At 47.5% G+C, this 72,089-nt stretch overlaps 1 protein-coding gene across 1 annotated transcript; it reads right to left on the bottom strand.

The window, feature by feature from the left end:
• Positions 1 to 32,257: 32,257 nt before the first annotated feature.
• LOC146856668 (uncharacterized) lies at positions 32,258 to 54,901 on the bottom strand. Its single transcript, XM_085651290.1, has 3 exons — positions 54,844 to 54,901; positions 33,852 to 34,236; positions 32,258 to 33,347 (listed from the first exon to the last, which is right to left on the bottom strand). The coding sequence occupies exons 1-3, from the start codon at positions 54,899 to 54,901 to the stop codon at positions 32,258 to 32,260; spliced, it is 1,533 nt and encodes a 510-aa protein (XP_085507416.1).
• Positions 54,902 to 72,089: the final 17,188 nt, after the last annotated feature.

Here is a 72,089-nt window from a genome sequence, read left to right as displayed (position 1 = left end):
AGACTGCGTGGGAGAGGCCTGGTCCACGCAGTGACTAGACGAGGGAGGCGCTTGAGGGAGACTTATGTTCGAGGTGCGCCTGGACTTCAGCGAACTATTGCCTGTGTCCCTCTACCGGTATCCCCAGATCAAGAGGTGGTAGGCTGGGTCTGATCTGAGTGGGGTCTGTTCCCGCACCTCGGCCTGGGACCTTGCTGGGGGCCCGCGCTGTGGGCGAGGCAGCCATTTCCCGAGCTGTGAGTCGCCTCTGGAGTTGATTTGCGGCCCTCGACGCGCAGCGGGGGGCCTAGACGGCGTGGGAGCTCGGACCTGGAGTTGGCGGTGGATCCCTCGGAGGAGGGCAGCTTAACAGCCGCATTTGGCGGACCTGGGCCTGGGCTCTGTCGATCCTGTAGTGGACGGTCGAGTGCGGAGTTGTTCTGCACTGGGACTTGGCTCGCAGGAGGGGGGAACCTCGAACTACCTCGCTGGGTGCGGCCTACGTTGCCCGCTGCCACTGGCTTCCCTGCACTGTGGCGTCTCTCCTGATCTCCCCTCCGCAGCGCTGTGCCTAGAGAGACTTGTGGACTGCAGCGCCCTGGGCCGCGGACTCGTCGATTGCGTTCCCCCCTGCGCCCCCCAGTCTTCGGGACGGGAGGATCCGGGCTATCCACCCGACGTACGAATGCGGGGCTCGGGGTTGCTCAGTGTTGTTGCCCCCCCACGCTGAGGGGCGGACCCCAGGCGCTGTTACACCATGACCCGCACGAAGCCGGGGAAGGAGCCGCCGGCGACCCCCAAAGACGCCTCTGTCGAAGACTTGTGGAGTAAGCCTAACAATGCATCACTGGACGCCGGGACATCGGGAGCGGGTGCCTCGGCGGAACCCGTCACGCAATCCTTCATGACGGCGTTCATGCAGGAACTCAAGTCAGAAATTGGGTCCCTCCACACGGAATTCCAGGCGTGTGTAAAGGAGCTTCGGAGGGATGTGGGGGAGCTGGGAGGCCGAGTAGATGACTTAGAAAAGACCCTGGATGCGCGTACAGAAGACCAAGAGCATCTATGGCAGAGGCTGGCAACCTTGGAAGAGCAGCATGTTGAACTCCAGATCAAACAGGAGGACTTGGAAAATAGGGGGCGCCGGAACAACATACGCATCCGGGGGGTGCCACCTGGGGCAGAAGGGGCAGATATCATGTCCTTCGTGGCGGACCTACTCCATGACATCCGAGGGGATGATGATACTTCGCCGCCCACCCTGGACCGCGCACATAGGGTCTCGGGGCCGATGGGGCGGCCGGGACTTGTCCCTGACATCTTGACTCGGGTCCATTTCTTTGTTGAGAAGGAAGCCATTATGAAGGCGGCTAGAGACAAATCCGAAATCCTCTGCGGGGGAAAGTCCATTCAACTGTTTCAGGACTTGGCCACCACAACTCTCCGGCGACGGAGGGACTTCAGACCCATTACGGACAAACTGCGAGAGCTCAACATCCGCTACCAATGGGCCCATCCCTTCGCCCTCATGTTTCAGTGGGAATCCAAGCGGCAGGTGTTGAGATCATACCGAGAGGCGGCTCAACTACTGCAGATCCCCGATACTCCACCGGCCAGCCCTTCGCGGCGCCCTGCCAACCTCAGAGTCCCGTTGAAGCCGCAGTGGTCCACAGTGCGACGCCCTCGACGCCCATCGTCACCGGAGGGCAGCGGAGCCTCCCGAGACAAGCAAGACATTATTGAACATATTAAATCCCTGGAGAGTGCCTCCTCGCCAGCCGGCTCGCAGGCATCTGCCCTTAAATAAGCTCGAACATTGCGGATCATTCACTCTGTTTTTTGGCTTTACAACTGAGACGACTGGTGGTGCGGCCGGTCCTGGGCTGCGTTGATCCCCCATGGCTAGACGTCTTGGACGCCCCCCTTGGAAGCGCACTCTGGCCTCTTCTACGGTGCGTTGCCTCCCCGGCTTGGGCGGCGGCCCGGGACGGGCCCTCGACGCCATAGCTTCAGTGGTTCAGCGATGACACACCCCCACTTCTATTTCTGGGAGAGTGACATCTCCGGGACAGCCTGTGCCGTGGCGCCTGGCTACTCCCTTGACTGGAATAGACTCTACTGGCCCTGTTGGCCGATTGAATGTTTTCGTGGTTTTACTTGTCCCTATTCATTCCCCTCCGTGCCCATTCTTCTACTCTCCTCTTGGCGGGGGGACCAGCGTATGGGTGGGATGGTCACACGGGGGGCACCCTACTAGAGATCTTATGACAATGAATACCACATCTTCTTGGAAGATTCTCTCCCTCAATGTGAAAGGGCTCAATTCTCCCAACAAAAGAGGCCTAATATGGCGCTACCTGCTCCTACAAAATCCCGATATAATCCTCCTCCAAGAGACCCACCTCCTTAAGTCTGATGTGGGACGGATGGCGCACCCACGCTTCCCCCTTCAGTTCTGGTCCTCGGCTCCCTCTAAGACGGCGGGAGTGGCGATTCTGTGCAGGGCAGGGATATCCCGGGGGGACGCCAAAGTTCATAGGGATGCTGAGGGGCGGTTTCTACGGGTGGAGATCCGGCGGAGAAACCGCGCTCTGACGCTGTGTAATTTATATGCCCCCAATCAGGGTCAGGATGCCTTCTTGCGTAGGATAATCAGGGAACACCTTGAGCCAGTGAACACCGACCTCATAGTCGGAGGGGACTTTAATTGGGTGTGGGACGCGGAGCTCGATCGCTGTGGGGGCGCTTTTCACGGGGTGGGAGCCATGTCCGCGGTGGTGAAACGCTCCCTAACCGCCTTAAACTTAGTAGATGCCTGGAGGTATCACTCCCCGGGGCTGCGAGACTACACCTTTTAATCCCATGTACACCGCTCCTACTCCCGCATCGACCTCCTCCTCATATCACACTCTTTGCTCAAGGACTCCATCTCGGTGTCTCACTCCACCATTTCGGTCTCCGATCACGCCCACGTTGAGCTGCTTCTACGGGAGGGTCCTATCCACCCACTGCGGGCGAGCCGCTGGAGATTCCCGGATCACGTTCTTCGGGATCCAGTGGACAGGGAGGAAATCCAGGCAGCCATCCTGGCATATTTCAAAGACAATGACTTGCCGGGGACCTCCTTACCCCTTCTCTGGGATGCCTTCAAAGCGACTATCCGGGGTACTCTCACAGCCTTGGCTGTCGCTAGAGCGCGAGAGGCCCAGCTTTATGAGACGAAACTTACGCGGGAACTGCAGATGCTTGAGCAGATGGACAAGGGGCGACCGCTGGCGACGCATAAGCGCCGCTTGGCCGTTCTTAGGGGGCAGCTCCGCGCGCACAGGGTCAACAAGGCTGAGCGCGCTCTGCTTGGGCTCAAGCAGCGCTACTACGAGGGGGGCGACAAGGTAGGCACTGTCCTGGCGCGACGCTTGCGGACGCGGGCGGCTAAAGCGCATATAGCGAAACTGCAAAAGCGGACGGGTCCTGGGCCGTTGCGGAGCTGGCAAAACTCCAAGCGTTCCGTGACTACTATGCGGCTCTCTACACTAGCGACCCACCTGCGGCGGAGCTGATCTCCGAGGCCTTGGACTCTTGCCACTGGGACCCGTTGAGCGAGCATCAATCTGAGCTCTTGGAGGACTCTATCACTCCGGCGGAATTAGCTGGCGCCCTGCGCGACCTTCCGCTTGGCAAAACACCTGGCCCGGACGGGCTCCCGGTGTCGTTTTATCGCACCTTTCTGCCGCAATTACAGCCGTATCTCCTGCGCCTCTTTAATTCCTTTGCGGAGTCGGTTGGGCCCTCGGCAGACATGGCAATGGCCGACATAACCCTTATTCCGAAACCCGGGAAAGACCATACGCTGTGCTCCTCTTACCGGCCCATCGCCCTGCTGAATACGGATTTAAAAATATACACTAAAATCCTGGCTAAACGACTTAGCCCCCACCTACCCAACCTCATTGAACCCGATCAGGTGGGGTTCATTCATCAACGTCAGGGCGCGGATAATGTGCGTCGTATCGCGCATATCATTGGGAAAGCTAAGCACTGGAGGATTCCGGCCTGCCTACTATCGCTTGACGCTGAAAAAGCGTTCGACCGGGTGGACTGGAATTTCCTCCGGGCGGTTCTGCGGAAAGTGGGCTTGGGCCCTAGGATGGTGGCGCGCATTATGGCCCCATATATATCGCCGGTAGCCAGGGTAAGAGTTAACGGCCAGCTCACGCAACCTTTCCCCATATGTAGAGGCACCCGGCAGGGGTGCCCCCTGTCGCCCCTGCTGTTCGCCCTTGTAGTGGAACCCCTGGCCATTATGATCCGGCGGTCCCCCGATATCTGCGGTTTATCCCTTCGCGGAGTACAGCATAAGATCGCTCTCTTTGCAGACGACCTTCTCCTCACCCTTTCTGAGCCTCTACGCTCGTTGCCGGCGGTGCACTCGCTACTCCGAGCCTATGAACGCGCCTCCGGACTTAAAATTAACCATGCAAAGTCCTGGGCCCTCAATATTTCGATCCCGGATGGGGAGCTTCCGGCGATCCAAGCCTCGGCCCCGTACCAGTGGGCTGACGCATCAGTGCGATACCTGGGTCTTAATTTGACTCCGGACCTGGCCACCTGGACGCAGGCCAACTGGCAGGAATACAAACGCTCTGTCCTAGCCGACCTACGGGCGTGGAAGGCCTTGCCACTCTCCTGGCTTGGCCGACTCAACACAGTGAAAATGTCGATTTTGCCAAAGGTCCTTTATCTTTTTCAAGCACTGCCGACTCCAATTCCGGAGCATCAAATCCAGGGGCTCCAACGCGAGCTCACGGCATTTGTATGGGGGGGAAGAAACCACGCTTCTCGAATAAAATCTTGAACCTCCCCCGGGATAGGGGTGGCCTGGCCTGCCCTAATCTTCTCGATTACTACTGGGTGTCACATCTCCGCTGTGTCCTGGAGTGGGGGGCGTGGGAGAGTGAGAAGGTGTGGTTCCACATGGATAGGGCAGTCACCTGTCGCCCGCTGTGGGACCATGCCTGGCTGCCCCGGGAGGCACGTCATCGTAGCGCTTACATGGCCGCCCCTACCAAAACGGTCCTGGAGATCTGGGATAAAGTGGCAGTGAGTAGGGGCCTGACCACCTTTCCATCCCCACACACCCCAATTGCTCGAAATCCACAATTCCCGCCGGCATGTCGCCCACCCCACTTCGCAAACTGGACGGAGTCCGGATGCAGGACAATACGGGACCTGTTTCTCGGTGACTCGCTCAAATCCTTTGCCCAGTGCAAGAAGGAGTTCGGGCTCCTAGAAGGTGACAAGTTCCAGTATATACAACTGCGTCACTGGATACAAGGCTCATCTCTGACGCAGGCGGCCACGCGACCTTATACGCAGTTCGAACAGCTAGCACGTGACTTCGGCAACTATAAAGGGCTGATATCTCTCATATATAAGGTGCTTCAACACTCGCGACGGCCGGACCCCCACCCGTATCAAACTACCACTGGCTCAGGTGTTACCCCTGCCCAATGGGCCAGGCTCTGGGGTGACATCCCCAAAATCCTGCGCAGCATTCCCCAACAGGAGTCGGCTTACAAAGTGATGACTCAATGGTACTACACCCCCGCTAGGCTTCACAAAATGTTTCCCAACTCATCCCCCCTATGCTGGCGCTGCGCCCAGGCGCGGGGAGACTTCATACATATTTGGTGGACCTGCCCTCTTCTGAAACTCTTTTGGAAGGAGGTCCTCAGCCATATAAAAAAGGTGCTTGGGTACCCCCTTCCGGAGGATCCGCTGGTAGTTCTTTTGGGCATTAGGCCAGCAACCCTGAGAGCCATGACGGGCCGTGATCGACACCTTAGTCTCCACATGCTGGGCGCTGCAAAACAAACACTAGCCCTATTTTGGAAGAAATCAGAGTCGCCTTCCGTAAATGTGTGGTTTACCCGTCTGTGGCATGTGGTGACGGTGGAGTCCCTCACAGCACGTCTGCAGTTCCGAGATGCCAAATTTAGGAAGCTCTGGAAGCCTCTGGTTGATTACCTGGGGCAGCTGGAACATGCTCGTCTGCAGCCGCCACGGCTTCGAGCCTTGAAGCTTTTTGATGATGTGATAGATCCCACAGACCCGGGGGGGCTCTGGTAACCTGTGGAGAGTGTATAACGTATGTCCCTAGCGACCGCGCTCCTGGAAGAGAGGGGACCCCGCTCTTAGTGGACTAAACCCCGTAGCCTCCACTTGACGACGACAGTAAAGCACACATCCCTTCCTCCCCGCCAAGCTTGTTGCATTTTGTATTGTTTAACCCCCTCCCCTTTCCCTTGTTCTACCCCCCTGGTTGGTTGGTCGCCGCTTTGGCAATCCTTGATTCAGGGGCTGGGGCGGCCTATCCGCCCTGGCAGGGCCACAGGGTATTGAGGGTGGAACGCTCGGTCCCTTGTTGCTCTCTTACGGTGGAAGGCCTGCTGGTGGCTGAATTACATAGCACCCTGTATGTCATTGATGAAAGTTGCTGGGCCTACACAGCGCCTACCCTGGGCGATATCAGCCTTATTAAGCTATGACTGTTGCATTGCACGATTGGGGCGCCATTGAGGACTTCTCTATGCGCTGCCCGTCCGGCTGGCCCGTGAAAACTGTGATACACTGTAAACCATGATTTTCCTGTCCTCCATGCTGGATAAAGTAGATGCCTGAGATGTATATGATGAGGGGACAGGGACCCGTGAGGGTGCGGCGGGTGCAGTCCGTACCACTCCGGCTAATTGAACAATAATACAACTGTATAAGTAGGTTGGCCAGGCGGGACGCCTACTGAGGGCACGACGCCGCTAAGGCGGGAGACTCTGCTGGTAAATTTCTCTATGGGGACCGGTGTATGGGTTACAGGTAGTTGTACTCGTATTCCTCTAGGTGCCATTGCTCCTGGCAATGAGTAGTCATCCGCTGCCGGCCTTTATGGTTGTAGGCGAATAAGCTGTGTATGGACTCTTGCACGACCCTTAAAATCAATAAAAGTTGGTTATATAAAAACAGCGACTCGACCCGAAACCAAAAGACACCTATGCACCCGGCTTCCCTTGGTGGGGTAACTCGTGCACTCCGGTGCCCTAGTGTGTGTTGGCCCTCGAAGTACTTACCTTGTAAGTGGCTTGCTTGTTGACTTCCTTGAAGTACCCTAGAACTTTAAAAATCAAACCGCGACTTGCTCCATTGAAACCAATAGGGAACCTGTGGCTGTGTTCACACACTGCACGCGTCTCCCGTGGGCTTGTTACTTACCTGTTAACACAGCAGTAGTGAAGCCCCAGCGATTCCCCAGGCCCTAGGCCTTCTCATTTTGCAAGTCGACATCCTTATACCATTTCTTTAGTATATGGTCGGGTACGCTCCTAGGGCTCCAGCCATATTTGTGTTTAATATATTGTGAAACGTTGACATTCGAATGTGTACCTGGCTTCCAATCTCATAAAGAGATTAGTAGAGTGTGTCTAGTAATAAATACATATATATTTGATATATATACCTGTGTGGTGTCCTTTCATTTGGTAATTCAAGAGATTATAAGGTAAAACAAGCTGCTTTACATTCCTCAGAGATTTAGCCTGAAGGCTGCTCTCCACAGCTACCACTAGGATAGCTTTCTTTAAAAGGTTGTCTTGAACCTATCTACCATAAGAGTCTAATTGGACTGGTGCAAGGTGGCCACTATAACTAGTGACCAGCATATGCCAGGCCAACTTCTCACAATCGTCTTTCACTTTTCTCTCATAATCTTGATACAGAACTTCCTGAACATCCGTTTCTTCTCCAATATCGGACAAGATAACTCTCAGGATTTACGATTCTTCGTCTTCGTCAACCACTTCCGATACAGTCACCTCTGGATTTTCTTGGCTATCTGCCTCTTCTTTCATTTCAGGCAGGGCCACATACGACCATTCTGGCGACTTATACTTCTGGTTGGGCTTTCTTGTTCTTTTGTTTTCGTCTGCTGTAGTTATTTTCTCATTTTTCGATTTTTCTTGACTTGATACTTCATTCACCTGTTCTGCTCTTGGTGAATTCACTCGAGTCAGTCAATATCTTAATCTCTTTATCTTGTTAGGCCAGATTTAATCTCTTGCTAATCTTTTCGATTTATTTCCTTTATCATTCTTTTCAGCTCTCCATGCTCTTTTTCTCAGGACTCGACCTTCTGGTACTTCCTCATCACTTTCCTCTGATTCTGTTTCAACTTGCTTTTTACTTTCAGTTGTTCTTCTTTCTACCACTTCTTTTATTTTCCCTACTTCTGTTCCTCCTCGTGTTTCTTGCACAATGTCTTCCTGCTGACTAACTGTCCCTTCTTCTAACTGGATGTTGGTATTCCCTACAACTCCTCGGGGGTCTTCCGCAAGAATCTTTCCCTCACTTTCTGTATCTGGCACCTGTTCATCTATTTTTGTTACTTCAGGTGGAATTTCTCTCAGTTTTTCATCTGAAATTTCCTTAATAGTAACTTCTTTGATTGTCTCTTCACTGCTTTTCTCTTTTCCGGAGCATACCGGTATCTGTTCAGTCTCTGAGCCTGAGCTGGTATCAGAAATCTGCAATCTCCTTCTCAAGGGAATATTTTCCGGGGCAAATGTCAAGTTTGGCTCTGTCTCCCCCCTTTCAGGATTTTCTCTTGTTCTTACTTCTTCAGCATCCGATTCAGAGCTACTTTCTGACTCGTCATAATATTCTCGTTCTTGATTATCCACTGGATTTGGGATTCTCAATGTGTGACTAGCATGGATCCAGTTCTTGATCCCAGCACATTTCACAGCTGTTGTTGTAGTCAAAATCACTTGTCGTGGTTTTCCCCAACGTGGGACCAGACAGTTTCTTCTTCTGTGTACTTTGATTCTCACCCAGTCTCCTGGGCTCAGAACATGAGCTTGCTTCTTTTCAAGGGTGGTGGCATCCGATCCAACCTGATGAAACACAGAATGAACTGCGTCAGCCAGCCCCTCACAGTAATCCAACACCAAGTCATCAGATATAGGCAACAGCTTCTTGACTGGTATGAATACATGGCGCATTGCTCTTCCCATGATAATTTCATGTGGACTCAAACCCGTGGTTCTATCTGGAATTGATCTAATAGTCATGAGTACAAGAGGCAAGACATCAGGCCATTTCAAACCTGTGGCTAAACACATTTTTCCTCATCGGTTTTTAATAGTGTCATTCATTTGTTCCACCACACCAGAAGCCTCTGGGCGATAGGCACAATGTAGTTTCTGTTGTACATTCAATGCTTCACAAATCAATTTCATGATCTTATTATGGAAATGCTTTCCTCTATCTGATTCAATTGCAACTGGGAACCCGAATCTAGGTATGAATTCCCTCAAGAGCAGTTTTGCTACAGTAATTCCACCACTCCTTCTTGTGGGATATGCTTCTACCCATCTAGAAAACAAGCAGACCATTACTAGAACATACCTCAACCTATTACAGGGCGGCATCTCAATGAAATCAATCTGCATTCTGGTGAAAGTCCCTCCTTCTCGAACTATCGTCCCTAGACTTACTACTGTTTTTCTTCCAGGATTGAACTGCTGACATATAAGGCATTTTTGACAAAGACTCTCAGCTACAAGTCTAAATTTTGCATTGTACCACATTTGCTTGAAAGACCAAATCATTGCGTCCCTCCCTATGTGTCCCTGTCCATGATACATCTGTGCCATGGTAGATACCATGCTATCAGGCATGACTGGTCTTCCATCTCGATAAACCCACACATGATCTGTTTCTCTTGGTGCGCATCCTGCTTTTACCCACTGTCTCCTTTCCTCATCTCCTGCCTCTTCCTGCAATTGCCTCACTTCTTCCCAGGTACCCACAATGTTAGTAAACTTTAGAGGCAAATAATTAATCTCCCTCTCTTTAGCCCTGTTTACTGAGTTCTGATTTCGAGCACAATATGGGGCCATATCGTTGGCATATTTGTTTCCAACCGCGATATAATCAGCGGTTTGTACATGAGCAGCACACTTCACAACGGCCAATTGCTTTGGCAGCTGTATCGCCTCAAGCAACTTTCCAACCACTTCAGTATTCTTTATAGGAGTTCCACTTGAAGTCAGAAATCCTCTCTGCAGCCATATCTGGCCAAAATCATGCACAACACCAAAACCATACTGACTATCAGTTATCACAGCCACTCTCACATTCTTTCCGATCTTGCATGCTCTAGTCAAGGCGACAAGTTCAGCAACCTGGGCTGATTTTACTCCCTTCAGGTAGGATGCTTCCATTACTGCTGCAACTGTGCACACTGCATATGCTGCACTCAGATTTCCTTTGTCTGTTCTCAAACATGACCCATCTACAAACATCACAAAGTCACTCTCAGACAAAGGTACTTTCTTTATGTCAGGACGTGGTTTGGTACAGAAATCCTATACGTCCAAACAATCATGATCCACTTCGTCCCTGACTTCAACATTCTCAGCATCAGGCAATAGCGTTGTAGGATTCACATTCAGACATCTCACAAGGCTCACATTTGGTGCACCTAATATGACTTTCTCATATTTAGTCAACCGACTATGTGTCATGAATTGAGTGCGACTCCTTGTTAAAAGGATTGCCACATCATGAGGTACAAACACTCGCACAGGATATCCCATCACAATTCCCTCACTCTGTTCCAGACTTACAAGCATCAGCTACTGCTTTCAAACAACCTGGCAAGGCTACAGCTACAGGGTCTAGCATAGCTGAAAAATATGCAATTGGTCTTCTCAATTTTCCATGTTTCTGTATCAATACAGAGAGTGCACATCCATTCCTCTCACTGCAGTACAGCTCGAACTCCTTATTATAGTCAGGCATTCCTAACGCTGGCACTTCACACAAACTGTCTCTCAATTTATTAAATGCTGCTAGTTCTTCCCTATCTAAGTCAATGGGATCTCTCACATCACTTCTCGTCAGGCGTACCAAAGGTTTTGTGATCAGGGAAAAGTTACTTATCCACTGACGACAATATCCAACCATACCAAGAAACACCCTCACTTCTCTTTGCGTCATTGGGGCTCTCATTCCTTTTATTATCCTGATTCTGTCTGTTGTTATTTTCCTCAATCCCTTTTCAATTTTGTGACCTAAATATTGTACTTCTTTATGACAAAATTGCAATTTCGATGGTGACACTTTAAGTCCTCCATCTGCCAAATGATTTAACAATGCTATGGTGTCCATTACACAGGCTTCTCGAGTTTTCGATGCCACAAGCAGGTCATCGATATACTGGACTAGTACTGAATTCTCATGCATTTCTAAATCTTCCAAAGACTTTTTCAATATCTGATTAAATATCGAGGGGCTTTCTGTATACCCCTGTGGGATTCGGCACCAAGCCAAAATACGTTCGCCAAAACGAAACGCAAACATTTGCTGGCTATCATGGTGCAACGGGATGCAAAAGAAAGCGTGACATAAGTCAATTACTGTGTACCATTCTGCATCATGAGGAATCTGATACAAAATCACAGATGGATTTGGTATAATAGGACAGCACGACACAACAATTTTGTTTATCTTTCTTCAAATCCTGCAATATCCTGAATTTTCCATTAGGCTTTTTCAGTCCCATAATTGGTGAATTACATGGACTACTCTCTCAAAATTCCTTGTTTAATCATTTTCTCAATTATAGGGGTAACTCCTTCAATTATCTGTCAATTTAAATTGAGGAACATTTGGGTAGCTTATTCCTTTCTGCACTGTTACTTTTACGGGATCCACATTTCTCATCAATCCTACATCTTCTCCTGTGAAATCCCAGACTTCTGCTTTCACTGTCTGTTTCAATTCTTTTGGTAATTCGTCAGGGTTGAATACAGCATAGGCTTCAGTAATCTCGGTTTCCATATTAGCCATAGTCATTTTATACAGTACATCTTCATGAGGGGTTTCAAATGCTATACCATCAGGGGTACAAAATATAGTGCAATTCATTTTGCACAATAGGTCTCTTCCTAATAAATTTACAGGACTTGAATCACACACGACAAAGCGGTGCATTTCGGAAACTTCCCTATATTGACTTTTACTGGTTCTGTGAGATACCACTTGATCTGTCTGTGGGATACTCCAACCACTTGGATTGTTTCATCCGAGAGAGGAAGATTCTTAACATCAGCTGACCTAACAGTTGATCGAGTAGCACCAGTATCTACCAGGAAAGTAATATTTTCTTCATTTACCTTTCCGTCCACAAAAGGGCCTGTCTGGTCTACTTCTAGAGTTGTGCCAAGTACGCACTCTTCTTCCTCCCTTCGGCACGTCAATAACCTTCTTCTGACTCACTCTCATCGCGTTGTAGCCAATACTGCAAAACAGCACTAGCGCGCGGCAGCTTAGTTACCTGTTCTTCGTTGTAGAATCCTGTCTCACTACTGTATTTCTGTGAATTTAAGCTCTGTGGAATAGGCGGTTTTGGCACCTGATTCTGTTGGGTAACAACCTGCTGCTGTCACTGCGGTTGACCACTCACCTCTTTCTGCACCTGCGGATTCAATGATGCATTATCACCATTAGTATTCGGGGGAAATTTACACTCGGATTTCCAGTGCCCTATTCTTCCGCAATTATGACATGGCCATTTCTTTTTGGCTTCCTCAATATTGAACTGTCCCTTTCCTTTTCCAGTATTAAATCTAGGTTCTGGTCCTGTACCATTTGCTTGTTCAATCAATTGTGCTTCCTGTCTTTCTGCCACTTTTACTTGTGCCCACATAGCCTTTTCTTTTAATTTACGCTGCTTGGCCTCAATTTCATCACTAAAATACTTTGCGTGTCTCAGTACTTCATCTATTTTCTTATTTTGCCAATCCACTGTATGCTGCTTAATCATTTCACTAATTTCAGGACGTAGGCCATATACAAATCTGTCTACAAAATGACTTAAATCCTTTTCACTCAAATTTTTGTCACCACTAAATTGCATAAAGGCAAGGATTAACCTTTCGTAGTATACATGCCCTGACTCCTTAGTTTCTTGATGAGTTTGGTCTATTTTTACCCAATCGGTCTCTTTGGGAGGTACTTTGTTGTTCAAAAAGGTAATTACTTGTTCATATATTTTCATCACCTCCGGATCAGGGGCACCTGTCTTTGGATCTCTAGGGTATTCTTTTGTAGGCCAGTCTACTACAATTTTGCACTCTGTCCATAAATCTGCTGGTACTATTATGTCAAATAGGCTATTCAAATCAATCCACAAAACTTTTGATAATTTTACAAATCTGTAAACTTGTCTATACCACTCGACTGGCTTCTCGCGTAGTCGAGGGACATCATTTGTAAATGACAAAATATCTTGCCTAGTCCAAGGAACATGTACATATCCTCCACCTGGAATTTGTCTCATAGGGCATTCTGTTACTATCTTTTCTTTTTCTCTTACGGTGAAAACTGCAAACGTTTTCTCTGAGACATCATCTCGTTTTCTAAACCACCTACTTGTCCATTTATCCACATGTTAGGGAGGTGGAATCTGACTATATGGTTGCCCCCATTTTTTTCCTGGTGTTTGAATGGTTTTTGACTAGTCTGGCTGGGATCCTGCTATCCAGGACCCCAGCCTATCTGCTTCCTCTCTAAAACTTATGTGAGTACCCTAGGTACATGTCAATTGGATACTGAGGACACCCTATCAGCCCCTTGTAGATGGTACCCTAGGTACCCAGGGCATGGGTCCCTCAGAGGCCTACCAGGGGCTGCAGCACTTATTTTGCGTCTCCTGGGACAGCCATGCAAACTGACACCACCAGACCACTACTGTAGTCTGGGTAAGGTGGTGCTTGCACCCCTTACAGGGATATAGGTACCCTGTATCCCACTTAATTACAACACATATATCCTCATAGGTCACCCCTAAAGCAGGCCTTGCTAATCCTACAAGGCAGGGTGCTGAGATATGTGTGAGAGGGAACCCCTACCTGAGTAGGGCCCCTCTGCAACCTTCATTAAAACTAGTGCGAGGTTGTTTGTAGTGCAGCCATACCATATACTCTTAACCGCATTATAAGTAAATCGCGATAGCGTGATAACTTAAGAGTGGCTGCACAGAACCATGTCGTGTCTGGTGTCAAACATGTAGGAATCATACCCCCAGTCCAGCCATGGGCATGAGGGCATGATTCCCCCCTGCTAGAGGGGCGATATGGTAAAAGCGGCAGAATTTAGACACCAATTTAAAAGTGCACACGTAATACAAAATGGATGCTACCCGCCACCCACACGACTCTGGCTGCCTGTTGCTGGGCAGAACTCCAGCCACGGCAGCTGGACCATAGGGATCTTGTTGCAGGGAGGTGTTCCCACCTCCCCATACAGACTATGTGGATTGGAACTGGGTGGGTGCACCATAGGATGCCTTTCAAAGTTGCACGTAGGCTGCTACAGCGCCTACATTCTGCATACACCGCCTGGAACCGGTTCAGGGGCATCCTGTCCCCTGCCCAGGTGGGAAACACACAAAGGGGAGAGGGTGTAGCCACCCTTTCCCGCCTGAACTCTCATTGGTGGGCTCTGATTTAGCCACCCCCCTATACCTCTGGATAAAGGTGGGTGCAGGGTCCCCAGAGCCTCAGATTATTCTTGGACTTCACAGACTTGAACTTCGACTTGCTGCCGCACAGCTGAATGAAGAAATCTCTCTTGGGGTAAAGGAGTTACCCCCCTGCTTGGCAGGCACCTGAAACACTGCAAGTGACCGGGTTGGAACTTCACTGCTCCTACGAACATCGATGACTTCTATTTACCTTGAGGTGGGTTTCCAGGCATCCCAGAGGCCAGTGAGTGTGCACAGCAAAGCTTAGTACCATGGATCCCGTGGGTGCCGAGATCCCCTATACCCCAGGACACCGGCCACCTCTTGCACAGCACATGAACCCGACAAATGGGGAAGTTGTGCTTTGGCCCATTTTTGAGCCAACCTCTCAGCAACATCTGTGCCAAAGATCGATGCCCTAGCCTGCTCCAGCGACCAGTGAGCGCATCTTTACGCACGCCAAATTCCTGCCTCCCGCAGTCCCTTGTCTCTCGACTGGTGGGCCCTAGCAGAGGTAAATCTTTTCTTCCAAGAGTTCCCCTGGTTGCTCCAGGTCTGCTCTTCAGTCTCCTTGCTGGAGACCTCGCTCAGACCTCGTGGGTCTGCACCAGTAGCTGATTTGTGATTCTTGCATGGGTTGTGGTTGCCAAGGCTTAGTGGATCCAATCTGGACACTAACACCGCAGCGACCCTCATCCTTTGTGGAACAGTTGCTCTCCAGAAGCTGGCCTTCCTTGAAGCCTCCTGGAGCCCGTGGCTGCTGATCCAAGCTACACATCTTCCACCTGGAAGCACCCGACATTGAAGGGCTCTTTCTCTTGAGCTCCCTGGTCACGGTGCCGTGACCCAGACTCTGTCCCCTCTCCTTTCAGGTCCTTCTCTTCAAGATCTACATCTTCAATCTTCACGACATCGACGACGCTTCTTGCTAGCAGCAGTTCTTCACGTTTTCCCATTGAAAACCAGCCCGCGATCCGACATCGAAAACTACCTATGCACCCGGCTTCCCTGGGGCAGGTAACAGTGGTACCTCGGTACTCTCGTGGGTGTGGGCCCTTCAAAAGCTTAACTCTAAACTCTTGAACTTGAACTGCTAGAAGTATTTTATTTTAAGTAGCTTATACCACTGCACGCGTCTCCCGTCTCCCTCACTACCTTGGGTGGTTTCACAAGGGGCCAGCGACCCTAAATGCCCTAGGCATTGTCTGTAGAATTGTCGTGGTTCTTATACCACTTTTTTGATATATGGTTTGGTCCCCCCCTGGGGCCCTATGATTCCAGTGCTATTTATTGTAACTATCAATGCTTGTTTGAATTGTATCTTTACCTCCAGCCTCATAAAGAGACTAGTGGGATTATTCTTAGAATAAATACATATATTTTATATATATATACCTGTGTGGACTACTCTTTCATTTGGTCATTCAAGAGGATATCTATGGTAAAACAATAAGTTTAACATCCTTCAAGACTTAGCCTGAAGGCTGCTCTCCACAGCTACCACTAGGATAGCTTTCTTTAAAGGTTGTCTTTAACCTATCACCATAAGAGTCGAATTGGACTGGTGCAAGTGGCCACTATAACTAGTGACCAGCATATGCCAGGCCAACTTCTCACACCACATCTCCCGATTTTCTCAACAAAATGATTATGTCTTTAATCTGGATTATCCGTCCTGTGGTGTTCAAATTTTCAATATCTTTCTCAGTAAAATCTACTCGATATGGTTTTTGTAAAGCCTTTACCTTTTCAATGTCTATACCCATTTCATTTGCTACTTCCAGTAGTCTCTCATGTAGATTCTTTGCTCTCCAAGTTATATTTTTGCACAAAAAGAGTAATTCTTCATCCTGATAGGATTTTAATTTTTCTGTGGGGATAGTCCCTACTATTAATTCTTCCAAAACCTTCCTTAATTTGGCCACATCTATAGATTGAGATTCTCTGTCTTTTCTCTGTAAGCTCCTTAACCATTCACTTAGTTCTTCTGAAGTAGGACCTACTGATTTTTCCTCATTACTTCGTTCTGAGTCTCTTGGGGTTGCTGATATGGAATCTATAGTCATTATCAGTCTTTCAACTAAACCTGGATTTGCTATCAAATTTGTAGGCATACTCTGTTCTGATGTAGTTACTGTTTGTCTCCATGGGTTCTCTTCTAAATGTATCCTTGGCCTCTCTGTTTATTACTGTTATAAGGAACCGTTAAACAATGTTCATTATCTTTTTGTTTATCAAAAATAGGCATTACTGGACCTATGGTTACGGTAACAGTTACGGCTTCTAAGTTTTTAGTCAATTCCCTAATCTTTTCGGTTAACTTTAAAGTTGTTTTTGCTAATTCTGCTGAATTTTCACTACTTACCTTATTGTCCTGTTGTCTCTCTATTTCCCTGACAGAATTATTTCTTCCTAACTCTTGGGGTACTGGTTCAATCTTAATGATTCGCAAAGTCTCTCTCGTTGGGGCACTTGGTTTCAACATGTCAGAATCTGGTTGATAGGGGGGTGGATTTTTATAAAACATGTTGTCAAGAACATCATCCTCCGATTCATTCACGCCATACCCTCCTGATTCTATATTATGTCTTTTTTCCGTACATTTTCTACCACTAACTTCTTCAACATGTCTCACAGGAAACAAACCATCAGTCATATTTGCATTTCGCCATCTCCTCATTCTGTCATCATGATTCTCCTATCAATATGATCTCCCAAACATATACCTATACCTTCCGCTACTCCTCTGTCTCTCTCGGTCATGCATCTCATCTTCCCATTCCGTCAATGCTTCAAATTGTGTCGGTCTAGGTCTCGGTTCTAGATTCAACATTCTCTCTCTCAAATTTCTCAAAACCGCTAAATTAAATGAACCATGCTCTGGAAATGCCAAAACTCCATCATCTTTTGTATACTTTGCCCAATTGTCTAACCAAATACAAGTATGATATCCGTATTTCGAAACCATAAAGGATGCAGGCGATTTCGGTGGGGGAAGCAACTGTCCCTCTCGAGTCACAATCGGTTTGTCCTTTTTAAATAAACCCTTGATTTTTCTAAACCAGGACTTTTTCTCTTTTTCTGGTGGATCGTAATACATCATTTTGTCTTTCGTGTATCGCTAGTTTTTCCCTACGACTATTCTGTTGTTTCAACCAATCGTAGCGCGACTCACACTAACGCACCAATCAGGAGCGTCTATGTCACTTCTGTAATTCTCCAATCCCAGCGCGTCTCACACTTACGCACCAATCAGCAGCGTCTACGTCACCCTGTAATTCTCCACTCCTAGTGCGGCATACACTAACATACCAATCAGGGGCGTCTATGTTTCCTACTGACTAGCCAATCTCAGCGCGGTCTTTCTGACGTCAGCTTTTCTCGCTGTCGCAACTCCTGCTCCTGCCTCTGCTGACCCCTCCTTTACAAAATTTATCGGTAACTTTTCCTTAATTTCTCTTTTACTTAAAATCTGTTAGTAACGACATAAAAATGCCACCATTATCTGTTTCGCTAACCAAGAATAGTAAATTACCTTTCTTACAAGAATTCGGTCTTTCCCGAGAGCAGCACTTACCTCTGCCCTACTACGGAATCGTTACTTCCGTTGATAAAGTAGCACATCCCTCTACTTCACCCTTCTGGCAAGCATCAGCTAACCTTTTCTCCAGAATTAAGACACCTAGTTGGAGACGTAATGCTCCTGAGAAATAAAACCAGAGTTTCACAATTAACCTGAATGCCTTTTCATTCACGCACTTTCACACGGAAAATGTAATACATTCACACAGAATTCTGTCTTTCCTGAGAACAGCGAACAGTCTGTCCTACTACAGAATTATGACACACGTTAATAAAGTAGCACTTCACTCTACTTTATCCTTCTAACAAGCTTAAGGAACACCTATTACCTTTCCAGTGATAAGCGTTATCAGAGCTCCTTTTGGACTCCTGGTACCTAAGACCAAAATTTCATAGGTGACCTTTGCTACCATACACTTCTCTCATACAGAAAAATGTCTCTAATGGCAACACACAACGATGTTCCCAAATCGAACCCAGACAATGCGTCGTGCAACTCCAATCGTCACACGTTTTCCCTGTGTACCTACAGGGCAACAACAATTCCGTCTTTTCCGAGAGCAGCGCTTACCTCTGCTCTACTACGGAACTGTTACAGCTTCTGACTTCCTACATCCCAGAAGCCGTCAAACAACATAGAACTTGACGTGACTCAACATAGAGTATTAATACATAAACCAATACTAATCAATAATCAATAGGCAATTTACAAGCAATAATCACCAAACCAAAACAATATAACCATCATCTTGCTACCAGAAAAACTGATGGAGCGCAAAAACCCTGGTAACGGGGGAAAGCAAAACCCGTACCGGTATCCTCCCCTTCGTCACAGACCCGACGTCACACTAATTCATTCACACATGCAGTCATTGGTGGGGCCCATAACACCAACACTCACACTAACCATTCACCGGTCTGCACACAGTTGGAGGAATGAGCGGTTTGAACGCTCGACATGTGGGGGAACACCTTATAACCTATAAAGAAAAGTTAATTTACAAAATATACATCAATACCCCTTCCACCTACAGATCTTAATCCTAAACATCAAGGCACTCCTCCCACGTGGTCAATGGACCAAATAGTTGGATTGGATGATGGTGATCTAGAACCAGCTAAAACACATTTCAAGATTTAGATCTTACCCTTCTTAATAAACCACAAACTCAATTCCTATTAACCAATATCTGTTTATCTAAAAATTTCTTGAAAAGTTTAGGTTTGCATTTGGAAAGTTTATATCAAATTTTGTGTAAATCGCAGAACATCATATTTACCTAATCTGGCTATCTGAAGTCCTCTAAATCACTAGGTCTGCATACTCAGATCTGTCGTCATTCGTCTAAAAGTTCAAAGTTCTTTGCTCAGGAACATACAGTCTCAAAGGATTGGTAAAGACCAGAGACGTGCAAGCATCTGTCAGTGCCCATAGAATTAGGAAAAGTTTGCAGTTATCAGATAATTGTGCAGCATCCGGACCATCTAGGATTCAGGAAAACGCAGCAGTCACCCTAAGTAGTAGTGTTCGCGTAGCGTCACTGTCGTTGTTATCGGAAAGAAAGATTTTTTTTTTCTCTATCCTACCGTGTATTTTTATAATAAAATCAAAGCAAGAAGATACATTTAGTTATTTTAATACGGTCGTGATTGGTTGGTTGAGATCGTCCGATAGAATATTTTTGGGATGTTGGTACAGTTCAAGGGGTGATGTCACAAGTTCATTTAAAGTCAGTCCGTTCTGGTTTACTGTGAAAGTCTATCGTCTTTCGTCTTGGCCATCATCCACAGTGTCCTTGCTTTGGTACACGGAGATCAGGGTTCACAACGAGGTCTGGAAGACTTTGTCGCTTCTGCGCACTTCACTTCATGCCTCTTGGGACAGTGGCCACTTTGGCGTGTCGCGTCCGCGGCCATTTTGGAATTGAGGCCCAAACGCCAACTTAAGCGAAACAAACACAAAAGAGTAATTAATGCATAGAAATAATAAATCTAATGTTAACCCCTTATTAATCCCTCTATGTGTTTGTATTTATCTAGCGTTTAGCAACATTTAAAGCATTTATATTCACCCTTTTGGTCCTCCTCTCGAGCAACATTACAAAGACATCACAAAAGCAACATATATCATGCAGAATTCTATTTATTACATATACTACTGTTAGTATGCATACAGATTTTAGTTATAAAGGTTATTTAGCCATGCAATATGCAATCCCACGTGTAATTTGGATATTAGTAATGTTGGTTTAATATTCATGCAAACTCATTTAATAATATTATAATTAATAGATTATTCAATTAGTATTTTCATGCAGAATGGGGGAGGTATACAAAATTTTGTACTACCCGCTCCATCAGGGGCTTCCCAGTCGGTAGTCCGGAGACGACCAGGAAGTTGCAAAGAAGGGCAAAAACAAAAAAAAACACGGATCAGTGGACGTTGTATGATACTCCAAGTAAAGGGAGGGTAACGTGAGGGATCACCGAGCGTAGCCGAAACGTGGAAACCAGAAGAAAAAACGTGGTGCGGTGTCCACCCCACAGAACTACCCGTTCCCTCCCTGTGACTGTGTGAACCCCTGTATACAATAACATACCTGCTCCAGCCACCCTCCTCCTGCAGTGTGGCGGGGCGTAGCGCAGTGCTGTTGTCCTCTGTGCTTGTATCCTCAATCAGGGATGTCCGAATCACCGGCAACCAGGCCGTCTCCAGGGGGCTCCTCTAGCATCTTCTTCTCCTCCTTGGTTACTCCTGTTGTCTCGTCAGCGTGCACGCCAGCACGATCGGTCACTTCCCTTTTTCTCCTGCCCGCCGTCTTCCGATAGGTCTCCTGAGGCTGACATCACGCTTTTGGACCCCTCCTCTCGCCGGCTCCATGGTAAATTAAAGGGACCGTCCTCATCCCGTACCTGTAGCAGCAGGATATGGGCGTCAGCGAGAGTCCTCGAGTCTCGTTCCCCGGGATCCTCCCGACACACCGTTACAGCAAATTTCAGGATCCCTTCTCCCCTCCCTATTTAGCTGGCCCAATGTCTCAGCCGACTTCCTAATAGTGGCCTTCTTTCGCTACCCATTGAAAAGGATCTCTGCACTGTGTCCCTCTATTCTCTTCGGAGTTTGCCAGGGTCTCAACACATTTTTCTCCTCTCCTGCCTAACATGCTTTAAGGTTCATGTGCCCTTTTATCCACTCACATGATTGGAGGCAATGGCTGCCAATTCCCCCATCCACCGCTCCCCCAAAACAAGTTAGCAGGATCTCTGGTATGCTTGCCCTCTTCCACTATACAGGGTAGCACGCTATCTAGCATGTGGCTTTCTTTTGCAATTCACATCTAGCCAACTATGGGCAGTGATCTCTTTTTTCACCTTACAAGTTAGCAGCCTCTAACATATAGACATTCCTGGTTCTATTCTTACTATTTGTACTATTTATGGCCAATCTAACCCCATTGTATGTTTTCCATGTTTGGTTAATTCTGCTGGTGGCAGAACTAGAGGAGACACTACTGATTACCACAATGCTCAATTTTACCTTAAAAAAGGGTTTAAAATAATTTCCCTTGGCACTTTCAGACACAGCTGAAGTTGACTCTTGTGATCTTTGCAGGTGATCTTCCTTAGTGAAGTGGCCAATGGAAAAGTGGGATGATATGAGTCACTGCTTGACCTGACTGAGGTTTGCCTGCACCTGCAGATGGCTACTAGCAGCCTCTCCTGTAACTGGTTGCGGAAAATACTCCTTTGATTTTTCAAGATCCACATCTTATATGGTTTCAGTCTCTGATTTCATATGCTGCATTCTCCACAACAGCATGGCATCCAAACAGAGTGTTACTAGAGAATGTAAATGTTAGAATTCTTGCCAGAGGATTTGTTTTTTAAACCTGGAAGACAAAGTCAAGACAATCTCTACATGGTAAGGCCTCAGCAGTATCCATGTGGTGCCAAATCAGCGGTACCTTCTAATTTACAAAAGATTTGCTAAGAGATAAACACATCCATGTTCAGGATCACTTGGAAAATCACAGGTTTGGCTTGGAGAAGGTCTTCTACAAACTGCTGCAGGGAGATAAATAGAGAGCATTTGTATCTTTCCAATAGGGCTATTGCACAAGGCTTTCATTTAAGCAACAGAGGTACCAGAAAATGTTCTTCCTGTTGTTTCTAGCCTTTTGCTTTTATTGTTAGGAGGAACTTTAAAGGACAGACCCTTAGAGTAGGACTAGCAGACTAAATCTATCTGTGGATCTACCCCAAAGAATTAAAGAACAAGTTACTTACCTTCGATAACGCTATATCTGTAAGAAACATAGTTATAGATACCTTACCTTAGAATTACCCCCAGGCGTCAGACTGGATCTGGAAAGTTTTTCATCAGCAGTACCCCAGCGCGTCAGAAGGTGGCGTCGGTCGACTTTGTGTTCGTCGTCGGCGTTGTGGTCGCCGGGATGACGTTGAGGTAGCTCCATAGACACCGCCCTTGTGCGCTGACGTCAGTTCTGTACACGACTTTCCACGCCAGAAGCCCAGAGCCATGCAAGACACTGACGATTTGGTGCACAAAACTAGGACCCTGAAAGGAAATCCTTAACCTTAGAAGGCAGTTCGCAGAACTGGAAGGATGGGTGGGGCGGTAAGGAATCCGTAACTAACCTATGTTTCTTACAGATATATAGTTAACGAAGATAAGTAACTTGTTCATCTCAAAGAAACAGTTAGTTATAGAGTCCTTACTTTAGAATAGATACCCCAGCAATACCAACCCCGGAGGAGGGTCTGCAAACTAAGTTCACACCAGAAAGTCCTGGAAAACAGAACAGCCAAAGAAGCAGTCTCTCCAGACTTGACAGTCCAGGCAGTAGTGTTCGGTGAATATGTGCAGCAATGCCCACGTACCCGCCTGACAGATGACATTAAGGGGGACTCCCCCTCCGAAAGCAGTGGTGGCTGCCATCGCCCTGGTGGAATGGGCGCCCAGTCCCACTGGAGGTTCTATCTTTGCCAAAGAATAGCAAGCTTTGATCCACAGAACGACCCACCTGGAGATGGTCCGTTTGTGCACGTTTCAACCTTTCTTAGCATCCATGTAACCAACAAAGAGCTGGTTGTCCACCCGGAATTGTTTGGTGCGATCCAAGTAGAAGGAAAGTGCACGTTTTGGTTTCAGACGGTGGAGCCTCCCATCCTCTTTTGAAGGATGCGGAGGCAGAAAGAAGGTGGGGAAAGTGATGGTTTGGCCAATGTGGAAAGAAGTAACCACCTTGGGAAGAAAGGAAGGAAGGTCTAGTTTTAAGGCCGACCTTGTCCGGATGGACAGCCCGAAAGGGAGGCTTGGAAGAAAGAGCTTGTAGCTCACTCAGCCTGCGTGCAGAGGTGATGGCCACCAGAAAGGCAGTTCTTAAAGTCAGAAGCCTGAGAGGACAGTTATGTAGTGGCTCAAAGGGAGCACACATGAGGTAGGTGAGAACCAAGTTCAAGTCCCACTGAGGCATCACGAAGGGAACAGGAGGAAAAAGATGAGCAATGCCCTCAAGGAATCTATTTACAACAGGGAACTTGAAAAGAGAAGGCTGATCAGGAAGTCTAAGGAAGGCTGAAATAGCTCTTTAGAGTGCCCAGAGCAGGGCCCTGCTGGGCCAAAGAAAGGAGGAACAAGAGAACCTCAGAAAGAGGTGTGGAAAGGGGATCCACAGCCTTTGCTGTGCACCATGCCACAAATTTGTTCCATCTGCAGGTGTATACCGTCTTAGTGGATGGACGACTGTCTGCCAAGATAACATCACAGAATTCAGGAGGCAGGTCTAACGACGTAAACTGCCACCGCTCAATCTCCACGCAAGGAGGTGGAGGCTGGACAGGTTCGGGTGGAGGACCGTCCCCTGCTGCTGCGACAGAAGATCCTACCGAAGAGGCAGTCTGGTCGGAGGATCGATGGTCATGTTGAGCAGCTTGGAATACCAGACTCTTTGTGCCCAATCTGGAGCCACAAGAATGATTTGGGCCCAGTCGCGCTTGACCTTCTTCAGCACTCTGGTCAGAAGTGGTATAGGTGGAAAGGCGTATAGAAGACCGCAACTCCACTCGGGACAAAAAGGGTCGCCTAGCGAGTGCCGCCTTGGAAATTCCAATGCGCAGAACTGTTGACATTGCGCGTTCTTTTCGGTGGCGAATAGATCTAACCAAGGCTCTCCCCACTGCTGAAAGAGATCTTGCACCACCTCTGAGTGAAGACCCTATTCGGGATCCATCATGCACCTGCGGCTGAGTTTGTCCGCCCTGGCGTTCAAAGAACCTGCCAGGTGTTGACCCACCAGGGATATGCCCTGATGTTCCAGCCATGTCCAGAGGCCTCCTGACATAGGGTTTACGACCCCACCTCGCCTTGTTTGTTGCAGTACCACATGCCGGTGGTGTTGTCCGTGAACACCTGCACCACTCGTTCCCGGACAGAGGGAAGGAATGCTTTGAGTGCAAGACGAATCGCCCGAAGCTCCAGAAGATTGATGTGGAGCACTGCCGGGGATCAGAGGCTTCTGAACTCCACGTCCTCCATGTGGCCGCCTCATCCCAGAAGTGATGCATCGGTCACCACTGTGAACTCTGGTTGGGGAAGGGAGAGGGATCTGCAGCCTACCCAATCCTGGTTCGTGAGCCACCACTGCAATTGGTGTGCAGTGCCCTCGAGATCTTGACGCTATTGTACATTTTCCCCTGATGTTGTGCCCACTAGAACTTCAGGTCCCACTGCAGAGCCCGCATATGTCATTTGGCATGGTCCACCAACAGGATGCAGGAGGCCATCAGACCCAGCAGCCTGAGGGTCATCCTGACCGAAACCCAGGATAGAGGCTGAAAGATTGGAATCATATCCCAAATATCCTGGACTCGCTGTTCCGGAGGATAAACCCAAAACTGTGTTGTGTCCAGAACCGCTCCGATGAAGAGGAGCTTCTGCGAGGGGGTCAGGTGTGACTTCAGCACGTTGATGGAGAACCCCACCGAATGCAGGAGATCGGCCATAGTCTGAAGGTGGGAGACGACAGCCTGGGGTGAGCCCACTGATCTGCGCAGATGAGCTGCGACCACCGCCATCACTTTCATGAACACCCAAGGGGCGCTGCTAAGGCCAAAGGGGAGCTCGGTAAACTCAAAGTGCTTGTGGCCTACCATGAACCGCAGGTAACGCCGGTAGGCCGGCAGGATGGGGATGTGAAAGTAAGCGTCCTGCAAGTCCAACACTACTATCCAGTCTCCAGGGTCGAGGGCAGACAAGACCTGAGCAAGCGGCAACATTTTGAACTTCTCCTTCCGGAGGAAGCAGTTGACGATCCTGAGATCCAAAATAGGATGCAGGCATTTGTCCTTCTTGGGCACCAGAAAGTAGTGGGAATAGCAACCACGACCTATTTCTGGGGCAGGACCACGCTCGATGGCTCCTTTGCCCAAGAGTGCCAAAACTTCCTGTTGGAGAAGGGCCAGATGATCCTCCAACATGAGATGGTACTGAGGTGGCATGGATGGAGGGGTAGTCTCGAAGGGGAGTGAGTAGCCCCATCAGACTATTTGCAAAACCCACCTGTCCGACATGATGGTGAGCCAGTGGGGGAGGTGATGGCAAATCTTGCCGCCCACTGGCGTTTGGTGGCCCTGAAAGGTCGAACTTGGAGAGTTTGGCGGCTGCTGCAGAGGGGGCTGTGGTGGACTGGCCCGCCCACTGGCCCCCAGAACCACGGCGCTGGTTCCCACATACCCAGCCGCGCAGAGGCTGAACAGCTTGCGCCGGCCTGTAGCTCTGGGCGGGATGTGGCAGGCCACCCCTTCCGTAGCCACGAAAGGGGCGAAAGGCAGACTGCGTAGGGTGGGTGGTGGAGAGGCCCAAGGACCTGACCGTAGCCCAAGAGTCCTTAAAGCGCTCCATCGCGTTGTCTGCCTAATCACCGAAAAGGCAACAGCCATCAAAGTGCATGTCCATAAGAGTGGATTGGAAATCTCTGGAAAAACCAGTCGACCTCAACCAGGCATAGCGTCGATGGGCTACTGACGTGGAAACGTCCTGCCTAGTGAGTCGGCGGTATCCAGCCCACAGCGGATGGTAAACTTCGGTGCGCCTCTCTCCTCGGCAACTACATGGGAGACCACAGCCCGGGTCACCTCCGGACACTAGGGAAGCACCTGAGCTACCGTATCCCACACAGAGTGGGTGTAACGGCCCAACAGATATGCGGTGTTTACCGACCGCAGTGCCAAGCTGGAGGAAGAACACAGTTTCTTCCCAAGGTGGTCCAGCTTTTTGGATTCCCTATCGGGTAATGCATTAGGGAATGCACCTTTGGAGGTGGAGGCTCGGACCACCAAGCTCTCAGGGGTGGGGTGTTGGGAGAAGAAAGTGGGGTTGCCTGGGACCGGGCGGTGGCGTCAGACAATCATCCTGTCCACAGGAGCCCGTGTGTTGGGTCTGGACCAGGTGTCCAAAAGGATGTCCGTGAGGGCTTCATTAAACGGCAGCAGGGGCTACGAAGAGCGTGCTACTGGTTGAAGCACCGCTGTCAGGAGGTTTGTTCTGACTGCCACTGTCGTGCTCCTCCATCTGATTCCTCGGGGATGTGCTGATGCTCAAAGGGGGCCCACCTCTGAAGTACCCCAAGTCTGGATAAGCAATGTACACACAGACTATTGAGGTAATTGAGCGGGGGAAGGATAGGGTAGGAACTGCGGGGAGGGAGACCTGCGAAGGAGACAAGAAAACAGCATCAGACCCCCCTAGCTCAGTACATCCCCACAACCTATCTATACAGCCTATTTCTTCTCTATAATACCTCCTACCTGAAATTAAGAATAACGGGGGTTGTAGCGTCAGTAGAGAGCAGAGGGTGATGACAAGTTCAGAACACCTTCTAGGCAAATGAGAAGATAACAGAGGATACTGCGTTTAGGGATGGCTTCGTATTCCGCTTCCCCTCCCTTCCTTGTAGCATTCTATGAACCTTTAAATAAAGCGCCCAACCCTACACCTACCCAGGTTCTCTGTCTGATTTCCAGATTTGCCAAGGTTAACCCTCACCGACAGATCTCTCGTCTCAAGGACGCTTAAAGAAAGGATAACCAAACGACAACAAAATCAAGGGACGTTCTGCACCACAGGATCAATACTGCGTGGTCCCAATCCAGAAAGACAATGTTTCCACACGTAATGTTCAAATAAAGAAAGTTCGAACACCAAACAATGAAACCTTGTTTATGTCCTGCATGAAGTCCGAATATATATATATATATATATATATATATATATATATATATATATATATATATATATATATATATATTTATATATATATATATACCCAAGCGGGTAATTGCCATGGAGCAGTATTTTTCTGCAAGGGGAGAGAGGAGGAGTAACTGTACTGCCTGATGTAGGGGACACGAATGGTATGAACTGGACAATCTCACCTTGGCGAGCTGCGGCGGAAGATGTGAAAAATCGCCGAGTGTGGGGACACCACTGTGTGTTTTGGATTCTTGTCATCACCTGATGAGGTTTCCACGATAGACCACATGATCCAGCATGCAACTCACCAGGAAATGCAACGTGACGAGGGACGCACCTGGTATATGAGGAGGAGCTAGAAACTGTTACACTGTGAGTGGTTTCTGAACGCTTTAAAGATCTCCACGTGAATTAGAACATACCTGTGATTCCGGCACTGATGATCCGGCTAGAAACGCGTCTGCCTTGACGTTTCACGGACTTCTTTGCACGCATTTACTGCTTCAATAAAGCCACTTTTAACCCCGGAGCTGTGTCCTGCCCACTTCGTACCCGTAAGTGAGCACTTGGTGGTGATGGTTAGCCGGCATTGTCGACGCCGGCAAAGGACACACCCTCTCGTTCAGGTGCTCTGCGAGAGTTGACAAACTTTTGGTTGGCGCAATGAACTGGCAGCGCAGAGCCCCCCCAAGCGGGTAATTGCCATGGAGCAGTATTTTTCTGCAAGGGAAGAGAGGAGGAGTAACTGTACTTCCTGATGTAGAGGACACGAATGGTATGAACCGGACAATCTCACCTTGGCGAGCTGCGGCGGAAGATGTGAAAAATCGCCGAGTGTTAAATCCTTGGTGGGTTTTTCAGGATGCATGCGGTGGAACTTGGCCACCAATCTAGGCACGTGTAGCACCTCGACCGGTTCCCAGGAATTATCTTCTGGCCCATAACCCTTCCACGCTACCAGGTACCACAGCCTGCCCCTTATTCTTTTGACGTCTAAGATACCCCGGACCTCGTATTCCCGTTCCCCTTGTATCCAGACAGGGTCCAGCTTCTTCTTTGCCGGACCATGTGAGGGCTTCAAAAGGGATACGTGAAACACAGGATGGATTCGGAAATGAGTTGGCAACTTTAGTTTAACCGCTACGGGATTCACCAGCTTAATTACTCAGTAGGGGCCTATGTACTTGGGGTTGAAAATGCTATATCGTTTGAATCTGATATGTCTTGTTGATAACCAGACCCAATCCCCGCTTTTGTACAAAGGACCAGGTCTCCGGTGCTTATCGGCCTGGATCTTGTACCTTTCTTTGGCCTGAGCAGGTTGTCACAGGTGGTCAACAGTGTTGTACGTAGCTGCTGTAGTCTGTGGCGTATGTCTGGGTGTGTGGTGTTTGTGCCTGGGACGATTAAGGGAGTGAACCGAGGGTGAAAACCATATGTGCTAAAAAAGGGAGTGAACTGTGTGGAAGAATGCTTGGCGTTGTTGTATGCAATCTCCGCTACCCATAACCAGTCCACCCATGCGTCAGTGGTAGTATCGCCGTAAGACCTGAGGTATTGTTTGAGGGTTTGGTTTAGCCTCTCGGTTTGTCCATCGGTTTGAGGATGGAAGCTTGTAGTAAGTGATGTGGCTATTTTTAGTTCTGAGCACCAGGTTTGCCAAAACCCCGCAGTGAATTGGGCCCCCTGTCCGAAACGATAACCTTGGGAAGCCCATGAAGCCGAACAACATGAAGCAACAGCAGCTTGGCCAGCTGAGTTGCCGAAGGTGCTTGTTTACACGGGATGAAATGACCCATCTTGGTCATGTAATCGATAACCACAATGATCGCCGTGCTTCCCTGATCCTTCGGTAAACCCACGATGAAATCTACCAAGATTCTTTCCCACGGGTTTTCCGGTGTGGGCATGATCTGTAGGAGTCCCTGTGGCTTTTGATGATCAGACTTCATCTGGGCACATGTAGCACATTCTTGTACCCATTTTAGAACGTCAGGACGAACAGACAGCCACCAGCATTGATGCAGCACTTTCTTCAGCGTTTTTGTGCCCCCCAGGTGTCCTGCACACGGAAGACTGTGACATCATGAGAACACGGTCGTCGTAGGCTGTTGGTAGGGACCAGCACTTGTAGACCCTTTACCGGAAGACCTTGCTGTATCTGCCAATCCGGGCATCTTTTGAGCCAGCTTCTCCAGGCGAACATGTGTACACCCTGTCGAACCTTATAAAGGAAGTCGTTAGTCTGCGTAACACCCACCACCTTGCTGGGTTCGATTAGAGACACCTCGGGAACAACAGACGGGGGCAGGCAGGAGTATTGTCTTGTGAGGGCGTCCGCTTTTTTGTTGTCCGCACCAGGTCGGAAGGTTACCACGAAATGGTATCCCGCAAAGAACAACATATATTGAAGTTGACGGGGTGTGAGATGGCGGGCGGCCTGCATATATTGAAGATTACGGTGGTCTGAGTAGACCGCTACCCGATGTACCGTCCCCATCAACCAGTGTCTCCACTCCAGGAATGCATCCCTTATTGCTAGGAGTTCCTTTTCTGCAATGGAGTAATTCTGTTCTGCGGTATTCAGTTTTCGGGACATTAACGCGATGGGGTGAAGGCACCCAGTGGTTTCATGTCACTGAGAGAGCACTGCTCCTATTGCTACATCGGAGGCGTCGGCCTCCACAATGAACGGGAGATCCGGATTGGCATGGGTGAAGATAGGAGCTGATGTAAACGCCTGTTTAAGGCGTTTAAACGCCAGCTGAGCTTCTTCGGTCCACAGTAACAGTGTATTTTTCCTGGTTAGTTTGGTCAGAGGCACGCCCATTCTTGAAAAGTGTCTTATGAACCTTCGGTAGAAATTCGCGAATCCGAGCAAACTCTGGATTTCCTTTACGTTGTGAGGACATGGCCAGTCTGTTATGGCTTTCACTTTCCTCTCTGTCATCAGTTGTCCCGAGGGAGTGAGCATAACCCCTAAGAACTCTACTGTGGTCACATGGAATTCACACTTCGTGATCTTGCAGAACAGACGATGTTTCCGTAGGGCCTGTAATACCAGGCATACATGCCAGACGTGTTCTTCTTCTGTCGTGGAATATATAAGGATGTCGTCTATATATACCACGACAAAAAGATCTAGGTATCTCCGTAGGACGTCGTTTAGAAAGAATTGGAATGCTGCCGGGGCATTGCGAAGCCCAAAGGGCATTACCAAGTATTCAAAAAGCCCATACCTCGTTTTGAAGGCGGTCTTCCATTCATCTCCATGGTGGATTCGGACCAGATGGTAGGCCCCTCTCAGGTCTAGTTTTGTGTATATGACTGCCGATCTCACAAGCTCTAATAGTACGGGAATCAGAGAAAGCGGGTACTGATTCCTTATGGTTATAGCATTAAGAGCTCTGTAATCGATACAACATCGCAGATCGCCGTTTGCCTTCGGGATAAAAAAAAGAGGAGACGCAGCAGGGGATCTGGACGGACGAATGAAACCCAGTTCCAGGTACTTATCCAAGTATTCCCTTAGGTGCTTGTTCTCTGGCATAGTAAGTGCATATATCCTCCCACAGGAAACTACTGACCCCGAAATCAGGTCGATGCGACAGTCGTAGTCTCTGTGCGGCGGTAATGTCTCTGCCTCTTTATAGCTGAAGACGTCATAATACTCGTCGTAACATTTGGGCAAGATTACCTCCTTTTCCGCCGCCGTTGCGATTCGGTATAGTGTTGTTAGGACGCTCGATGGTCTGATCGCACCTTGGTTGCAATGGTTCTGACAGTACGAGGAGGTCATTTGTAACGTTTGGTTGGTCCACTGTATGGTGGGTTCATGTTTCTCTAGCCAGGGAAGGCCTAGGATAACACCATACTGGGGAGTGTTATACCGAATAGGACCCGACTCGAGGACTTTGCCGTACACGGCATACACCAGTTCAGGGGTAGGTTTCTGGATCAACTGTGCTCCTATACGGATGGCCTCTAACTGATCCATAAAACAGCCGGTGGCCCCTGAGTCAACCATCACATGAATGTGTATGAGTTCCTGGTTGATTACTATAACCAGCGGCAAAAAAAAGTGTTCTGTTCCTCCGCTGTTGAAGGTGTTGACCGAAGGGATTACACACCCAGGGGCGGCTCTAGGCTCATGGTGGCCCTGTGCAGGGAGCGTAGGTAAGGGGCCCCGGAAGAGGGGGTCCGGGCGGGGCGGAGCTCAGGAAGGTGTTTTAATAAAACGTCCAGAAAAGGCGTTAGATGACCAGTACCTGCGGCTGCTCCTACCCTTCAGAATTCGTCTCAGAACGATAACATTTAGGAGGAGGAGGGCATTGTGACACACAACGTGAGGGACTGGCACAGACAGCTGCAGGGCCATGACAGGGGGGCCCCGGACCCACAGCCCCCCACAGAGAAAGAATCTGTGGTTCTTTGCCCGGAAACAGTAATATCGATACCATATCGAATATGGTGTCTTACGCATGGCCATGTCCGTTGCAGACACTGCATAGCCGCCTCGTGACACAAGCGTTTAACTTTTGCCAAAATTTGCCGCTGCGTTTTGCCAGCTTTCGCTGTTTCCACCAGGCACCACGTGGAGGTAGCAGCAATACCCAGCTTTTTTTTTTGTTTGTTTTTTATGTTATGTTTTTTAACTTTTTCTTTTACTTTACCTTTTTGTGTTTTACTGTTTGCTATCTCTTCTATATTGTTTCCACTTTTCCAATTCCATTTTCCTTCTTTCGTTATCTTACCACCTGTTTTTTTTCATTTCTGCATACTTAGTGAGTAGCAACATAGCGAGTCTGATTAAAACCATGGAAAACATCTTGCGTACTTCTTTATGAGAGGAAGTCAACTTTGCGAGCCTTCTGTGCTGCAAATTCCCTGATAAGCTGTCCGTAATCCAGAGATCTAGCAATGTCATGTTCAATTGATAACAGGGCCAAATGATTCAGTCTCTCTTGAGTCATTGATGTCCTCAAACAATTTTTAATCAATTTCAGTTTTGAAAAAGTTCTTTCCCCTGAAGCCACTGTAACTGGGATTGTCAACGCAATGCGTAAAGCCACTGCAAGATTTGGAACTGCAGTGTTCAGTTTGTTTTCATAAATGAATTTTAATGTTTCCAAAGCTGTTGCATTATTTGGCACCAAGGAGGAGAACATTCGCAGCTCTGTATGTAAATCTCCGGGATCAACATCTGAGTCAGAACTGTCGGTTAACACGATGCTTAAATCTGCACAGCTTTTCATCAATTCATTATCGTTCATGCTAGCAATTTTCCCCCAGTCGTGAAGGAATCCAAAGAAATCATAGTGATGTTTCATCTGAGTGAACCTTTCAGTCATGGACATAATTGCTTGATCCATCAAGACGTTGAAGAACTCAATGCGATATTTCTCTTTTGGTTCTAAGATTCCCTCATCACGACTCTCGTATTGAAATTGTCTCCTAATAGTTCTTCTTCGCAAACTTGTAGATGCAGGAAAACTTATCTCATCTGAGCTCATCTCCAGTTCTTCCGCCAACTCCTTAGCTGAAACTTGTGCAGATTTGAAACCACTCTCCTTATACGTTTCCAGAAACTGGACAGTCTTTTCAAGGCATTTCAATGCAATGTCAAGTTGCATATCCTTACTTTGCATGATTTTGCTAACAAGATTTATTTGCTGCAAAAGGTCATACCAAATCACCAGCGATACTAGAAATGCATAACTCCTTAATTGCTTAGCCAACCCGGCTGCCTCAGTTCGGGCCTTTGGGTCATTCGCTTCCTCTGATACTTCAACCACGGCGTCATAAACGGCGGCCACTTGGAAACGGACAGCCTTGACGCTATCAATACGGCATTCCCATCGAGTTTCGGATATGGGCTTTACTGTCAGATCTTTAACGTGCTCAATGAGTATTTGCCATCTCTGTGTTGAGGCAGAAAACAGTATGTAAATTTGATGCAAGATTCCAAAAAGAGTTACAGCGTGAGTGGATGATTTCGCCATATCACTAAGTACTAAATTCAAGCTATGGCAACCGCATGGAACATAGAACGCTCTTGGATTCATGTCAAGTAAACGTTTCTGAACACCACTCTTGCAGCCTCTCATATTTGCCCCATTATCATACCCTTGGCCTCTGCAATTTTGAAATGGCAATTGCAATGCCTGCAGTTTTTGCAAACAAGCTTCTGTGAGACCAGCACCTGTGCTGCTTTCAACAGGCAAGAATCCAATGAAAAATTCACTTATTTCGACTGGCATCGTTTCCACGTTCACAATTCGAAGGACCATCGTCATTTGCTCCTGATGACTTGCATCAGGTGTGCAATCCAAAATGACAGAAAAATATTTACTCTTTTGTATTTTTGCAATAATGTTGTCCAAAACTGAAGCTCCCATAAGATTAATTATTTCATTTTGAATATTCTTGCCCAAGTAATGGTCATGGATTTCAGCGCATTTAATTCTACGCACATGCTCATGCATATATGGGTCATACTTGGCTAGCAGCTCAACCAGACCTAGAAAATTGCCATTGTTGTGTTTGAACAAAGTATCAGTTTTACCACGAAAAGCCAAACTTCGTTCTGCTAGAAAATGAACAATGGACATGATCCTTTCCAAGACCTTGCCCCAACGATCACTTTCCACTTGCAGTAACTTCTGCTGTTCTTTATCTATTGTCTGTCCTTGTTTTAACCTTCTTTCTAATTCAACCCAGGCACTGACGGCGCGCATGTGTTTTGAAGAGGATTCATGATCAGACAGACAACTGTGCATGTGTGCCCAGTCGTCATTTCCATCATTAGTAAATTTGATCGCTGCATCAGAAAACAATTTACAGCAAAAACAGAATACTGCATTATAGTTTTTTGAATAGACAAGCCAGCGCCTATCTATAATTTCACCATTCCTTAATTTCCGTGAGTACATGGTAACAGAAAAACGACGTTTACTTTTTGAGTGCTCATCACTTGGATACTTTGTTTTAGAATCTGGGTCTCTGGAGGGACCCCTTTCAACAAGAAAAACACGTTGCGCGTCCGTAAGAGAGTTCGGCCACAAAGCAGGATCCCTCCAATCACATAAATCATATTCAGAACACGGGTCTGTAACATGGTCTTGCTCTTTGGCTTCCTTTTCAATACCAGCATCATCCGTCTCTAACCTCTGAACCTCCTTCAGAATGCCAGATGTTGATGGACCGATGAATGATGTTTGAGTTTCTCTGTCTGAGGGTCTTATGTAATAATCCTCATCCTGAGTTGGTAATTGCTGCATGTTTGTATCAATTTCAGAGTCACCTTGTTAATTTTCATTGGTCTGCTCATGAGTATCATTCTGCTCATGGATATCATAATTTTTTTGTTCTTCTTTATGGTCGTCAGCGCCTGTTTTACCTAGTGCATCAGCAGTACTCTGGCCAGAGGATTCTCCATCTTTAGGTTTCCCTTGGGTGATAAAGTTCAGGATTGCTCCTTCCTGTGACGCTACGAAAGCCTGCTGAGCCACCTTTCTCTTTCGTTTCGAATAACCAGATTCATGTACTCTAATTCTCTTCATTTTGCTTGCAATGCAGCGGGCGAGACTAGCAGTGGGTAGGGAAAAAAAGAAGATAATCAGCAGTGGCGGCTGCTGAAAGATTTTTATGTGTAATTTTTATTTTCTTGCAAAAACAACAGTTGATGGACAGAATGCAGAACAATGTCATACATTCACCCCAGCACAGAGATCTGGGCCTAAATTCATTGTTTCTTTGCTCACCACACCACCCCAGTTCAGACATGGCCATATGCAAACCAGCCTTGACCTTGTGCCTCATGGGAACAGTCCAGCCCGAACTGCCAAGCCATGTCTTCCCTGGACCGGAATCAAGCGTCCTATGACCGGTTTAGAAACCGGTCCTAGGACGCTTGATTCCGGTCCAGGGGAGACATGGCTTGGCAGTTCGGGCTGGACTGTTCCCATGAGGCACAGCGTCAAGGCTGATTTGCATATGGCCATGTCTGAACTGGGGTGGCGGAGTGAGCTAAAGAATGGTGATGGATTAAACCCAGATCAGTTGACTGGGGGCGAGTGTTTGATTTGCTCAAACGCTCCGCCCATCATCCCCTTTTGTATCGATTTTTATTTTCTTGACAGGATTCTCCTGTGGCAGATGTCTTGTGATGGACCACATACCCAAGCTGTAAATTTTCCCCCAACACAACAACTTCAATAAAACAAAGATTTAAAGGTTGACTTAAACACAATTTTCAAGACACAAAAAAATACTCAACCTCCCAACATAAAACCACAAATTTCCAAATCCAAGGATATTTCCTAAAGAAATTAGGACTCTGATAGGTCACGTATGCAAAAACTGACTGTAGGATATGCAGGCAAATGAAAAACGTGGAGTTAGAATAGTAATTTTGACCTCCCTGTGTTTGCCACACCCACTGCTGCCCTGAGGACGCAGTTCAGGATAAGTAATGTGATGAGCAAGTAGTGAGCAGCAGCAGGCCATATCTAATAATACGGCTCTGTGCTGCTTTCTCACCCTTGTGCAGTAACTTTTTTTGCTGTGCTACATTGCGATAAAGAAAATCTGCCCCTTGGTCTGCATGCCTGGCCTTAACCCTAGCATTCTCAGGCAGTTGGTGGCAATTAATTAAAAAAAAATACTCTTTCTATAGGATTTCCTTACTTCACTTCTACCTTCACCCTCTCTCTTAACATGACTCTAGTTCTACTTCTCCATGTACCTTGAACCTCCCTCTCTATGTATCTCACATGTGTCTACCTGACCTCTCAATATCTCGACTTCATCTTCTTCTATCCTTTTCATGGCCTAGCCTGTCTCTATTTGCTTCTGTGCCTGCATCCATAATTAGCACTCTCGACCTCTGCTCTACCTCTACTCTTTCTACCTCATTCCTCTATACACCTCATTATTTTTTCCATAAGACCTACCTGTATTTTTCCTCAATCTACTTCTCTTCTCACACAACCTTTTATTTATCTTTATTGCATCTCTGTCTCTACTACCCTACCGATGTCTCTCAGCTTTCCCTACCTCACCACTCCTCACAACTCTATTTGTTTTCTCCCTCTACTTCATGGCTTTCTCACCTGCACTCTTTCACTACCTAACCTCTCAACTTGCCTCTCCACTAGTTCACTACCTACCCTCTTCACTTCACCTTTCCCTTGTTATACATCTGTTCCCTTTTCTTCAACTCTCTATCTTACTCCCTTTTCACTACCTCTGCTCTTTTTTTACTCTATCAACCCTTCTCTCTTTTCCTCTATTTCTTCCACAAACACATCTCTCTCTGGACCTCCTCTATTTCAGCTCCCGCCTCCACCTGAACTCTCTCACAATCTTTCTTTATTGATCTATTTCACCATCTCTTGAACTATCAAGGCGCTACCTCTGATAAACAGCACCATTTTTCTCTGTACCTCTCTACATCTCTCAATATACCATAATTGACTGAATCTCTCTCGCGACCATGTCCGTCTCTTTATCACTCTGTTCCTACATCTATATCGGCCCAGAAACTGCATTTTGTTTCAGGGGTCCAGGGAGGGATCGATTCGAAAATGTCTGATGAATTAATGCCCGCATGGGCCTAACCTGGGCTGCCTGGTGAAATGTGCAGTGCACTGTGCAGACTCCTCCTGAGAAGCTGTCTCGGGACTCGACTCTCGACTCTGCAGTCTGTCCGTGTCCGTCTGTGGTGAAAATGGAAAATTAAGTGCTAAACTACTTTCTACGTTCACCAGAGGAGAAAAACTATATACATGTCCAACTTCAGTAATGCTTTTTGAAAGGCAAACAAATGATTGCATTTAATTATTTTTTACTTATTCCAGGTGAAAAACAACTTCTGCACGTTTATAAAGGTAGCACTGAATGCAATTTTCTTTTACTGCTTTGACTAGAGGAGGGGGTCCCTTTTACAGTACGCTTAAAAGATGGTAACTACAGGGAAATTAGCTATTCTAGAAAAACAAGGGCGGTATAAACCTCAGGTTTCCCAAATGGTTAGAGGATGCTAATAATCAACTATTGTCGATATGGGATGATGGCAGGTGACGATGACAAATGGTTCTCTTTTACAACTCGGGGGAAGGGAGTCCGTAGATAGAGCACATGCAATTTAAACGAACATCTATTGCAGGCCGGGAGAATACAAGATTATGGACGTACACATACTCAGAATATAAATGGACCCCCAGCTCTTGTGGACAGTAGAGCTACCCAGCTGGAACTCCATTTCACGAGGAGGGAGCTGAGAGTTATCCGTGGGATGAAACGGGACAAGTATCTCCTATAAACTGACATTCTCTGTCCTACTACGGAACGGCCTTGGGGGTGGCCTTCTTTAGTGAGATGTGGTGCTGAAATTACTACACCCAGTAATAACGGTCATACCTGCAGACTGCAAGCACGGTCGTTCAGTTCGGCCCGGGAGGGGCCCCAGTCCTCAGGAATGCAGGAACATGTTTCACATTCCACGCAGGGCTGGAAGTAGATAACCTCCATTTGGCGAACCAAATGCAGTCCTACCATCATCAGAGATGGCCCTCAACCTCCAAGGGTCCTTTGACAGCAGCAGCTCGTACAAACAGCATTACCTGTTTTTAGCACATACAACACCTGAGAGTTTTATGAGTGCATGTATTTTTCTTTTATGTATTGCTGTCAGGAGAGTGTTTTCATAGCGCTTGAGTATCACATAATACAGGTTCAGTTCACCAGCCTCAAAGCACTGGTAAAAGTGAGCCTTGGTTTAGTGAGGAACATTAATTGCTACTGACCAGTAGCGTAGCTAGGCCGCCGGAGGCGGCCCCAGCGTTTATCGCCAGCGGCAGCCGAATCTAAGAGTGGGGGGGGGGGGTTACTGGCTATTCCTGCGGCTGGCGCCCTGCGACGGTCACAGGTAAGAAAGTGGGCACCGGCCGCCGCCATCATAAATCGTGCCGCTTGAGGTAGACCACCCACCCCCTTACTACTTCACTGATGATGACAGGGAAGTGATGTCTCCACAATTTCAGGATCAATTTAGCAGTCACCTGTATTGGTGTGTTAAATAATTTTAATGGTGTATATTAAACACAACCGCTGTGCATACAGGTGACTTTAGGCTAAATTGATCCATTTGTGGTGTTGATTACATGTTAGGGAGAAGGGCAGTTCCCTAGGCCTGCATAGCACACAATAATTGGAATAACTATATGAGCTTGATCAATATATTCTAGATAAGTGGAGAAATGTGGCTCAATGGTTAGAGCGGCAGACCCTGATGCAGAGGTCTGGCCCGGGACCAGGGTTCAATTCCCGCCTCGGCGGGTCTTGGGCTCAATTTCCTCGGACCTGTTAATTCTCGCCTCGGTGCCTACTCTAATCATGGGTCCCACTCTGCAACTCTGGGCAATAGCTTACTTAATCTCGGCCCCAACATCGCTGGAATGCCTGGCTTCACCTTGGGGGTGCCCAGGAGTGGACATTTCACAGGGAAAAGCCAGGAAGGGTTCCCAGCGGTATGAGTACAGCGCCAGGACACCCTAGGGTAACAGTGCGCTATACAAGTACAACACATTTACATAAGGGTTTGCGCCTCTCACTGCAATGTTCACAGGGGCAGTGACGTCTCCCATATCAGTGTGGGGGAGGGCGAGGGCCCACATTCACCAACCATTACGCTATGTTGTGCCAAAAAAGCGTGGTCAAATCCAGACTGCTTATGGTGGTATGAGTTCACAATCCACTGAAGAGGAGACATATATCAGAGGAGCAGCTTTTTACATGAACGTTTGTCGCTGAAACTAAAAAGGGTGCCCATTTATTCAAAATAATGTAACAAAGGCAGAGGGGAATATTCATAATGCCCACTTCACAGCAAAGAAGTGCAAGGCATCAATATAAGCTGCTTGCAAATTCAAACGCCCCTCCCACAAATTAGTCTGAACAGCTGTCTTCTTGCTGCTCCACACTGGAATATCTGACATGTTTTATATTGACACTGCTCCCACTGCTGCATCTGTGCTTAAGAAGATGCGTTCAGCTGAATCACAAGTAGTGCTGTCATTGAAAATAAACTCTAATATAAATCTTTCACACATACCCACACAGCATGCAGACAATAATCAGAGGTTGCCATTCCAGGCCCGCCAAGTCAACAGCAGCAATACTGATAGGCAAATAAAGTGTGAGCAAAGAAAACATGCCTGCTTTGTAGTTATAGGTAGGAGCTCGGAATAATGTTAGACTTGAAGGACTAGGAGTATTATTTTAAATTTTCGGGTGGGGCTGGCGTAGTGAGCTGTTGGACACATTCCTGGTACAACTGTGACTGGAACACTGCGTTTTGGTATAACGTGCCGTAAGACTGGTCTTCAGGCATGGTCTTGTGTATGCAACAACGTTCTGTTTGCTGCAATGTCTAGAGAAACAAGTCTGGAACGTGAGTCACTAGGGGAGGGGTAGGCGGTGTGCGGCCACTGATCCATGTGCTACACAACACCAATCAAGGTGTTTTGGTGGTGAGGTTGTGGCTCCCTGTCCCCGCTCCAACCCGTTGTACATTGAAGTATGCCACAATTAACACCTGGAGCGCTTCGACGCAGTTTAAACTTCAGTATTAAGCACTATAATCTACGGATGAACAACAGTGTCAGGTGGTATCAGTAGATAAGCTTCAGTGGCACAATTAACACCTGGAGAGCTTCTACGCAGTTTAAACTTCAGTATTAAGCACTATAATCTACGGATGAACAACAGTTTCAGGTGGTATAAGTAGATAAGCTTCAGTAGCGCTTGATAAGTTAGAATAAACATTTCAATATAGCGCCAGAACTTTCAAACAATACCCCCCAGCCCGTCTACTCCAAACACACATACACGTTTTGGTTTTCCCCCACATCAATACATGGATTAAACAAACCCCAGGAGAGTGGATCATGGATGCAAAAAAAAAATTCCCCCGGGGGACCCCACCCCCGCTCTGCGGCAAAGCCCCACTGCCACTCGGACGGCCCCAGGCCCCAAGCCCCCAAGCCCCCAGCCCTTCCCCCAGCAAAGCCCCTCCGAGGTCCGGGGCCTACTCACCTCACCGTGCCGCTCTCAGAGGTGAGTCCGCAACGTGCTGCCGCCGCCGAACTGCAGAGGCGCGGGAGCTGCAGGAGGGACTGCGGTGGGCTCCAAACTCCATCAGGCTGCTGCGCGCCTCCTCCCCCGCCCGCGCACAAACGGTGCGCGCCAGGCCCGCCCTCGCACAAGTGACGTCACGAGCCTCAGCAGAAACTCTTCGGGCACCGTCTGCAAAGACCCGGAGGCCGCCAAATCCCTGCCAGGGGCCGCCACGAATGTATTGTATCCGATTTCTCGTGGCGGCCCCTGGGGTTTGGCGGCCCTGTGCAGGTGCACAGCTTGCACATGCCTAAGGCCGGCCCTGACACACCCGCTTGAAGCCCTCCCTTCCTGAGCCTTCAAGTGTGGTAGCTTTCATCCTTCCTTTCAGGTGTTGTGGCGGTGGCTAGCCCCGAACGGGGACGACTGTATTTCGGCTTGACTGGACACTCCCGAAGAAAGTGGCCTTTCTTTCCGCAGTACAGGCAGAGGCCTTGTTTGCGGCGATGATCCCTTTCGCTGAGTGTCAAGGACACCCTCACCGTCCCTATCTCCATTGGTTCCGGTCTGTTTTTCTCGGCGCTCGCAGTAGGTACTCCCTTTCTTTTTTCTTTTGTGCTCTCCTTTACGCTCACGCATTCGGTGGTCCAGTCAAAGGGTGAGTTCTACGAGAGCTGCGCAGGTGCTGGGCTGGGGGTCGATCTGAGCCAACACATCCTTGAGGTCGTCCGTGAGCCCTTGATAAAAAATAGCCGATTGTTTGGCCTCTGGCCAGTTGGTTTCTGCCACCAGTCTCCGGAAGTTGTTCAGGTAGTGTGAGAAGTTGGCCTAGCATAGGCTGGTCACTAGTTATAGTGGCCACCTTGCACCAGTCCAATTCGACTCTTATGGTAGATAGGTTCAAGACAACCTTTTAAAGAAAGCTATCCTAGTGGTAGCTGTGGAGAGCAGCCTTCACGCTAAGTCTCTGAGGAATGTAAAGCAGCTTGTTTTGCCTTGCAATCTCTTGAATTACCAAATGAAAGGACACCACACAGGTATATATATCAAATATATATGTATTTATTACTAGACACACTCTACTAATCTCTTTATGAGATTAGAAGCCAGGTACACATTCAAATGTCAACGTTTCTCAATAAATTAAGCACAAATATGGCTGGAGCCCTAGGGGTGTACCAGACCATATACTAAAAAAATGGTATAAGGATGTCGACTTGCAAAATGACAAGGCCTAGGGCCTGGGGAATTGCTGGGGCTTCACTACTGCAGTTTTAGCAGGTAAGTAACAAGCCCACGGGAGACCCGTACAGTGTGTGAACACAGCCGCGGGTTCCCTATTGGTTTCAATGGAGCAAGTCGTGGTTTGATTTTTAAAGTTCTGGGGTACTTCGAGGAAGTCAACAAGCAAGCAACTTACAAGGTAAGTACTTCGAGGGCCAACACACACTAGGGCACCAGAGTGCACGAGTTACCTCACCCAGGGAAGCCGGGTGCATAGGTGTCTTTTGGTGTCGGGTCGAGTCGCTGTTTTCAATGGAGACCAGAGAAGACTTGCTGCTTGCGACAACTGAAGAAGTGTCCGGTGGAATCCGAAGATGGATTGAAGATGTAGAAGACCTGAAAATTGAAGGTACAGTGTTCAAGGTCACTTGCCAGTGACCGGTGACCAGCAAGATGGATGACCACAGATGTTGCGTCGATTCAGGTCGTCGATGGTGTTTTGACTCTTCGCTCACGAGGTCCAGGAAGGATCGACGATGACCAGCAGCTTGATTCAGAGTGGCTCATGATGTCTTCAGCAGATGATGTCTCTGCAACCGGGTTGGAGCCAACAAGCCTTGGCAACTGCAAGTCTTGTGTAGACTGAAGAAAGTCGATGCTGCAGACCAGCAAGGTCTGATGGACTCACCCAGCAAAGATAAGTGAGGGCAGGCCTGGAGCAACCAGAAGAGCCCATTTAGTTGATGAGAAAGTCTTCGGGGGACCCACTAGCCAACGGGCAAGTGATCACAATGATGCCACCTCAGGAAATGCTTCACAGGAGCCCACGGTCACTCGGGACGGGGTAGGCAGCTCATTTTTAGTGCACGATGTGCTGGAGGGTTGGGCCACAAATGGTCCAATGCACAAGTTTGTAGAACGTTGTTTAGGGCTTGCACTCGACAATAGTGCATGGTCCCCGGGTATTGCTGTTTCTCGTCACTCGTGGGGTCCACTCTCCACAGCTTTGCTGGGGACTCACGATGGCTATCGAGAAGTGAGGAAATTTACTTCTGGGGCAGCAGGGACTTTGAACTACGCCAGGAGCGAGAAAGTTTGCAACCGTTGAATATGGTTTTTGGTGCCTGCCAAGCAGGGGAGTCACTCCTTGACTCCAAGAGAGATTCTTCTGTCTTCAAAAGGTAGTGGAACATCTAAGGGCCAGAATTCTTCTTTGTAGAGTGTTGTCCAGGGTTATCTGCTTTGCAATGGCAATGCTTGCTATCTTATAGTGAAGATAGGGGAGGGACTAGCTCTATGACCACTCCTATAGGAGGGTCAGGGTAGGGAGTGGTTACACCCACTTCCCTTTGTCCAGTTTCGCACCAGAGCAGGGGCAGGTAGCCCCTGAACCGGTTTGAGCTGGCATATGCACAGAGGAGCCTACTGCTCCCCCAGTGCAGGACTTCAAGGCACTCTAAGAGTGCACCCACCCAGCTCCAATACACTAAATCCTGTATGGAAGGTGGTGACACCTCCCTGTGACAGGATGCCTTTTGTTGGGCTTCCTCCACTGCGAATTTCGGTCAACAGCAGGAGGGCAGCCCAGTGTCTGTGCATGTGGCATCCATTTTGTGATGCCAGGGCTCTTTTAGATTTCTGTCGTTTAGTACAGTGGGTACATGTCATCCCCTCTAGAAGGGTGGGATCATAATCCCACACCAGTTACTGGTGTGGGGGTATGATTTGAAGTTGTTTGACACCAAACACGACATGTTTTGATGCAGTCATTCCAAAGTTAGCATTTACCGCGAGGTTATAATGCACTTAAGAGTATATGGTTTAACCGCATCCACAAACAGCCACAGAGAATAGACTCTGCCAGCTGCAGAGGGGTCCTGCTCCTGCAGAAGCACCCCCTCACATAGTAAACCAAGCACCCTGCCCTCAGGATTGATAGGGCCTGCTATAGGGTTTTACAGGGTATTACCAAGTATTCAAAAAGCCCATACCTCGTTTTGAAGGCGGTCTTCCATTCATCTCCATGGTGGATTCGGACCAGATGGTAGGCCCCTCTCAGGTCTAGTTTTGTGTATATGACTGCCGATCTCACAAGCTCTAATAGTACGGGAATCAGAGAAAGCGGGTACTGATTCCTTATGGTTATAGCATTAAGAGCTCTGTAATCGATACAACATCGCAGATCGCCGTTTGCCTTCGGGATAAAAAAAAGAGGAGACGCAGCAGGGGATCTGGACGGACGAATGAAACCCAGTTCCAGGTACTTATCCAAGTATTCCCTTAGGTGCTTGTTCTCTGGCATAGTAAGTGCATATATCCTCCCACAGGAAACTACTGACCCCGAAATCAGGTCGATGCGACAGTCGTAGTCTCTGTGCGGCGGTAACGTCTCTGCCTCTTTATAGCTGAAGACGTCATAATACTCGTCGTAACATTTGGGCAAGATTACCTCCTTTTCCGCCGCCGTTGCGATTCGGTATAGTGTTGTTAGGACGCTCGATGGTCTGATCGCACCTTGGTTGCAATGGTTCTGACAGTACGAGGAGGTCATTTGTAACGTTTGGTTGGTCCACTGTATGGTGGGTTCATGTTTCTCTAGCCAGGGAAGGCCTAGGATAACACCATACTGGGGAGTGTTATACCGAATAGGACCCGACTCGAGGACTTTGCCGTACACGGCATACACCAGTTCAGGGGTTGGTTTCTGGATCAACTGTGCTCCTATACGGATGGCCTCTACCTGATCCATAAAACAGCCGGTGGCCCCTGAGTCAACCATCACATGAATGTGTATGAGTTCCTGGTTGATTACTATAACCAGCGGCAAAAAAAAGTGTTCTGTTCCTCCGCTGTTGAAGGTGTTGACCGAAGGGATTACACACCCGCTTGAAGCCCTCCCTTCCTGAGCCTTCAAGCGTGGTAGTTTTCATCCTTCCTTTCAGGTGTTGTGGCGGTGGCTAGCCCCGAACGGGGACGACTGTATTTCGGCTTGACCGGACACTCCCGAAGAAAGTGGCCTTTCTTTCCGCAGTACAGGCAGAGGCCTTGTTTGCGGCGATGATCCCTTTCGCTGAGTGTCAAGGACACCCTCACCGTCCCTATCTCCATTGGTTCCGGTCTGTTTTTCTCAGCGCTCGCAGTAGGTACTCCCTTTCTTTTTTCTTTTGTGCTCTCCTTTACGCTCACGCATTCGGTGGTCCAGTCAAAGGGTGAGTTCTACGAGAGCTGCGCAGGTGCTGGGCTGGGGGTCGATCTGAGCCAACACATCCTTGAGGTCGTCCGTGAGCCCTTGATAAAAAATAGCCGATTGTTTGGCCTCTGGCCAGTTGGTTTCTGCCACCAGTCTCCGGAAGTTGTTCAGGTAGTGTGAGAAGTTGGCCTAGCATAGGCTGGTCACTAGTTATAGTGGCCACCTTGCACCAGTCCAATTCGACTCTTATGGTAGATAGGTTCAAGACAACCTTTTAAAGAAAGCTATCCTAGTGGTAGCTGTGGAGTGCAGCCTTCAGGCTAAGTCTCTGAGGAATGTAAAACAGCTTGTTTTGCCTTGCAATCTCTTGAATTACCAAATGAAAGGACACCACACAGGTATATATATCAAATATATATGTATTTATTACTAGACACACTCTACTAATCTCTTTATGAGATTAGAAGCCAGGTACACATTCAAATGTCAACGTTTCTCAATAAATTAAGCACAAATATGGCTGGAGCCCTAGGGGTGTACCAGACCATATACTAAAAAAATGGTATAAGGATGTCGACTTGCAAAATGACAAGGCCTAGGGCCTGGGGAATTGCTGGGGCTTCACTACTGCAGTTTTAGCAGGTAAGTAACAAGCCCACGGGAGACCCGTACAGTGTGTGAACACAGCCGCGGGTTCCCTATTGGTTTCAATGGAGCAAGTCGTGGTTTGATTTTTAAAGTTCTGGGGTACTTCGAGGAAGTCAACAAGCAAGCAACTTACAAGGTAAGTACTTCGAGGCCCAACACACACTAGGGCACCGGAGTGCACGAGTTACCTCACCCAGGGAAGCCGGGTGCATAGGTGTCTTTTGGTGTCGGGTCGAGTCGCTGTTTTCAATGGAGACCAGAGAAGACTTGCTGCTTGCGACAACTGAAGAAGTGTCCGGTGGAATCCGAAGATGGATTGAAGATGTAGAAGACCTGAAAATTGAAGGTACAGTGTTCAAGGTCACTTGCCAGTGACCGGTGACCAGCAAGATGGATGACCACAGATGTTGCGTCGATTCAGGTCGTCGATGGTGTTTTGACTCTTCGCTCACGAGGTCCAGGAAGGATCGACGATGACCAGCAGCTTGATTCGGAGTGGCTCATGATGTCTTCAGCAGATGATGGTCTCTGCAACCGGGTTGGAGCCAACAAGCCTTGGCAACTGCAAGTCTTGTGTAGACTGAAGAAAGTCGATGATGCAGACCAGCAAGGTCTGATGGACTCACCCAGCAAAGATAAGTGAGGGCAGGCCTGGAGCAACCAGAAGAGCCCATTTAGTTGATGGGAAAGTCTTCGGGGGACCCACTAGCCAACGGGCAAGTGATCACAATGATGCCACCTCAGGAAATGCTTCACAGGAGCCCACGGTCACTCGGGACGGGGTAGGCAGCTGATTTTTAGTGCAAAATGTGCTGGACGGTTGGGCCACAAATGGTCCAATGCACAAGTTTGTAGAACGTTGTTTAGGGCTTGCACTCGACAATAGTGCATGGTCCCCGGGTATTGCTGTTTCTCGTCACTCGTGGGGTCCACTCTCCACAGCTTTGCTGGGAACTCACGATGGCTATCGAGAAGTGAGGAAATTTACTTCTGGGGCAGCAGGGACTTTGAACTACGCCAGGAGCGAGAAAGTTTGCAACCGTTGAATATGGTTTTTGGTGCCTGCCAAGCAGGGGAGTCACTCCTTGACTCCTAGAGAGATTCTTCTGTCTTCAAAAGGTAGTGGAACATCGAAGGGCCAGAATTCTTCTTTGTAGAGTGTTGTCCAGGGTTATCTGCTTTGCAATGGCAATGCTTGCTATCTTATAGTGAAGATAGGGGAGGGACTAGCTCTATGACCACTCCTATAGGAGGGTCAGGGTAGGGGGTGGTTACACCCACTTCCCTTTGTCCAGTTTCGCACCAGAGCAGGGGCAGGTAGCCCCTGAACCGGTTTGAGCTGGCATATGCACAGAGGAGCCTACTGCTCCCCCAGTGCAGGACTTCAAGGCACTCTAAGAGTGCACCCACCCAGCTCCAATACACTAAATCCTGTATGGAAGGTGGTGACACCTCCCTGTGACAGGATGCCTTTTGTTGGGCTTCCTCCACTGCGAATTTCGGTCAACAGCAGGAGGGCAGCCCAGTGTCTGTGCATGTGGCATCCATTTTGTGATGCCAGGGCTCTTTTAGATTTCTGTCGTTTAGTACAGTGGGTACATGTCATCCCCTCTAGAAGGGTGGGATCATAATCCCACACCAGTTACTGGTGTGGGGGTATGATTTGAAGTTGTTTGACACCAAACACGACATGTTTTGATGCAGTCATTCCAAAGTTAGCATTTACCGCAAGGTTATAATGCACTTAAGAGTATATGGTTTAACCTCATCCACAAACAGCCACAGAGAATAGACTCTGCCAGCTGCAGAGGGGTCCTGCTCCTGCAGAAGCACCCCCTCACATAGTAAACCAAGCACCCTGCCCTCAGGATTGATAGGGCCTGCTATAAGGGTGGCTGGTAGGTTTATGTGTGTGTATGGTGAGATATTGGAACCTATACCTCAGTGAGGCGTGCTAACACTACCTCACACAGGCTGCAGCAGCAGGCCTGTGGTGTCAGATTAAGAATGCTTCCCAGGGGTGGCATAATACATGCTGCAGCCCCTGGTAGGCCTGTGAAGTACCAATGCCCTAGGTACCTAAGCTACCATATACTAGGGGCTCATAAGGTACCACAGTATCCAATCACTAGTGCATCTAAAATGCACACCAAGTAGTTTAGAGAGAACAGAGAGACTGGGGCCCTGATTAGCAGGGACCCAGCCAGACTATAGCCAGAAACCACTGTATACATCAGAAAAAGTGGGGGCAACATAAGTGCAGATCCTACTCTCCTACACAACCCCCCCAAACGCAGGGACATTCAACTAACCTTGACCAGTTGAGTCTTCATGTTCTAAGTGGAAATACCTTTAGAGTCCATCTGCATTGGCATGTTGGGTCCCTGGTCTATGTTCCACTGTATAGTCCATCCCCTGTAGGGAAATGGACCACCTGAGCAATTTAGGATTTTCACCTTTCATCTGTTTGAGCCATAGGAGGGGCTTGTTGTCAGTCTGAACTATGAAGTGAGTGCCAAACAAGTATGGCCTCAGCTTCTTCAGGGCCCACACTACAGCAAACGCCTCCCTCTCAATAGCTGACTAACGTTTCTCTCTAGAGGTCAGCCTTCTGCTTATGAAAGCTACTGGCTGGTCTTGACCTTCATCATTAAGTTGAGACGGTACAGCTCTCACACCCAGCTCTGAAGCATCTGTTTGAACAATGAACTTCTTTTTGTAATCTGGACTCTGTAAGATGGGGGCAGTGCACATTGCCTGCTTGAGGTCATCAAATGCCTTTTGACAGCTAGCTGTCCACTGAACCTTTTTTGGCATTTTCTTAGAGGTCAGATCATTTAAGGGGGTCACTATAGATCCATATCCCTTAAAAAACCTCCTATAGTACCCAGTCAGGCCTAAAAAGTCTCTAACCTGTGTCTGGGTTGTTGGAGCTACCCATTCCATTATGGTCTGGATTTTGCTCTGTAAAGGTTGAACCTGGCCTCCACCTACAAGGTGGCCCAGGTACACAACCTGACTCTGCCCTATCTGGCACTTAGTGGCCTTGATAGTGAGGCCTGCTTTTTGCAGGGCCTCCAAAACATTTCTGAGGTGGACCAGGTGATCCTACCAGGTGGAACTAAAGACAGCAATATCATCAAGATAAGCTGAGCAATAAGTTTCCATACCAGTCAGAACTTTATTCACCAACCTCTGAAAAGTGGCAGGTGCATTTATTTTTCAAACCAAAGGGCATTACCACAAAGTGATAGTGCCCACCAGGGGTTGAAAATGCTCTTTTGGCCTTGGCATCATCAGCTAACTTGATTTGCCAACAGCCAGCTGTAAGGTCAAATGTACTGAGAGACTTGGCTGAAGCCAAAGTGTCTATTAGTTCATCTGCCCTTGGTATTGGGTAGGCATCAGTCCTGGTGACTGCATTGAGACCTCTGTAGTCAAAACAAAATCTCATTTCTTTCTTACCACCCTGGTATGAGGTTTTGGCACAAGGACTACTGGCCAAGCCCAAGGGCTATCTGAATGCTCAATAACACCTAGTTCCAACATTTTCTGGACTTCAGTCCTGATACAATCCCTGACATGGTCAGGTTGCCTGTAGATTTTACTCTTTTACAGGCAGACTGTCTCCAGTGTCCACCTCATGGGTGCACCAGGAAGTCTGACTTGGGGTCAGGCTAAACATATGTCTAAACTGTTGTAGCACTTGTCTACATTCAGTTTGCTGATGCTCAGTGAGGCTGCTTGCCAAAGCAACACCATCCACTGACCCATCATCAGGGTTCTGTGAGAGCAGGTCAGGGAGAGGGTCACTCTCCTCCTCCTGGTCCTCATCAGTTGCCATGAGCAAGCCCATGTCAGCCCTGTCCACATATGGCTTAAGTCTGTTGACATGGAGCACCCTAATGGGGCTCCTGGGAGTGCCAAGATCTACCAAGTAGGTGACCTCTCCCTTTTTCTCAACAATTGTATGGGGGCCACTCCATTTGTCCTGGAGAGCTGCTGGGGCCACAGGCTCCAACACCCACACTTTCTGGCCTGGCTGATAAACAGTCAGGACAGCCTTTTGGTCATGCCAAGCTTTTTGTAATTCTTGGCTTGCCTCAAGGTTTTTAGTTGCCTTCTTCATATACTCTGCCATCCGGGAGCGGAGACCAAGTACATAGTCCATCACATCCTGTTTGGGAGGTTTGAGAGGTAACTTCCATCCCTCCTTCACCAAACATAATGGTCCTCTAACAGGGTGCCCAAACAGAAGTTCAAAAGGGCTGTAGCCAACCCCCTTCTGTGGAACCTCCCTGTAAGCAAACAAAAGGCAGGGAAGTAAAAGGTCTCATTTTCGCCTAAGCTTTTCTGGGAGGCCTTTAATCATCCCCTTTAGGGTTTTGTTGAATCTCTCAACTAACCCATTGCATTGTGGGTGAATAGGAGAAGTGAATTTGTAATTGACACCACACTCCTTCCACATTGCTGTTAGATATCCTAACATGAAGTTGGTACCTCTGTCAGAGATGACCTCCTTAGGGAAACCCACTCTGGAGAAGACTCCAATGAGGGCTCTTGCTACCACAGGAGCTGTGGTAGTCCTTAGGGGTATAGCTTCTGGATACCTGGTGGCATGATCCACTACCACCAGTATAAATCTGTGCCCAGATGCAGTTGGTGGGTCAAGGGGAACAACAATGTCAATCCCTACCCTTTCAAAGGGAACCCCCACCACAGGTAGTGGTATCAGGGGGACCTTTGTTGTGCCACCTGACTTGCCACTGGCTTGGCAAGTGACACAGGAGCGACAAAACTCCTTGGTGTCAGATTGAGAATGCTTCCCAGGGGTGGCATAATACATGCTGCAGCCCCTGGTAGGCCTGTGAAGTACCAATGTCCTAGGTACCTAAGGTACCATATACTAGGGGCTCATAAGGTACCACAGTATCCAATCACTAGTGCATCTAAAACGCACACCAAGTAGTTTAGAGAGAACAGAGAGACTGGGGCCCTGATTAGCAGGGACCCAGCCAAACTATAGCCAGAAACCAGTGAATACATCAGAAAAAAGTGGGGGCAACATAAGTGCAGATCCTACTCTCCTACAGGTAGCTAACCAGATCAGAGGTACCTTGGCGTAACTCCAGTAGGTCTCTATCCGCCGAGAAGGTTTCAGCTCGCCGATCAAAGGTTTTTTCGAAATTTTCTCTGAACTCGTCCCAATCGTAGAGTAATGGATCATCCCTCCGCACAATTGGAACTGCCCATTGCCGGCTTCCCCTCCCAGATAGGAGATCAGGAAAGCCACTCTGGCTTGATTGGTCGAGAACATCTTTGGCTTACAAGTGAAGTGGACAAGTACTTGTGTAACGAAGACCTGTAATTTCTTGATGTTCCCATAAAACCTCTCTGGCGGGGCCAACGGTATATGTGCAGGCATCTCCACCACCACTGACGTCCGGCGAGAGGGTTACCCTGCGTTAAACGGATTGCGCTGTAGCCTGTCCATTCTAGCCTGTAAGGCAGCTGTCTCTTGGCGTGAGGTGACCAGTTCAGCTTGAACTTGTGCCAACGCCGCCATGACGTCTTCTAAGGTGGCCATCTCTAAACACAGCACGACCAGGAGGAAGTCAATTCTTGGGCCGATTATTTTGTTGTGCTCCTCCGTCCGATTCCTCGGGGTCATGCTGATGCTCAAAGGGGGTCAACATCTGAAGTACCCCAAGTCTGTATAAGCAATGTACACACAGACTATTGAGGTAATTGAGCGGGGGAAAGATAGGGTAGGAACTGCAGGGAGGGAGACCTGCAAAGGAGACAAGAAAACAGCGTCAGACCCCCCCAGCTCAGTACATCCCCACAACCTATCTATACAGCCTATTTCTTCTCTATAACACCTCCTACCTGAAATAAAGAATAACGGGGCTTGTAGCATCAGTAGAGAGCAGAGGGCGATGACAAGTTCAGAACACCTTCTAGGCAAATGAGAAGATAACAGAGGATACAGTGTTTAGGGATGGCTTCGTATTCCGCTTCCCCTCCCTTCCTTGTAGCATTCTATGAACCTTTAAATAAAGCGCCCAACCCTACACCTACCCAGGTTCTCTGTCTGATTTCCAGCTTTGCCAAGGTTAACCTTCACCGACAGATCTCTCTTCTCAAGCACGCTTAAAGAAAGGATAACCAAACGACAACAAAATCAAGGGTTGTTCTGCACCACAGGATCAATACTGCGTGGTCCCAATCCAGAAAGACAATGTTTCCACACGTAATGTTCAAATAAAGAAAGTTTGAACACCAAACAATTAAACATTGTTTATGTCCTGCATGAAGTCCGAATATATATATATATATAAGTACAAAGGCGTCACTTACTTCCACGTTGGTGAGGTGCTAGCGGAAGGTTTACGCGGGTGCGATTTTCTTCCCTAGCATGAGACCGAGGAAGCTGTGTGGTCTCTCCAACAAGGGAACAAGCAACCCAAGCGCCATTAAAGGCAGCTGCACTCCCCTGCAAGAAACAACAGACCTATATGTTTCCTCCAACAGGGGAGTCTGGTGAAGAGGGCAGTGTACCCACCGCCGAGTTATCGCTGTAGGTGATGCGAGGCTGATCTGAGCGATAACGCTCACTAAGTTTCCCCTGCACGAGACCACAGGTCCTGCGCGTCTCATCCAACAGGGGAAGGCACAGAGAAAAACACGGGGAGCTTAACCCCGCTTTGATCCAGGACGAAGGAACGACGAAGTCCACAGGAACACCTTAAATCCTTGGTGATCCCAGAAATATCCAAAGGAGGATGAAGACCACTACACCGGAAGAATAATCGGCAGCGTCTTCCGGCGGCTGCCGTCTTTATTCTTTCCGGCTACCACGTCCGCGTCACATGTGACGCGACCAGCGCGGCATGCCGGGAAATGTAGTTTTCTTGCCCTCCCGTGCGTGTCCGTGCACGGAGGGCAGATTGCGTAACCCCTCACGAACCTGACAACCGCCGTAGGTAGCTAGAGGTGGAGAGCATCGCTCACCCTACGCAACACCACTGCGTATGACGCTCCCTCCTCCGTAGCCACGGTAGGAGGAAGCAACATGCCAAGGTCTGGTGAGGTATCCACTGGCTTCCCCCAGTTCCTCTCTCCAGTCCTGTTCATAAAGCAACTGGCCTGTTAAAGGGTCTCCAGACCCGACCCAGTCCTCCTCATCCTCCTCTGGCTGCCAATCTGGCCCCAAAGAGCCAGGGTGAAACAGGGGCACAAAAGTACCCGTCGGCGCTGGATCCAGTGTCGGTCGACGCCGGTCCGACTCCGTGTCTACCTCGAGGTGGAGGCCGGGGTCGACGTTGGCTAGGGACACAGGCGGTTGTGGTGTCAGTGGAATTGGCACCAGGTGAGGTGTAACAAGGGTGGCCGGCATCGATCCGAATCCAGGCCTTGATCCAAGGGAACCCTGTGGCGCCAAAGCCGCCGGCGCTGAAGGCCCTAGGCCCCCAGCCAAATCCATGGGGCCTAAAGGCACGCCAGTGGAGTTGGGCTGCCCAAAGATGGCATGCATCACTTCGTAAAACTGACGAAGCTGAGCGGGGTTCGCTCCCGGTCCCGGGAAGGGGGGAAACCCAGAGCCGACCCTACGGGCTGCGCACGTGGAGCCACAGGAGGGGCACCACCCGCATCCCTCGTCGCGCCGGCTGACGGACAAGGAGAAGTCGAAGAGCGACGATGCTTCTTCGACTTCTTCTTGTGCTTCGACTTACCTGACCCCGAGTGCGAAGACTTAGATGAAGAATGCTGTTGGCTCTGCGACTGGCCCCTCGACCTCCTACGTGACCGAGACCTCGAGCGACGCAGAGCTGACTGCTGGGCCTCGAGTAGCTTTCGGGACCACTCCCGCAAAGACTTCGGCACCATGGTTCGGCAGTCGGAGCACGACTTGGGGTCGGGGTCGCACTCCAGGCAGTAGAGGCACACGCGATGCAGATCCGTCAACAGTTGGTTACAGGAACCACAAGTCTTGAAGCCGGGCATCCCTCGTGCACCAGGAGTCGATGGACCCAAAAAACGAAGTCAACAAATGTTGAGAATAAGTCAGTCAAAAAGTGACTGGAGGTACCGCTCTCTCCGGATCTACGCTTGCTGGCGCGGAAAAAGAAAGAACTGATGTCAGCGCGCGAGGGCGGCCTCTATGTAGCTACCGCGATGTCATCCCAGCGACCACGAACACGGAGCGGCCGACGCCACCTTCCGACGCACAGGGGTACTACTGACGAAAATCTTTCCGGATCCAGTCTGATGCCTGGGGGTAATTCTAAGGTAAGAAATCCTTAACTAACTTTTTCTTTAAGATGAACATGTTCCAGAGAGCTATATTTCTTAGACAGTAAAAGAACCAGCTTTTGTATTGTTATTTGTTTAAAACGAAGGTCCAAAGATGTGGCTCAATCAAGCCACAGACTAACAGTAGCATGGGTCTGGCACCAAAGTGTTTAAAAAAATCACTGATGTCATTGTAGGCAGGAAACAAAGAGCTGATATGGTCTATAACTTGACCTTGAGTGATGTATCAATGTCTATTTATTTCTCTTTAAATGTTTAAAGTATGGGTTTCTTCTATGTTAAGTGGTGCTTCCACAGTGGTTCAGCTAAGGTAAAGTAATAGTCCTCGAGGTCGCAGACCACGACGTTGATCAGGAATGGCATCAGACATCATGACAAGCTCTCTTTTAGGATGAAGTTTCTGTGGCAGTCCTCATAGATTTTGGCCATATCTTTTTTTTTTTTACTCTTTTTATTGGGTACGTGATTTGTTGAATTAATGCATACAATATGGTCTTGTGTACATAAAAGTAATAGTTTACAGTTCATAGTTTTGGCCACAGTTATACATTTCTGTAACAAACAGAAATACAATATGCTGTTTCACATGTTTTGCCTCTGGTCGTTAGTTATCTTCCAGTGAGGGTTCTGTTAGTGGTAGTGCACAAATGCCTCCCCTGTATCTATTCCATTTTTCCCATTTCCATTCCCATTTCTTAGGGCATCCCGATGAACATATGTCGCTTTTTCAGCCACCATAGCGCTGTCCATATCACCGCACCATTCTACAGAAGTCGGAGAGTGTTGTGCCCCCCAGAGCTTGGCAATGTTTTGCTTGGCTATCATCATTCCTAGTGTTGCCCTATCTCGGGCTGTGTGGGTAAGGTCTGTAGCGTCCCATATATTTAGAAGGCATTGCTTAGGCTCTAGCGTTACAAGGGCCCCACTTACCTGTGTTATCGTATTTATGATTGCTCCCCAGTACACTGCAATAGCTGGGCAGCTCCATATTGTGTGATAGTAAGTGCCTACTGCGCCACATTGTCGCAGGTAGAGTTGGTTATTGGTTTTTCCCCATCTTGTATATGGTCATTCTAGTGAAGTAGGTTCTGTGGAGCACCTTAAGGTGTATAAGGTGCAGTCTTGAAGATATCGCCACTTCTCGCAGGGACTCCAGTGCTTCTTGATAGTCAGTATCATCTAGTTCCCCAATGTCAATCTGCCAGTTTTCCCGGAGTGCCTTTGTTGGGTCTGGCTGGTTGTTTATAATTTTATAGTAGCTTAGGGATATGGCTTTTTTATCCATCTGATCTGTTAGGAGTCTATCCTCCAGTGGAGAGGTATCCGGAAGGATAGTGTCCGGTGGTAAGACTGCCTCGAGTGCATGTTTGATTTGCAAGTAGCGGAACTGTTCTGTGGGAGCCATTTCATATTGAGGCTGGAGATGAGTGAATGTAATAGTCTTCCCCTTGGTCCATAGGTCCCCAACCTTTGAAATCCCGATTATATCCCATTTGCAAAATCCCTTGCTGCTGCCTAATTTACCCAGTTTTCTGGTTTCTCAAAGTGGGGTGGCTTGCGTTATCTTGTCGTACCAGCCCAATTTTCCGAGTACTGTGTGCCATATGTGGATTGTATATGCAGTGGGCCCCAGGAAAGTTGTTCTTCGGGTTTTGTTGTAAAGTGCTCAGTTGATTCCTCCGTCTCCTAGGACATGTCCATCCATTTGGAAAACAGGATCAGTTTGGGGGGAGTGGAGCCACTGATTGATCACGATCAGTTGGAATGGCCAGTAGAATGTCTGTAAGTTTGGGAGTGCAATGCCGCCATCATACCAACTCTTAACTAATTTACTCATGGCTATCCGAGCTGGTTTTCCACCCCAAAGGAGGCTTTTTACTTCTGATTCGAATGCTCGAAAGTAAGATGGTGGAACCAAGAATGGGCTGTTTTGTAAGGCGTAGAGGAATCTGAGGAGTGCCATCATTTTGAAGAGTGCCGCTCTCCCCAGTAGGGTCAGTGGTAGTGAGTGCCAGTGTTTGGCATCTCAACGCAGTCTTTGTAGGGGTACTAGGAGGTTTTTATCCATGAAGTTATCTGGGTTTGATGTGATGTGGATCCCTAGATAGTTAAAGCTGTCTTCCACTATCTCTACTTCGCACCCCCTGGGCAGTGTCGGCGGTGGGCCATGCAAAACATATATGATTGACTTATTTCAGTTAATGGTATATCCAGAGTATTTCCCATATGTTTCACAGATATTGAATAGTCTATATGACGATTGTTTGGGAGATGCCATATACAACAGGACATCATCGGCGTACAGGGATATACGTTCTTCCCATCCTTCTGCCCAGCGGAGTCTGCGGATTATAGGGTCTCTTCTTATCCAAGATGCTAGAGGGCTCCAGTACAAGGGCGAAGAGGAGCGGCGATAAAGGACAGCCCTGTCTCGTTCCACGCACCAAGGGGAATTCACCAGAGACATGTCCACTTGCTACTACATGCGCGAGTCTCTTTATGTATAATAGTTTGACCCAAGAGTGGAATTTAGGTCCAAACCCCATACATGCAAGGACCACGAAGAGGAAGGGCCACTCAACCGTATCACAGGCCATACGTGTGTCTAGGGATAATATGATGGCCTCTTCTTGAATGGTGTGTTTGCGACCAATTACGCTATGGAGGCGCCTCAAGTTAAGCGCTGTGTTTCTTCCCGGCATGAATCCAGATTGATCTGGGTGTAATAGTTTGGTGAGGTGTGGTGTCAGTCTATTGGCTAGTGTTTTGGCTAGGATCTTGGCCTCTGCGTTAAGCAGTGATATGGGACGATAAGATGTGCACTCTTGGGGTGATTTACCAGGCTTATGAATAGTCACTATTGGTGCCATGCGTTGGACTTTGGGGAGTTCACCCTGTTCTAAGCTGGTTTCGTAAATTTTTTTATAAATGCGGGGTGAATTTGGTTGCTGATTCTTTATATAGTTTGATGGGGATGCCGTTAGGCCCTAGAGCTTTCCCTGATTGTATATTTTCTAAAGATAATGTTAATTCCTCTATTGTGAGGTCTGCTTCTAACGACTGGGTCTCGGCTGTTGTGAGTGCAGGGAGTTGGAAGTCCTTGAGGAATGCCATTGCTTCCTCTGGAGTCACTGTGGCTGTCGGGGCATAGACTTGTCTTTAGTGTAGTGCGAGTGTATCTACAATTTTCTGCAGGTCTGTTATGGTTTCTCTAGTGTCAAGTCGAATTCCGCCACCCATCGATCAGCCTGTTGCCGCTTATCAAGCCAGGCCAAGAGCTTGCCGGCTTTATTCTCCACTTCATATATCTTGTGTCGGGTGGCAGCTAGTCTAGTTTTCGCATCTTCCCACATATGTTCTGTGTATTCCTGTTTTTTTATATTTAATTGCTGTGTGGTTGTGTCTGAGGGATTTTGGGAGTGCACTGCCTCTAGTTGACTCACTTCTTGCTCCAGTGTCGTCACTATTCTTACTTTTTCTTTCTTGTGGCCGGTGATTAGTGAGATGGCCTACTCTCGAAGAACTGGCTTGTATGCCTACCATAGAATGAGGGGGAGGACACTGATAGTTCGTTTTCGCTAAAGTAGTGCTGTGTGGCGGTGATCAGTTCCTTCCAAATCTGGGTGTTCCTTAGGTAGCCTGGATATATCGGGAATATACGACGTTGAGTTGAGGTCTTCAATGCATATTTGACCGATACAGGCGAGTGGTCCGAGAAACCTCTGGGTAGATACGTTAATTATTTAAACCTCCCAACACAATCTGCCAGTGCAAGTATGTAATCTATTCTCGAGAGGCTGTTGTGTGTGTCTGAATGGTATGTGTATTTTTGTGCCTGTGGAAAGTGGACACGTCAAGTGTCCACCAGACCTATTGTCTCCAGGAAGTCTGCGAGTTTGGAGTGCGTGTGGTGTTGTTGTCGGGGAGGTGTGCGATCTAGCGAGTCATCTAAGGTAGCGTTAAAATCTTCCTCTACTATTAATTCTCCCTCTGGGAGCCTAAGTAAGAATGCACTAAGCGCTGGAAATGCTAGCGAGTGAAGTGCAGGGGGAATGTATACCACAACTATATTAATAGTTCCCCCTTCCCACTGACACGAGATTGCTGCAAAGCGGCATTGGTCGTCTGCTTGTGTGTACTCGAGAATAAGTGGGAATTGTTTCCTAATTAGGATCCCTACGCCTGGTGAGCCTGATGTAAATTCATAATGCACTGCTCACTTAAAGCCCCATCTGTCAAGGGCCTTGCATGTGATACCCATCAACTGGGTTTCTTGTATCATAACTACTGCTGGTGCTGGGCGCTTAAGATATTGTAGAACTAGTCCCCTCTTTACTTTGTAACTTAGACCGTTTACATTCCACGAGATAAGTGACAATTGTTGTACCTGTGAGGGGTGTACCTTGGGAGTAGAAGCAGTGTAGCTAGGTTGTGTGGACAGCTGTGTCATGTGAGCTATCTATGCAAAAAATCTGGATCGGAGAATGGGATTGAGGCCCTGTCTGGAAATGTGCAAGTTGTACCTTAAATCGTAGCCAACAACAAAAATGAACGGAAACTTAGTAACAGCAGTACTCACCCCTCCCCCTCTTTGCCTCCCTGCAAGACGGATTCAAAACTAACCGCCTCCCCAACAGTGCAGAGTTCCTAATACCCATTTCCCGTTACCTTCGTGAGGGGCGGGGGGGACGTCTCCGGTATTTCCCCCAAAACACCCCCTCTTTTGAAATACCTTATGTTGGCAGTTTCTCAGTGATATACTAGATCAGTTAAAAGTACCAATGAGACAAAGTAGGTGGTATAAGGCAACAGTCCTCTGCTTTGTTCATGACAGTTCAAGAGCTGTGTTATTCAGGAGTGACCGCCTGATTTTCAGCCGTTGCTCCATGAACGATTTCCATTTGACCTCAGGTTGTGTTGGCCTCTTATGTGTGGAAGTTTGCAGTTTCCGTTGATGAGCATTGTGAGTTTCAGTCTCTCGTCGGGAAATGTCTCTTCGATCTCAATGTCCTGTGTTCGATTCTCCATTTGTCGATCCTGTCTCTTCAAGTTCTGACTTGAGTCGCTCCCGGTAGCTGTCGATCTTGTTTTTTCCCGGGCTTTCCGGAGTTAGAGACTCAGCGCCATCCTTCGAACCACTCTTGGGCCTCTTCTGGTGTTGTAAAGAACCACACTTTTCCCTCCGCCTCCACTCTCAATTTGGCAGGGAACATCATAGAATATTTCCGTTCGCAATTTCTCAGTTCTTACTTTATGCTCAAGAAATTATATATGTGTTTCGTTACTGTCGCAGTATATTCAGGGAAGAAGGTGATCGTGCTCTGCTCATAGCGCACTGGTGGTGTTACGCGGGCTGTCTGAAGAATGAGATCACGGTCTCGAAAGTTGAAGATGCGGGCCAGTATGGGTCTGGGAGGGGCACCTGGTTTAGATCTGCCGCCTGGGACGCGATGTGCCCTCTTCACCGAGAATTAGTGTGATAGGCCCACGGTTGCACATGCTTCTTGATGTGGTCCTCAACAAAGAGGTCCATCGCCGGACCCCCTGTTCCCTCAGGCACCCCGATGAGTCTTACATTATCACGCCTAGAGCGGCCTTCATTATCATCCAGTTTTCCGGCCATGATTTTGCTTTCTTCCTCTAGTTGTTTTACTTGGTGCTGAAGTGTGGCAGTATCGTTGCAGAGATTTGTTGTTGTGGTTTCCATCTCTATCACTCTTGTACTCATGTTCTTGAAATCGGTACGATTAGAGAGAGTTCTAATGATATTGTGCCAATTCGCGATTCGAAGGATGTGTGTACTTTGTTTAGTGTGGTCATAATGTACTGTAATGTAATATCTTTTCCCTCCGACGTGGTATTGTCTGTTGCCTGGATTGTAGCTTGTGTCGCCGTTTCTTGTGGGGTTGCAGAGCATGCAAATTTATCTAGCTTGGTTTGGTGCGTGGTTGGTGGGCCTCGCCCCGTCATTGTTGTGGGCCTTGAAAAGCGTTGCTCCGTAATGGGTATGTGGGTGGTAGTACTCACCGCTGCCTGCCAGTGTGGTATGAAGTCACACGCGGCCTTTCGGGTTTCTTGCACCCACTTTTACCACCGTCTGTATGCGGCAGAAGAAAGTGACCGTGGGTTCCGTGTTTGATCCACCCCGATGTCTCTGTCACTGCGTGGGGTGATCGTGTCACTTAGTCTCTTTGGGCAGGTACGGTTTGGTGGCTATATGCATGGCTCTTGTGTCTGGAGCCCCTTCCGGAGCGTTCTCAGGATATTAACCCCTTCTTTTCTCAAGTGCTAACACCCGCGGAGGCTATGGGGAACAATGGTCCACCACGTGGGCCCCACATCTGGGTGGGGGCCGTCTTCCAACCCTCACGTGGAGTTTGCTGGTGCCTGGTGGTGAGTTATAATCCACTGCTATAGTGGCGTTTTAATTTTGGCACGTATTCTGCAGGTGTTCTCGTTTAGCTCTTTCATTTTAATTGAGAGAGGGGAGGGGGGGTTTCTCACTCCCCGTGGTCGTTAAACCCTCAAGGCTCACCAAAGCGATGATCTCAGGACCTGTATCCAGTGTCTCCCAGCTCATAGTGGTAGGGGCCGCACCCGGCTCTGATTGCTGGGAGGTCTCGGTCTGAACGCCAGGTTACAACTTGCTCCGCATGCCGGGCCCTTCTTTTAAGTTGTCTCGTTTGGGTCTCCCACTGGGTGGAGTAGAATTTGCACACCCACTGATGCTGAGTCCCTCAGCTCGGCCGTCAATTCCGATTACTCCCGCTCTCATCTTTGGGGAAGGGGCCGGTGATGTTCACAGTGCGTGGATTGATGCACACTCGATGTCCCGGTCGCAGCTCTCTGTGTAGGCCCTAGTCGTCCCCAAAGGGATGGACACGTAATACGATGCTATTTCCCCATTGCAATGTTTTCCGAAAGCTCTCCTACCGTCGTTATGAGGGTTCTGCCTGCGGATCGTTGTGCGGATAGTGAGGGATGTCTGTGGAGACACAGAGCTGTTCTAGGCGGTAGCCATTTCCTTTGGCTGCCAGCCAAGCCCCCCGATTTTGGCCATATCTGAAGTAGGAGCCTCTATTCCTCGCTCTTGAGTGCTCCAATTGAGGGCGAGACCATGCACTCACTCAAGGAGTTCTAGATACTCTACATTAAAGTTATACTAGGATTTCCATTTTTCATTTAGAACTACTTATAACTGACAAAACACCACCAAAGGGAACATTTGGTTTTCAGTAGAAACTGTAAATCACTGTAACTTGCAGCACTTTTACTGCTTTGACGGCATTCGTTGTCAAACAGTATAAGTGCAGTTCCCACCTCAAAGCTCTTTCTATGATAGATGCTCCCGCTATGACCCACTCTGGCTTTGGTAAACAACTTTATATGGTCCATATGATCATATTTAAGGTCCCTAGACCCCCAGGGCCTACATCATTTCCATTTTGGGAACCAGCTTCACTCCATGTGGCTTTCACTCACTGTTCACTATATGTTGTTATGTAGTGACCATTAGATTAGCCGCTGAATTTGGAGCAATGTCCAGGGCAAGCAGAACCTCCATGATGTCATCTTCTCTCACTGAGTGTGTTATGGAGTTTTGCTTTGGCAAACCTTTGATATCAGGATCACAGCAACAAAGATCACTTTGAATACGGATGCCTCCATAATCACTAACATCCCATAAAACATTGCACCCAAGACTCCCGTTCCTTCAATCACTTCATAATGGCCTGAAAAGCATGAGTATATGAGTCACGTCTCCTCATACAGAAGGATCAGGAGCATTTCAGGAACATCATCATTCTCCTCCCATAGGCCCAGAAGGGGTTTGTCTGCTTGTTTTACTGCAACTGTGCCCAATTTAGCTACACATTAACTCAGAAAACCTACAATTCAGTCTATGAGCTGTAGACAGTAAAGTTCAGAAACATGATGAGGCAATCTCTGGTCTGTGTTTCATAGTAGTTACTGCAGACAGTGCAATTTCAGGAAAAATAGATGCATAGACCCATATTGCGCATTAGAGTAGAAAATGTCCATGATACAGACCCAGGACGCAAAATCCCATAAACATGGCCCAACAATGTAAAGTAAACGCCATTCAAGGTGTCAGCTACACAAGCAAATGACCCAAGGAATCCCGCAGGCTGTTTTTCTTTTTTTAGTTTGTCTTTTTCGATTTCAAATTATCTTTATTGAATTTTATGGAAAAGAGGGCAAAAAAGAAGAAAATGAGAGGATCATAACAGGAGGTGGTAACATGGTCAAGTATCACAATGTACATAAAATGGTATTTCAAATGATCATAAAGCAATTACTGGCAATAGATGTACATCTTGACAATAAAATAACCTCTTAATCACCAGCTCAAGAGAGGATGAAAAAATAGAATGAGTAAAGGAAAGAGGAAAAGAAAACCAGAAGGGGAAGAGAAAAGACAGAAGAGACTGTCCAGAGCCTCGAGCCCTATACTTAACATAGCATAATACAGCAAATATCTGGCAAGCACAATTTTCATAAATATAAAGCCCACATAGAAATTATCGTTCAAAATAAAGAGTTCATGGCGGCTTATGAGAAGCAAAGTATTCGTCCAGGGTAGACCACATTCTCCTCGTTGAGGGTTTCCAGGGCGAATTTTGCAAGACAATGTTATCTGCCCCCCTGAGGTGTATGACCCAGTTCATCCAGCAATTGTAGGAGGCCTTGCTAGTATCTTTCCAGTTGGTGTGTACCATTTTAACTGCAGAAATCAACAATAGATCAAGAAGAGCTCGGTCATCCTCCGACTGCAAATCCTCCTGTAAAAAAGCAGTTACCAAGGTTGGCAAATCCCATGGGAAGTACACAATTAAATAGTTTATTCAAAAATAAGTAGACCTTATCCCAGAAGGTTTTCACTACAGAACAATGCAAAATAAGGTGAGCCAAATCTCCTCTGCCTTGATTACAATTCCAACACATGTCATCCTCCCGGATCCCCATGGAAAACAGCCTAGCCGGTGTCCAAAAAGCCTTATGTAATAACCAGAATTTAGTTTGAGATAGAACTGGGGAAATCTTATTGTGTGAAACTGAACTCCATAATGCGGACCACGAGTCTTCGGTTAACTGAGTAGATGAAAGGAAGTTCCAGTAATCAACTACCTTAATATTAAGCTTTGAGGATTTTGGACGCAAAAGTTTGTAGATCTGGGAGACGTGATGGCCAAGCTTATTAATTTTTGTTACAAATGTGGGCAACGATGGGGAACTAGGGGACAGTCTGGATTTCGCAATGGCAGCCCTCACTTTCAGGAAATTATAAAATTCTATATCAGCTAATTGATATCTAGTTTGAAGTTCCCTGAACGTCATTGGGTATTCAGTATTTTCCAATTGATGGAGAAAAAAAAAAACCTTTTTTGCACCAGGAGTCAAGGAATAGGGGTTTACTATTATAAAGAATTTTGGTTATTTTGGTTAGAATTATGTTTTTTAACTCTGTCACCAGCAGAACTTTTTCCGGCTGCCAACATAATTTTAGCAACCAGTAAGCATATTAATTCCTTAGCATGCTTCTCCCATATGGTCAGGAAGAGTTTGAATAGGTTTACATCAGACTAATACTATATTTATTAGAACAGCTCTATCTCGAGACACAGGACAGGGCAGTGTGATAACTGGCCTGAAAAACACAATACTGAGCACCACACAATATATATAGCTCATACTCTAAGCAGAACATATTAATTTAGCTGATCTTGGTTATTTGTCCAAATAAAAGAGCAGTGGGAAAGTATTGTATGCCCACAATTAACCTTTTATCTACTGCAGTCAAATCTTAATGAGGTTTAAACATATCTCCATCCATTCACATGCTTGGTATGGGATGGCACAGGACTGCTGAAAAGAGTATAGAGAAATAAGACAGACACTGAGGTAAAATAATTAAAAGTTAGTGGAAAGAGGATATTCAAGGAGACGGTACAAAGTAGGGAGCTATGAGCAAGAAAGTCTTCTGAAACAAACACTAGAAAGGCAGAGTGCGTATGTTACCAGCTGGCACAAGATTCGCAGCTCTAAGGTTGGTTCTTTAAACTCTAACCTATGGGAAGAGCTGCTCCCACATCGCAAATCCTCAGCCAGAGATTATCTATTTGATTCACTTCAAATCCTGGGACTGTCAGACCTTTGTGGCACTCCATCAGATCTTTTTTCTTTCAAAAAAGTCGCAAAAAAATCAGCACAAATCATCTCCTCCATTGAGGACAAGGAGGCATTAACAAAAAGAGCGCATGGCTGGATCATGCTCAGCGACTACGGAAGAATGCAACCACAAGCATATCTTAACATTGGAATGAACCTAAAGACGAAAGAAAAGTTTTTTAAATTACGCCTTGGCGTAATCCCGGCTACCCTGCACTTACCACCCTGGGTGAGAAAAAACTGCTCGCAGCAGTGCCGCCTGTGTAAAGCTGACAAGGAAGACATCATCCATCTTTTGTGTATCTGTCCTAAACTAAAGGACTTGAAGTACAATTTACTACGTCCCTCCTTCAAACTATATGGTGTTCGAACATGCAGGCAGGCTGTCAAACTGTGCTTTAACCCCACTAAAACAAAACGAAACTGTCGGGTCGTAAAGTTTTTTGAATTGGCAGAAAAAAGACACAAGAGCACGCTGGGAGCTGACCAACAAAAGCCAGACGTTTGATGTCTGCCGAAACATTTTATTGACAATTTTTAGCTGGTATTAAGTAAACTTATAAAACTGAACAAATCGCATATAATGAACTTTTAGCAATTTTTTTTCAATGTTTTATTGTTTTGTAAAGATTTTAATTAATCATGTACAAATAAACAAATTACTTACTTACTTAATACTATGAGCAAGAAAGAGGGAGGAATAATGACAATGTGAATGAAAAGGGAAGAAAGGAAATCAAAGCAAAATTCCTTATCCGCATTGAAGAAACATTTTCTTGTGATTTTGTACAGAGCAAAAAAAAATAGTAAACACGATAACCAGTTATTTTCACACATTTCGAAAACACTTATTTTCACACTTTTTGAAAACACTGAAAAACACTGTAAAGACCCCACTTGAATTCAGAACAAATAGAAACTGAAAACAGGAAAGCCTTATTATACTGTAACAGAGCTGGGGTCCATAGATTTAAAAGACAATTTTCATTCAAAGTAAATAAGTTATGCACATTCATTGACAATCTTTCTAGTGGAGACTTCATCTACCTGCAGATTCCCCACCTCTTGTCATGTTATATAATTTATTAAGCGCATATATACCTATATAGGTGTCCTGGTGCTAAAAGAGCAAGACAGATGCAACAAGGAACAAATACTGAACATAAAACCAGGCCTTCAGCCCTTCCTAAAATGCAGGTTGTGGCGGGGTTGTATGAACAGCACGGAGACCAGGTCTGCTTAAGTGTGGTTTAATTTTTCCAAGTACACGCTTTTGTCTGTTCGTCAGTCTTTCAGGGATGTACGGGGCAGGGTCCGTCTTGCGACTGGTGGTTCGGGAACTTTCCAGGTCACTCTGTTCTTCCTCCCGGGATCCCGGTCGTCTGCTTGACGTACGCTCCGTGGTAGTGGCGTGTCGTACCCTCCGTGGCAATGGTGGGGAAGGAACAAAAGAAAGTAGAGGGGTATAAGGAAGCCGGTCTATTATGGTGAAAAGGGGCCAGGGAGTGAAGGAGCACCGCAAAACTGTGACACACTGCAAACGGAGGAGTGAAGGTGTCCAGGGTAGGGCTGTTAGAACTAATTCTCCTCCCGATCCACCCTGTGACTCTCTCCTGTACCTGTGTTAGCCACGCTCCTCCAGGAGCGTGGCCCGGCGAAGCGTGGTGTCGTTGGCCTCCTGGTACACGCTGGGCTCCTGATGGTCTGGCCGCACTGCTCGCACTTGATGCTCCTGCTTCTCCTCTTCCGTAGTATGCATCTCTCTCTCTCACGTCTCCTTCCTCTGCTCCAGTGTCGATGCACACACTCTTCCGGGAGTCCCCGCTCCTTATCGTCATGAGCGTGGTGACATCATCAGGGGGTGGATTCTCGTTCTCATGGCATCCCCAGTTAAAGGAGCCATCTTGTTTTTCGCCCGTATGTTCAGAAAGAGGGAAAATCGGAGAGCTCCACTCATCCTGCTGAGGAGAAACAAAAGGGGGAGAGAGTGGCATTGCAGTCCACCAGTCTGTACCGTTCCCCCGATCTACCTCTGTTGACCTCACCTTGTCACACAGATGCTCATGTGTTTTTGCTCGAAGTTGTTGGGAGAGTTTTCCAAAGTTTGGGGTTACCACAGAGAAGGCCCTGCCTCCGGACTGCACTAGAGTAGGAAAGGATGCTTTCATTGCCTTAAGTAGACATCGAGAAGCAGAAGCATTGAATGTTTTCATCAAATTAGGTAAAGCGATGTGATGGATGGCTCTATTGAGGTGACAGACTGATTTTTAAAGGCAATCGTTTTTGCCACTGTAAGCCAAAGCAGCTTGTACAGCATTGTAGAGGCGAAGAAATGCAGCGGCTGTCCAAGAGCCAATCTTACTGCAGACTTTTCAATACGGTGAAGCTTTTCCCGCAGTTCCAGGGAGGCACCCAAATAGAGCGAATTGCAAAAATCCAGACTAACAAAAATGGTAGGCTCGACCACTAACCGACAGCCCGGTAAAGGAAGAAGTGATACAATTTTCCTTAACACCCTCAGCAGAAGAATGCACGTAGAAGACTTACAGTTATAATGTTTCTCGAGATAGAAGCTCTAGATTTCTCGAAGTCTTTCCTAGACTTGGGGGATCGTACGAAGAGGTAAGCCAGAAATTAGATGGAAAGGGTCGAGTCAATAAGAATATGGTAATCCAAAGCACTTCAGTTTTGTTGGAGTTGAACCTCAAGGCACTGAGTTGCATCCAGGTGGCAACTGCAGATATACAATGATGAAAATATATTCAAAGAGGGCTGTTGCGGATCGGTCCATGGCAATAATTAGTCATCAGCATAGTTCATGCTCTTAAAACCAGAAGACCTAACCAATTTTGATAGTCAAAGAATATAGATGTTAAAATGGGCTGGACTTAATGCAGACCCTTGAGGCACACCTTGATTCAATACCTTGAATCCCAACATAAATGGAGACAGATAGCCGGACACCTGTCCGTTCAGTAGGATTTACACCACTGGAAATTTGTCCCACAGATCCCTGCCTCAACTAGTTTGTATAGAAGGATGTAAAGTGACACTGTCTCAAATGCAGCAGACAATTAAAATAAAACTAAGGCTACCAGTTCTGCCTTGTCCGCTTACATCTGTAGGGCATCAAGGACCATGAGCAGGGAGGTTTCTGTGCTATGTTCTGGTCGGAATCCAGACTGTACGAGTTTCAGGATCCTTTGACCTCTGTTGAGACAATAACTTGCAGGATTGTCAGGGTTCAATGTGCCCGGGTACCATTGAACCTGCAACACCAACATAGCCCCATTGCCTGCCGTAGTGGGCTATACCAGGGCCCGCTCCAGCGTTTGAGGGCCTTTAACAAGGGAGCCGGTATAGGCCAGCAACTAGACGGCAGAATGTTCTAGCAAATAAAAAAATTCCCTCGTACTCCATGAGGCCTTTGTTCACAGCAACAGCTGTGAATGACAACATTGGAATGCTGTAGCTCCGGGCTTCAACCGATTAGAAGCCTGCAGCACTCCATTGTTTTCAATGGAACTCCCAATATTCCAATGTTCTATTGGTAGCTACGCCCCTGGTTATAACACCAGACTAGATTCAACATAATAATGCAACTCTGTTCTGAACCGCAATGATGTAACCACAATCTGCTAAAGTGAGGCTCCCAACAATTTGTGATTACCTACAATTATATTCTTACATACTGTGAGATTTCATCAACAGTACTAAGACACCTTTTTATTATTTGTGTTTATTTACATCCAAAGCTCATTAAAAAAAAAAAATAATTATGAAAATAAAGAGAACAGAAAAAAAGTGCTTTCTCTTTATGGCTGGGGTAATGAAAACCTATTGTCTAGTTTTTTCTTGGCATAGTTCAACAGACTATAAAAATAATTCAAATATTGTTTTTTTTGTGTGAAATTCATGAGAATCATGTTTTCAGTGAATTTAAACATGTTGTTTTTTAAATAGTTTTTAAGATAAAGGAAACAATTAGTAGAGCAACTGTAGTTCTGCAAAAAGTAACCATAACTTTACATTTTTAAATGTATGCCTTGCAAAGGAGAGGGGAGAGGAAATATATACAATATCCAGTGGCGGTTGCCACTGGGTAGTTATAGTTAGGACTGTGTTTCCACACAAAAAACAACCCCCCTTAAAAATTAAAACGGCGCTGGGAGATAGATTACCCAGGGCCTAAAGAGGCTACAGAAGGTAGCCTTGCAACCCCCCTCCCATTCAAAACAGGTATGGCCCTGGGGTCCCTAGGGCCTAATGAGGCTCCGTGGAGGGGGACACGCAGGACTGGACAGTGTGGGGTCAGCTCGATAGTTGTGCACAGCTGAATGCTGAGCGCAATGTGGGGTTGACTGCAGGTCAGGCCCTGTGGCCAACCCTACTACCTGTCACTCCCTTTAACACCCCTACATTTTGTATTTGGGTGGTATCCCTGGAATCTGAACTTCAGATTTGACGGACACAAAGAAGATATAGGCAGAGAAGAGCTGCTGACCCGAGAACAGAAGACCTGCTGCAGTATTTTGGCGTGAAATCCTGCCTGCTGTTTGTAGGACTCAATAATCGTGGTGTGCTGTCTCGTCCTGCTGCTGTGGGGACTCCAAGAACCCCGGAGCATCCCCAGCCCTTTGTTAACTGCCAGAGAACTTCCTTGGGGTAGAGGAACTATTCCCCTGCAGACTGTAGCCACCAGACCCTCTTGTTCTTACCCATTGATCAGTCTTCTTCCCCAACTCTTGGGGAGAGATTGCCCCCAGGTCTACTAGGTATTGATGCAACTTTTCCTGCACATAATTACTTAAGAGATGTTCTTTCAAGATCAAATTGTAAAGCCCATCATAGTCATGCACGCTGTTACCTTTTAACCAAGCATCCAGTGTTTTCACTGAAAAGTCTACAAAATCCATCCAGCACTGACTCTGTGTTTTTTTTAGCCTCCCTGAATTTCATTCTATATTCTTCAGTGGTGAGTCCAAAGCCTCAATCAGTGCACCCTTCATGAGGCCGAAGGCCCGCCAAAGGCAAGCCCGTCTGCGCCCGTCCACGTCCAGCCGGGGCCAGGGGCCAGAACCCCTGCCAGTTTCACTATCACTCAGCCCCTAAAATATTCTACCGAACAACTGAGGAACCTAGCGCCTGACAGCCGTGAAGTATGCTGGCATAAGCTAGCTGTAGAGGCCGACCTGCTTAAATGCCCACACTTCAAGTTTAATCTGGATCAGATAGGGCGAACGCCCACTGGTAAGCACAAATTAAGGTTCCTACTCATTAACTGACGGTCACTGACTAAACAAAAAAACAAAATCTATGAGTGTCTCATGGAAAAACAGCCAATGCCATGTTTCTGACAGAAACCTGTCTGAATGAGTCCTCATCCTCCGATATTCTAGATGCCTTACCTCTCTAGAATATGGAATATTAAAACATGACTGCCCTATTAAGAGAGGCGGAGAATAGAAATTATCTATAAACTGTCCCTCAAATACACCATCAAGGCAGCGAACATTGAAAACTGCAAGGCCATCTTCTTCACCTTAGCCACTGTAGAGGACCATGCTCTAGCAGGTTTCCTGATTTACCAGCCTCCGGGAACTGCCGCAAAATTTATATCTAGTTTAGCTGAAAACACTCGAACCTGGAAGCCCAATCCTTATGTAAGGAACTTAACGCGATGAATTTAAGTCAAAAAGTAAGTACCCCACGCATCAACTAGGACATATACTAGATCCAATATTTTCCAACTTCCCGGAGATTGGAGTGGACATAAATGACTATAGTCCCTTGCTCAAACCACCTTTTGGTGGCCTTTTCTACCCCTCTCACCAGACCTCCTCCTCCCTCCAGGTCGAGTCAGAGGATCATCCATTGGATTCTAGGAGCCATAGACGAAATAGCCCCGTGAACCACTCACAACACTCAGAGGCAGCGGAATTGTGTGCCCTGGTTCAATGAAACTCTGACGATAGCCAAAACAATGTGTAAACACCTTGAGCGTAGTGGATAAAGGACTACTACCCCACGAGTAAAACTATCTATAAGAATGAGTTAAAACACTATCACGCACTCATTAGAAAAATATGCTGTGCCTTTTACACAGATAAAATAAGGCAAGCCAACAACTCATCTAAAGAACTTTTTTCCATACTTAAATCCTTGTCCTCACTTGACCGCACTATAGTCCCCTCACCTACGCAAAAGAAACAATTGATGGACCAAATGCTGGCAATGCAAACATTCACCCCCAGTCACAAGGATCTGGGTTAAATACATCATTCTTTTAATCACCACACCACCCCAGTTTGGACCCAACTATATGTAAATCAGTCTTGACCCTGTTACTTGTGGGAATAGTGTCCTCATGTAACGTAACTGGTGCCATGTAAAGCGCTCTGATACCCGATTCGGGTCAAGTTCGCGCTATATAAAACTCAGTAAAAAAAAAAAAATAGTCCAGCCCGAACTGCCAAGCCAGGTCCTCCCTGGACCTGAAAAAAGCATCCTGGACCGGTTTCAGGGCATCACCCTTCATCAGCCAGGCTAGCTTGAATCCAGTGGTGTAGTGAGCACAGGACCCACGTCTGGGCATACCCTTCCCACTTAGGGCGACATATGCAAAAGAAACAATTGAGGGACGGAATGCTGGCACATTGGAGAACTGCAAGAATATCGCTGACTTCTTTGCATCTAAAGTAGAGAAGATCTATGACACATTCCTGTTAAAGGCACGTAGCGGTATCAATCTTGACACCCCCTATGATACTTCGTTTGAGGGGATTGATCTCTCTGAATTTAAAACCCCTGTGCTAGATGATCTTAAGAGTCTGGCCAAGAGCATCAAATCTTGCTCCCCCCTGGATCCAGCCTCACCTAAAATCCTGATGCAAAGAATGGACGCCAATCTGCCATATGTCCGACAACTCATAGATATATCCTTTCGCAGCAGCTAAGTTCTACTGACGTGGAAGCAATACTTCTCCCTTTGAAAAAAAAACTTCTGCCGACCCTGGTCTGCTAGAGAACTTATGTCCAATCTCGCTCTTGCCTTTCTTAGCCAAAATTGCGGAGAAAGTGGTGAACAACCAATTGGTTAACCACATTAATCTCAACCATTTATTCCATCCCTCTCAATCTAGCGTCACAGCCTCCCCCTCCACGGAAAATGCTTTACTCCTCGCAACGGAAACCTTGCGGGAAAGTGCAGATGATAGGCTATACTGCTGCACTGTTCCTGCTGGACCTAAGTGCAGCTTTCGAAACTGTATCCCATAAGTTACTCCTTCATAGACTGTGGGATTGGGGGCTCAGCTCTTTGCTGGTTGACCTCCTTTCTCTTTTCCCGCAGCTTTCAAGTCGCTCAACATCCGCATACATCCAAAAGTATTCCACTCGCACAAGGGGTTCCACAGGGCTCGATACTGAGCCCCACTCTCTTCAATCTTTACATTGGCCTCCTGGCAGGAATTGTGGAAAAATATAAAGTAACATTTGTATCTTATGTGGATGATATGCAATTGATCATCACCTTATCTCAGGGCATGGAGACAGCTGCCAATCAGTTCTCCTCTTGTTTAGGGAAGGTTGCCTCATGGATGTCCAACAATTGCCTTAAATTGAACTGCAATAGGACTGAAGTACTGATCATGGGGAAAGCCCCCTCAATATGGTCTTCGGCTTGGTTGCCCCAGACCTTGGGGTCGACCCCTACCCCTAACAAAGAAACTAGAAATCTCAGGGTTTGGTTTGATCCAAAACTTTCTTTTGAGAACCCAATCAAGAAGGTAGCTGGGAAATGCATTGGGACTCTTAAACCCCTGAGAAAAATCCCATACCTATGACCTATCCTGGCCGGAAAAACTCTTGTACATGTTCTAGTCACATCTCAGATAGTCTACGGCAATATACTATATCTATGAGGAGCTAAAAATGTCTCAACAAACTTCAACGCATGCAGAATGTGGCCACTTGATTGGTCCTGA

The sequence above is a fragment of the Triturus cristatus genome, chromosome 4_1 (assembly GCF_964204655.1).
Source record: "Triturus cristatus chromosome 4_1, aTriCri1.1, whole genome shotgun sequence".
In the NCBI taxonomy this organism is placed as follows: domain Eukaryota; kingdom Metazoa; phylum Chordata; class Amphibia; order Caudata; family Salamandridae; genus Triturus; species Triturus cristatus.
Note: the sequence above shows the minus strand (reverse complement) of the source record. Positions and strands in the feature narration are given on the sequence as shown.

Coding starts and splice junctions, on each gene's coding strand:
- LOC146856668 (XM_085651290.1), bottom strand. CDS start 54,901: ATGGAGCTGCCCAGCTATTGCAGTGTACTGGGGAGCAATCATAAATAC. Junction 34,237..54,843: donor TCATAAATACGATAACACAG/GTAAGTGGGGCC, acceptor TTTCTGATGCAG/CGATCAAATTTACTAATGAT. Junction 33,348..33,851: donor GCTGAAATCCATGACCATTA/CTTGGGCAAGAA, acceptor ACTGTTTTCTGC/CTCAACACAGAGATGGCAAA.